This window comes from Syngnathoides biaculeatus, chromosome 20 (assembly GCF_019802595.1).
Source record: "Syngnathoides biaculeatus isolate LvHL_M chromosome 20, ASM1980259v1, whole genome shotgun sequence".
NCBI classification, from domain to species: domain Eukaryota; kingdom Metazoa; phylum Chordata; class Actinopteri; order Syngnathiformes; family Syngnathidae; genus Syngnathoides; species Syngnathoides biaculeatus.
Window position 1 is genome coordinate 906,465 of NC_084659.1, and position 69,584 is coordinate 976,048.

Genomic DNA, 69,584 nt, shown 5'->3' on the forward strand with positions numbered 1-69,584 from the left:
TTTGACTGCTGATCCAGATGTTTGGTGTTGTCAGACAAGGAAAATTCTTCACGGCATTCACTTGTGCTCTTCATTTTGTAGATAAAATAAAAGAAAGAAAAGAAAGCATACAATAACAACTAAAACCTACGCTAGCGTGTCTGGATTCTTCTGCAGAAACCTTCCTACTAATAAGGCTGCATAAACAAATGCGCGTGGTCTCGTGACGTCACAAGCAAATCCTCAGTACTTTGAGAATTTCAAACTAAGCAGGAAAAAGGTTTCTCTTTTTTTTTTGTGTCCTTTGCTCTTACGAGCAAAGGTTTTCCCACACAGAAAATTTCCATTGATTGTCGTCAGTGTGACAAATCCCTTTCTGACTTTTAAATTATATCATCATCAGAATGAGGAGAGAGCGACTTGACGTCATCATTATCTGATCGTGGAGTGAAGAGGCCGTCTGCTTGTGATTCTCCACAGGCCCCTAGTTTGTTTTTTTTTTCACTTAAGCCTTGTTACTTGGGCCATGTTTTGCTTGATAGTACGGGCCTTTTATTTTTTGGAGGGTTTCCAATGGAAAAAAAATACATTTTAATTATCTTTAATGGGGAAAATGGATTTGATGTACAAGCAGATGGAGTCAGCCTGACTGTATTTTATTCATGATCACAAATACATTTTACCACCAAGTCATTCTTCCCACTGTTTCAATCAACGATTCATTTATTTAATATTGACATCACGAAAACATCGGGCCAAATGCATGCATGCTCAGGAAAATGAAAAATACATTTTGGAGCAATTGGTAAACAATGAATTCCCTTTTGAATGCCCCTTTTTCATCAACAAAATCCAACATTACAAGCCCTGGAAAACCGGTGTGGGGAAAGGAATCTACCAATCTCCGAAGTGGCAGTAATTTGTAATATTTATTTATTATTATTCATTGTACCTGTCAGGTGAAATCCTGACCTTCAAAATTAAAACTTTTCAAGAAATAATAAACAAAAAATACATCTTGCTTGACTTTTTAAACACGGCTTGTTCAAGTCGGCTGTGTATCTTACATTGTTGTCATATATTGTGCCATCACATGAAAAATAGTTAGTACCCCGAAAATTGACCCCTCCGTGGATATTGCGCAATCCGGGTCACTGACCAATCAGAGGCCAGAGATCTGCATAATCTCAGACAACGCTGTATGGTCCAGTATAGCTTCTGTTGGCGTTTTATCGCGTATTTGGGTTCTTTAACAATAGATATGGTTAAGAGGTGTAGTCACGGACTTTATAATAGTGACGACAGGTATCCTGAAAGGCTCGTTGGTGGAGTTCGATTCGTACCCTTTCCAAAACCGATGACCCAGTACGAAAAATGTCTTTGATGGATCAAACTTTGTGGCAGACCGCATCATCAACTGAATCCATCTAATATCAACCGGAACAGAAGACAGAGTACGAAAAATGTCTTTGATGGATAAAACTTTGAGGAAGACCGCATGATCAACTGAATCCATGAACCGGAACAGATATGTTTGCACGAAGGTAAGTCCTATATTTGATTTTCAATACATGTCTCATATAAATGAATTAGCAGTTCTTCGCTCGCATAATATAGCTACGTGTGAATGATTGACCCACTTGATCTGTGTTGAGCGATATTTTGCGATGATCTGACTGCAAAAACGTGTCCCATTGTTCGCGGCTAATTAGCTAAGCTAAAGCGGACTAGCAGTCCTAAAAGCCTTCGACGTGCACCGAGACACCAAGACTGAAGTAAGGATGTTTGAGGACACTAAAGTAGTGATTGTCGTACTCGGTCGGGACTTACGTAGGTTCGCCACAAATTCAAGAATAATTATTGAGGGGAGCGCATGACGTTGCACAAAGAAAACGAGAGAAACAACTCGTAAATCAAGCCTCGCCTTCTTCTTTTCCTTCATACGGTGGTGCACAAACGGCTATACAGATACATATACAGATTCTGCACACAAGTGTGATATGTAACACGAAAATGGGAAACTGTCAATGACGAATTCGTCTTTGGGTTATAATATATTATGTGGCTTCTCGGTCTTCCTCTGCTCTCTCAAACCTTGCCTCCAAAACATCCAACTTTGGCTGTCCCTGTAATGAGCCCATTTCTAATCCTATCCAACCTGCTCAATTCTAGCGAGAACCTCAACATCTTAATTTCAGCCACCTCCAGTTCTTCTTCCAGTTGTCTTTTCAGTGCCACTGTCTCTAATCCGTAAATCACGGCCGGCATGTTTTCTTCACTTCCTTACCACACTCACCATTCCTCTGGATTGTTGAGCCCAAGTATTTGAAGTCTCTCTAGTTCACGCTTCACCTTTTGCAGATTCAGTGCATCAGATTTATTTTTCACTCCCTCTCCCCATTTTGTGTCCATGATTACATTTTTTGATGATGTAGTTACAATACCACCTCAGCATTGTGCCCCATCGAAAGCTTCCTGCACGACGCCCAAGAAGTAGTACTGCCGCGGGCACTTTTTTCCCCTTCTATGAATTCAGCGGGAGGAATTGGCTCCTATTTGGGAGCACTTTTATCCTTTTTGTGATCCAGTGGGAGGAATCAACCACTTTGTGCAGCAAATGGCATGGACACTGTGGTACCTACTGGGATGTCCTGCTGGGCTCCATACAGGGCACTTTTTTCCTTGTTGGACCCTGTATTGTGTTTTAACATGGATAAAAAAGGCCATTTTTGGAAGAGGGTGACGACACATACTTCTTCAAGCATTTTTATGTGTGTTGTGGGGGTGGGCTACTTCTCTGTTTTTCACATTTCACGGGGGGTTCTGGTCCCTATAAAGCGTGAAAAATGAGGGAGTATTGTACTTAGAAGAGTGTTTGACCAAAGTGAGCAGGCAAAAGTTTCTTCTTAGTGTGTGTTCTTGTCTTTTTTTAAACTTTCCTTCACAGAGAATCTTTGACCACATCTGAGCAGGAAAAAGGATTCTCAGTGTGTGTTATTGTGTGTATTTTTACGCTATTCTTGTTGGGGAATCTTTGACCACAAACTGCGCAGGAGAAAGGCTTCTCACCAGTGTGTGTTCTTGTATGTCTTTTTAAATCAACCTTCTGAGAGAATCTGTGACCACAAATTAGACAGGAAAAAGGTTTCTCACCAGTGTGTGTTCTTGTGTGTGTTTTTAAATCTCCCTTCCTTGTGAATCTTTGACCACAAACTGAGCAGACAAAAGGCTTCTCTCCAGTGTGAGTTCTTGTGTGTATTTTTAAGTGTTCCTTCACTAAGAATGTTTGACAACAAATTGTACAGGAAAAGGGTTTCTCACCTGTGTGCGTTCTTGTGTGTATTTTAAAATTACCCTTCTGAGAAAATGTTTTACCACAAACTAAGCAGGAAAAAGGTTTCTCACCAGTGTGTGTTCTTGTGTGTATTTTTAAGCTGTTCTTGATGGAGAATCTTTGACCACAAATTGCACAGGAGAAAGGTTTCTCACCAGTGTGGGTTCTTGTGTGCATTTTTAAGTGTCCCTTGCGAGTGAATCTTTGACCACAAATTAAGCAGGAAAAAGGTTTATCACCCGTGTGTGTTCTTGTGTGTCTTTTTAAATCACTCTTCCAAGTGAATCGTTGACCACAAACTGAGCATGCAAAAGGTTTCTCATCAGTGTGTGTTCTTCCGTGTATTTTTAAGGTTCCCTTCCGAGTGAATCTTTGACCGCAAACTGAGCATGCAAAAGGCTTCTCACCCGTGTGTATTTTCACGTGTCGTTTCAAATTCTTCATAGAAGCAAAAGTTTTCCTACACAGAGAACATTTCCAGCACTTGTTCGCAGCGTGACATGTCATATCAAATTCCGATTTATCATCATCATCATCTGTTTGTGATCCTCCACTGTGGTTTTTTGAGCTGTTCCTGGTTATCCTGAATATCGCACTAGGGTAGCACTGACTACCAGAGAAAAATTCCTTGTGTGTTTTTACACACTTGGCCAATAAAGCTGATTCTGGAGGCTCCGCTCCTCGTCTCTTCTCACTTTGACCTTCATTTTCACTCTGCAAATGTACACCAGTGGCTGGAACCTGGATGCTTTCCTCCTGCTCCTCTTTCATTTGTAGGACCTCTTCCTCTTCTTCTTTGATACACTGTAACTCTTCACCTTCTTCTTCCTCTTTTATATGAACGGACACAGACTGCTGCTGGTCTGGATGAAGATTTTCATTGATGTCTGCAAGACAAAAGACAAACACAAAGTTAAATCTCATTTGTTCAGAATATTTAACTGCAGCTGCACAATGTAGTTGAGGAAATGGGATGATATTACTCAGTAACTCACAATTGCGGCAGATCACTACTGAATGAATGATTTTTGTTGTGACAGAGGACAAACGTTCAGTATGGAAGAATGTCCAAGTTGGGTTGGTTTTAGCCACGAGTAAAAAAATCCAGAACTGAAATGGGGAAAGAATTTACATGGTCCATAATCCCTTAAGAAATTATCTTAATGTATTTTTAGCCCAATTCAATTAACTTGTCATTTACAACAACGTCTTCTTCTTCTTTTCCCTTTGGCTTGTCCCATCAGGGAAAGCCATAGCGCGTCATCTTAGATGAATGCATGTTTGCATAGCACAGTTTTACACCGGATGCCCTGCCTGATGAAATCCTTCTGAATTTAGCCGGGGAGAGAGGCTTACAGCACCTGGTATCCCCAAGCAGTCTCCCATCCAAGTACACATACAGGTGTCTGCTCACTGTTCTCCCGTCTGGAGCGTTTCTCGGGAGACTCTGGTAATATCCAGCCATTCATCATGCAGTGCGAGCTCCACTTCGAGCTACAGGCAGCCGCCTTTCCCTCTGACAGAGCCAAGATTGCTTTCATTATTCTCCAACTGAAGCGTGGACGACCGCTGAGAAGAGCCGCGGTGCGGACAAATGTCAGACTTGGGCGTCCTTCGTGAAGTCCATGGCGCAAGTGTTCCACTATGCATCCCCCTGAACGCGATGCAACAAACTCTTTGATCACACTGTGGCAAGGCAAGCGCAGGGTTTCCGACTACGCCATTGACTTCCGCATTCTTGCAGCCGAAGTCCAGTGGAACAACAGGGCGCTCCGAGATGCATTCTTTCAAGGGCTGTCCCCCGCGGTAAAGCACCTGTTGATCCTGCTGGACTGGCCGACAGATCTGGACTCACTCATTGCTCTCACTTTGAAAATTGACACGAAACTCAAGGACCGCGAGCAGTACAGCGCCTGGCGAAGGAATGCACTTTTATGTATCAGATGTGTCAGAATTATAGCCGATAGACAGGTGTTCAAATACTTATTTGCAGCTGTATCACACCAATAAATCATTTAAAAAAAAAAAAAAAAAAAAAAAAAAAATCATACCTTGTGATTTCTGGATTTTTCATTTTAGATTATTGCTCTCACAGTGGACATGCACCTACGATGAAAATTTCAGACCCCTCCATGATTTCCAAGTGGGAGAACTTGAAAATAGCAGGGTGTTGAAATACTTATTTTCTTCACTGTACCTCAAGGTGCGTCTCCTGATGCGGAGAAGCCCAGGCAGTTGGGCCGCCTCCGCCTATCACCCGAGGAACGTCTACGCTGGCTGTAGGAGGGACTCTGCTTCTACTGCACACAGTGACCCGCTGCCCAGTCAAATCAGCTGATATCTCACCCCGAACCCTGACTACGGTGAGTATCAACCTCGTCTTGGACAGTCCGGACCAAGCACTTCCTTTAGTCACCCTGTGTTTAGGAGGACAGCCACTCAGAGTGGCTGCTTTCATCGACTCTGGTTCGGATGCCAATCGTTTAAATTCAGATCTGGTTAAAAGCATGAGTGAGTTACAGCGCCCCCATAACGCATGTGCAGCCGATGGCAGTTTTCTAGACAAAATAACCCACCGTACTCAGACTCTCATGTTGACATTCCTGCACTCTTAATTTGGAACGCACCATCTTCCGTGTTTTTGACACCAAGCACCATAATATAATCTATAATCAGGTTGACGGTTTTTTTTTTGTTTTTTTTTTTGGGAACGCCGTCACACGATCGACCAAAACTGCCTCGCGATCGACTGGTCGATCACGATACTATACACATCTACATTGTCATCTGTCATTTGGGAGTGCTAGACCTTACCCAATCTAACTTCGGACGAAGTTAATCTATTAATAATGTTACGTGAAATGCATCATCAAACCAACCAAACTATAACTAAGAATATCATTCAAATTAGAATGCATGCAACAAGAGAACCAACCTGCTCTGTGTAGGACAATTCGAGGCTGCAGATTGAAGACATCGTCCAGTCGTTGGCGTTGTGGCTCCTCCTCCTTTTTTGGTCCACGAACTTCTTCCTTGTACTCTCCTGTTGTTCTTGCACACATTTTCACACGAAGATCACACTTTCTGCGCTACATAAGAGGGATGAGAAGACCAAGTAAAAATTGGACATCTTAATTATGTCAAGATTCAGATTTGGACATTATGTGTTAAACAGTAAATTTGGCCCAAAAAAAATTGCTGTGGTTCTGATTTCCTACATTTTAGAACAATGGTCAGGTCTCATTAATTCACGGTCTCTCGTGCATAAAGAGATTAAAATCCATGATGGCGTCTCGCATTGCGAAACACCGGAATATTAGCAGAAAGGGTAAATAAACCTGATTTTGTCATGAACGAGGCAGAGGGTAGAACCTAGATGCGGGAAGAAGAGACATAAGTGGGGATTTTAGGAAGGTTTATGGGCAGGCAGTGGTCATAGAGGGGAAGGCAGTCCAACAGGGTGACAGTACAAAAATCACAAGGAAAAAAAGGCTTCGTCCAAAGAACACAAAAAAAAAAAACGGACATGGCAAAACACGAAAACCTAACTTGACCTATTATGGCTCAGTAACGCTAAGATATGGGACGAGGCAGCTACGCTAGCTGACGCTCATGAACGCATGCATATACAGGGAGTCCTCACGTTAAAACGGTTTCAACCTACAAATTTTCGACTTTACAACCCTAGTGTCTCGTCCGCCATTTTGTCCCCAGCAACATAGTGTTTCTGCTTAGCTCATGCATATTGCTTCTCTGTGTTTGTGTGCTGGGAGTATAGAGCTCGTGCACGTAACGTCACCATTTTCACACCGCCATATTGCTGGTCAAACAGAGCTGCTCGACACTGTGGGAGACATTGAACCGGAGGAGAATATTTACAATGCCCAAGACCTGTTGTGCTGTTAGTTGTCACAACAGACGAGACAGATCGTCAAAGATGTCATTCGATAGCATACCATCTGAAAAGACCAGAAAAGATTGATGGAATGTTCCTGTGTGGCAATCACTTCATTTCAGGTTGGAATTATTCTTCTCAATCTTGAATTATCAAGAAGTATTTATAATGCCAAGTTGACTCATTTGAGAACAATGCGTGTTTAAAATAAATAATAACCATCTGTCACAGAGAGTTTTATGGACGTTAACGTGTGGCAGGGATACGCTTCCATGTACGGAGGACCCATCTCACTTTTTTTTTTCTTTCCTAATCATAGTTAATGAATGAGAGTTTGTGTAAAACCAGGGGTCAATTATTTAAATATTGGTATTTGTATTGAAAAAAATTTAGTGGGTCCATCACTATGTGGGATTTATTCCTGATTGAGAACAGATCCAGCAACGAAAAGCAGACTTTTATACCCTTTCTAACTGTAAATCTCGACTATTTACTCACCAGATACATGTGTAGATCCAGTTATGGCTACCACTTGGATGTCGAGTGAGACTTCCGCAAGTTTGCGCTTGAATGACATGCTCTCTGCTCTTTTGGCTCGACAGTGAAGTGAATAATATATGTAATTTTCATAACAATATCTATTTTACAATTGTAATGTCAGTGGCACTTTAAGAATCAATATTATAGAACAAAAATGTTAAATTGAAAGGACCACTTGAAAATCCTTTGGAAAATTGGTAAGTACAAATTGGTCTTTGGATGCAAATGGGCTCTGTCCAAACTTTATCAAAAATGCATGCTATCTAATGGTTTATTTATATCTGAAATATCAAAGGCTAAAACAAAATTTTGGAACTTCTCAAAAGTGATTGCACATATATATCCTTACATTATTTTATATTGTGCGTATATTAACACCAAAAGGAAAATCTACAAATATTCATCATTACTTGACAGCTTCAAATGTAATTATAGGACCAAGCTCTATTTCAAATTCCTTTCTACCCAATTTATGGAAGATTTTAGCTTAATCTAGATCAAGGGGGGGTCAAATTGCACAGCACTTACATTTATGTTGACCAAAAATGGTGTGCAGGAGATGGACCTCACTGATGTGGTTGACTTGACCGGTACAAACAAAATCATTTTTATATTGAAGATTACGTGACAATTTTTCCAGAACCAAGTGAAAAGTTCACTTACAACAACTGATCATTAATTAGTCCAAATTGATTGAAGAATAAGAAAAATAATCTGTGACAAAGCCTGAGGGATGTATGTACACATGATAACTTACCTGCACACTTTTATGGTATGTTGGCACACAACACTGTGACACCTTGACAAAAGTGACTACACGTTCCGTTTGTGTTGCCACTGGACAGGTTTTTGGCCGAGTGCATTGCCGACACATACAGCGACACTGACACTTGACATTCGGAGCTGATGTATTCTGAAAAATTAATTGTAACAGATATACATAAACTGCAGTGGGTAACATTGTGCCTGGAGAAAATTATTGAAGAATATGTGAATTCTGTATAATTTTCCAATTTATCAATAAATACATACTTCACCAGAATATTGTGATGTGAATGGCGACTCATCAGTCGTCTCTTTGTCACTTGGGCATGTTGAGAATGCACAGGCCCCCTCAGATTTCTCTGTCTGGTTCAGGGATTCATCAATAAGCTGTAGGAAAATAACAAAATAACTTATCAATTCATCAATATTCAGTAGGTAACGTAAAAAAAAAGAAGAAAGCAGAAGCAATGTTTCCGACTGATTTAAAATAAACACTCTAATAAACTAATTTGTATCACAAGACAATGGGCAAAAGACGAAGTAAAGAACTTGCATTATGAAAAGTAACAAGCTGCATTGGGTCAGGACATTGGGTTAATTAATTAACTCTTACATTGGGTGTCAATCCATCCCTCCATCCATTCTTTTTCTTATCCACTTATCCTTATCCAAGGGTCATGGTGCCATCCAATCGCAGGGCACATAGAGGCAAACAGCCACACTCATAATCACACCTAGGGGCAATGTAGAGTGTCCAATTAATGATCCATGTTGGAAAAGTATTAAGGCTAGAAGTTTAGGAGCAAGGTTTAAAATTATTTTACCCTCGAGTAGGAGTCATTTTAAAGAAAGAGCTGGCTAAGAATGTCTTGGAGGTGAAAAGAGTATATCAAGAGATATATCAGATGAGGCTGAAACTTGAAATTGAGGGTGTTATGTATAATGTGATTAGTGGCTATGCCCTACAGGAAGGGTGTGACTGAGAGTTGAAAGAGAAATTTTGGGAGGAACTAGATGAAGTAGTTTTGAGCATCCCAGACTGAGAGAGAGTTGTGATTGGTGCAGATTTCAACTGACATGTTGGCGAAAGAAACAGGGGCGATGAAGAAGTGATGGGTAAATACGGCATTCAGGAAAGGAACTTTGAGGAACAGATGGTGGTGGACTGGAATTGGCAGTGAATACTTGTTTTCCAGAAGAGGCAGGAACATAGAGTGACCTACAAGAGGTAGAAGCACGCAGGTGGATTATATTCTGTGCAGGCGATGTAATCTGAAAGAGGTTACTGCCTGTAGAGTAGTGTGAGGGGAGAGTGTAGCTAGACAACACAGGGTGGTGATGTATAGGATAACTCTGGTGGTGGGTGGTAAAATTAAGAAGAAAAAGATTGAGCAGAGAACCAGGTTTTGGAAGTTGAGAAAGGAAGAATGCCACGCGGCCTTCTCGAATGAAGTGAGACAGGCTCTCGATGGACAGGAGGAGCTCCAGGAAGACTGGACTACTATAGCCAAGGTGGTCAGAGACACAGGCAGGAGAGTACTTGGTGTGTTGTCTGGAAGGAAAGGGGAGAAAAAGACCTGGTGGTAGAACCACAAAATACAGGACGTCATACAAGGAAAGACATTAGCGAAGAAGAAGTGGGACACTGAGAGGTGGCGAAGGCTAAACAAGAGGCATATGACGACGTGTACACAAAATAAGGAAAAAAAGGATCTCTACAGGTTGGCCAGACAGAGGGATAGAGATGGAAAGCATGTGCAGAAGGTAAGGGTGATTCAGGATAGAGATGGAAATGTGTTGACTGGTGGCAGTAGTATGATGAATAGCTGGAAAGAATACTTTGAGAAGTTCATGAATGAAGAAAATGAAAGAAGAGTAGAAGAGGGAAGTGTGAAGGACCAGGAAGTCGGAATAGTTAGCAAGGGGGAAGTTCGAAAGGCACTACAAAGAATGAAAAATGGAAATGTAGTTGGTCCTAATGACATACCTGTGGAAGAATGGAAGCAATTTAAAGAGGTGGCAGTGGGGTTTTTGACCACCTCATTCAACAGAATACGAGCGGGTGAGAAGATGCCTAAAGAACGGAGGAAACGTGTGCTAGTTCCCATTTTTAGGAACAAAGGCGATGTTCAGAGCTGTGGAAACTATTGATGAATGACGTTGATGAGCCACACAATGAAGTTATGGGAAAGAGTAGTGGAGGCTAGACTCAGGACAGAAGTAAGTATCTGCGAGCAACAGTATGGTTTTATGCCTAGAAAGAGTACCACAGATGCATTATTTGCCTTGAGGATGCTAGTGGAAAAGTACAGAGAAGGTCAGAAGGAGCTACATTGTGTCTTTGAGGATCTAGAGAAAGCCTACGACAGAGTACCAAGAGAGGAACTGTGATAATGCATGCGTAAGTCTGGTGTGGTGGAAAAATATGTTAGAATAGTACAGGACATATATGATGGCAGCAGAACAATGGTGAGGTGTGCCGTAGGTGTGACAGATGAATTTTAGTTGAAAGTGGGACTGCATCAGGGATCAGCTCTGAGCCACTTCCTATTTGCTGTGGTAATGGATAGGCTGACAGATAAGGTCATACTGGAATCCCCTTCGACCATAATGTTTGCAGATGATATTGTGATCTGCACTGAAAGCAGGGAGCAGGTGGAGGAACAATTAGAAAGATGGAGGCATGCACTGGAAAGGACGGGAATGAAGATTAGCCGATGTAAAACAGAATATATGTGCATGAATGAGAAGGGTGGAGGGGGAAGAGTGAAGCTACAGGGAGAAGAGATAGCGAAGGTGAACGACTTCAAATACATGGGGTCAACAATCCAGAGCAATGGTGAGCGTGGTAAAGAAGTGAAGAAACAGGTCCAAGCAGTTTGGAACAGCTGGCGGAAGGTTTCTGGTGTGTTATATGACAGAAGAGTCTCTGCGAGGATGAAGGGCAAAGTTTATAAAACAGTGGTGAGGCCGGCCATGATTTACAGATTACAGACGGTGGCACGGAAGAAACAACAGGAAGCAAAACTAGAGGTGGCAGTTATGAAGATTTTGAGGTTCTTACTCGGAGTGAGCAGGTTGGGTAAGATTAGAAATTATCTAACTAGAGGCACAGCCAAAGTTGGATGTTTTGGAGATAAGGTTCGAGAGAGCAGACTTCGATGGTTTGGACATGTCCAGAGGCGAGAGTGTGAGTATACTGGTAGAAGGGTGGTGAGGATGGAGCTGCCAGCGCAAAAGAGCAAGAGGAAGACCGCAGAAAAGGTTGATGGATGTTGTGAGGGAAGACATGAGTACAGTGGGTGTTACAGAGGAAGATGCATGAAATAGGCTTAGATGGAAAAAGATGACATGGTGTGACAACCCCTAACGGGACAAGCCAAAAGGAAAAGAAGAAGAATTAATGTTGCATATTTTGGGATTTGGGAGGAAACCGGAGTTCCCAGAGAAAACACACCCAAGAACGCTCGAGAACATGAAAACCCTACACAGGGAGGGCTGGGATTTAACCCGGGACACTTTCCAGCTGCGCCACCGTGGGTGTATTTCAAACAATAAAGTTACTGATATTAAAATGACCCCAAACTGAACATTGTCTTACTGCCTTGACAAGTCTATTCAATCCATTCTTTTGGAATTCTAATTATTTGGGAGATCATTTGTATTATAGAGTAATCATCTGAGACTAAGAATTTATTTGGAAGGCAGACATACACAATCAACAGTGTTGGTATCACAACACCAATCATAAAGTATCTTGTTGCTTATATCGGCACTTAGGGTACAGCTAAGTGACGAATAATCAATAATGGTGATATCTTCTATTAATGCCCACATAAATAGAGCACAAAAACAACTTACCAATTTTCTTCGGCGTTTCTTTTGTCTGTTTATTGATATTTCTCTCACGGCTGACTGTTTTTTATGTTCAAAAATAGTAGGATAGGCATCCACTGTTAGTGTTTTCTTCTGTTTGGTGTAAAGATGCGGTGCGATGGAAAATTTCAGGTCCTGTTCCAGAAACCGTTCTTCGAAGTGATCACTGCAGATGCGTGCACATTTCCCCGGCTGATGAACAAGCCTCAACTGTGACAGCCACAGCGTTATCCTTTCAGGTTTACCCCACGGGAGGTTAAAGAACGACAGATTCGGGTGCGATTTCTCAGTTTTGTTGCAGTTTGGTGCACAACATGTTGGCATCTTGGCCTAGCTAAAAAGACTTGTCAGGAATGCTAAGCCTCAGTGACGTCACGGTGCGAGGTCATGGACGTTTGTTCCGGCTCTGGCTGGGAAGGCAGACAAAATGTTTAGTAGCCTAGCAAACTATTGCCACTGCTCTTTCTTGCTGTTGAACATAAACATGCTGCCATTCTGTCGAGTAATGTTCTCCAATTTCGGTGCCGTGAAACAAATAAAGTCATTTACAGTAAGTTAGCACGCATTATTTCTGTCCTGTTGTAATGTTGATTTGACTTGAGGAACACAGAGCAGTGAATTCAAACCTATTTGAGTCAAGGCACAGATTTTAGAATTGAAATATCTCAGACACACCAATAAACAAGAATTTCATAAAAAGTAGCTACATTAATTGCTGTAATAATTTACTGCCATCAAATATAAGACCTGGCTGTAACTTTACCTCACTGGCACAAATAGATGAACAAAGATGGATTATTTATTGTAAATATATATTTTTTGATTCATTAAGTCCACAAGTAGGCGGCACGGTGAATCAGCTAGTAAAGCGTTGGCCTCACAGTTCTGAGAACCCGGGTACTATCCCGGCCCTGCCTGTGTGGAGTTAGCACGTTCTCCCCGTGCCTGCGTGGGTTTTCTCCGGGCACTCCAGTTTCCTCCCAGATCCCAAAAAACATGCAACATTAATTGGACACTCTAAATACCCCCGAGGTGTGATTGTGAGTGCGGCTGTCTGTCTCTTTGTGGCATGCGATTGGCTGGCAACCAGTTCAGGGTGTACCCCACCTCCTCCCCGTTGACAGCTGGGATAGGCTCCAGCACTCCCCGGGATCCTCGTGAGGATAAGTGGCAATGGATGGATGGACGTCAACAAGTATACTGTATAATGTATAGTAAATGAACAGGTCATTTAAATATCTTCAGTGGTTCATCTTGTGATCAGATCCTTTTTTGTTTTTAACTCGCTAATCAACCCCAAAATTTCAGATTGTGTTAAACCTAAATTTTTGGGGGGAAAAAAATCAACACAGTCACGAAGAGAACAAGCAAACGCGACACTGGCGGGACAGGGATTTGAACCTCAGTCCCAGTGGCAGACACGTTGACAAGTCGTTCACCAAAACGCCAGATTCAGAAGCCAGATTACGATAACAAGTCATAACGACTCAGACAATCGAGAATATTTAACTCCCAGAAAAAAACAACATAATTTAGTCGTTTGTGTGTCCGGTTTATTTTTAAACACACTTAAGTGTCAGTTTTGTCAAACCTTACTAGTTGGTGGAAAGAAGAAGACTTTACTTCAGCCTTGTTTTCTGCTGAGGGAAGTGTTGATGCAGACGCGTCTCTTTGTTAGCAAGTTAGGCTAAAATAAACCGAGAAGCTTCAACGCGCCCGAGACGACTCCAACCGGACACGAAGACAGCACGAGTGATGCATTAATCCACTGAAGTAGAGACGAGGGGGGGTTCCACGTCGAAGATTCACAACATTCGGTCCAAATTCAGGAAGATTTATGCAAGCTAATCGAACCTCGTACCGCATGGCGAAAAGGAATAAGATTAGCCAGGATCGTTTACACTGGAAATATTTAAAGCCACAGATGACCGACTCGAACCAACTGAAGTCAAACCAGCTGTCCCTTCAAAATAAAAGCTTATCATCGGCCTCCAGGAAATGGTTGGGGGTTGACCCAGCTTTGTTTATCTCTTACTGCAACCCGTTTGCGGATTTTGTTGCTTTCAATATTTCTGCCGTAAATGATCATGGGTAATACATCTTTCACTAGCCACGTTGGAGAAGAAACAATCGTGCAAATCTTTCACCGAATGTTGTGAATCCTCGACATGGGACACCCGTAATTGCTACTTGAGTGCATTCAAACACCATTCGTGCTGTCTTCGTCCCAGTCGACTCGTCTCGTACACTTTGAAGCTTCTCGGATGAGTTTATGTTGCTAACAAAGAGACGCGTTGGTGATCAACAATGAGGTAAAGTCTTGTTCTCTTCGCCACCAAACTCGAGAGGATGACTGATACTGTAATGAATTTTGGGAAAGAACTAAATGAATGATATAATGACGCAACCGCTACATTCTATCAGCGTAAATAATATCCTGGAACGAATATTTTCTGCATCGTGATTTTGTTCGAATAGTGTCTATACTTTCAACTCTATAATGTATCAGTCTTAATCTTTATTTAATTGTTTCACATATTCGGTTTTCAGTGATGGTTATGTGAACATGTGTGCAATAAAGGACAGCAGCGTACAAGGAGGAACTTTGGAGGCCAAACGAGGAAAAGAAACCGCAACGTCAACTACTGGACGCTGTGTTCAGTCTACAGCCTCGAATTGTGCTACGCAGAGCAGGTTGGTTCACTTATTTCATGCATTTTAAATTTAGTGACATTCCTGTGTTTATTTACAAGCCCTATTTTATGATGCATTTAATCTAACATTGTGAACATCCGATGTCAACTATGTGGGCGTGCAGGAGGGGCAGAGCTTCGTGGTGGCTGCCACCTATGGGCAACCTTCGAATTAAAAAAAAAATATTAATAATATTTTGTCCGCCTACCCCAATAGTAGTAAAAACGTCATTTTGCAGTGTTACACGACGTATGGACCAGCTGGCATCCAAGGAATTCTTGGCCTGCAAGTGGTCTTAATCGGCTACATCTTTATAACCTTCTGTGGAATTGTGCCAGTGGTCTTTAAAGGCTGCATCGTAGTTTTAATCAGAAGCTACACTTTATGGTGCAATTAAACATTAAAAAATTGGAAATAAGTGAACTAAATGCCATTTAAGAGCATTTCAATGTAAATATTACAAAACAGTTTACAATGAAATTATTATCAAATTGTATGTCCACTAACAAAAGACAGTGTCAAATCCCTTTAAGACACACATTTGCTTTGGAGGAGTTTGTAAAGGACCTTTGTTTTTGCCTGATACAAATGTATGTGATAGCTTTTTGGGGGGAGGAAAAATTTTTAAACCTGAAACACATTTGAAGCTGAAAATGTCTTGAAGTGATATTTCAGAATGTTCACTCAAAAAGATTTTTGGGGGTAGAGTGCAGCAGTTGATGACAGTAGAGGATAGCGAGCGATTTGTTCAAACAATCCCATCTTTTGAGTGAACGTCCCAAAGTATCACTTCTTGAATTCATTCGTTCCTTCCTCACTTAAGTTGAGCACAGTTGTCAGCCTGTGGCGCACGCAAAAGGTACCCACAACAGTGATGAAAGTCCTCCGGATTTTTACATTTTCATGCAAAAATTGAGGAAAAATTGCCCAAAATAATCTGGATATTAGTTGACAACATTAAACGAACATGCGTTTGAGTTTGGTGTTTTGCTTTCACGAGCGTAGCCTTTTTGAGGTACTAACAGTAGTAACAGCAATGCCCCTCCCCTTGCATTCTCTTAAGACGTCGCTTATTTTGTGTGGTCTTGACATTAATTTACGTGTTTATTTCATAAACGTTGTTAACTAAACGAGCCTGCTCAAAAACAACCACTATTCACCTGGAAACAGGAGATGCAAGTTAACTGTACTGAGCATGTACGGCGCATGTACGAAAGCACATGATCAGAACTGCTTCACGTAATGTGAACGCATTTACGTCGAAAGTCATCAACATCATGAGCCATGTCAAAGGAAAGTCAGTTACACCAGGGGTGCTTAATGCATCGATCGCAAGGCAGTGTGACGGCGTTAAAAAAAAGACGTTAGACTATCATCCACCTCGTCGCTTGATTCAGGTGTGGCCAATAAATTGAGCGCATGCATTTAAAGGCGCGTTCTAGCAAGCCGGCCTCCTATTTACGGCAGTCCCATGGTGCGTGTTCCCCCCCAACAATACGTCACGATTGCCGACAGTGTATCGCTAGCTTGTTGCCACTAAGGCCGATTATGTTGAAATAAACTTTCAGCATTTTCAAAACATTGCGGGTGTAGACAGTTTGTGTTTATTCCTTGACAGGCCAGTGCATTTAACTTTTCTTCAGGAAGTTTGTCAGATCAAGAATTTTTATTGATCAAAAATTTTAAATTCCGTTTTATATCATGTTCTACTAATATCAGTTGAAATTGGAAATGATCATTTCTGACTTTTAAATTTTTGTTTTCTATTTTAGTTATGTATTTGTTGATCGTATTTTTAATTTACAATTATGTTATATTAATCCGGTAAGTATTTTAAGGCCATCCCTAATCACACCCGCAACTTTAGCTGCGAGCATGACTGACCACACCCGTACATTTTTCAAATGTGTGTATGTTTTTTTATATATATATATTAAAGGCAACTCATTATACTATTAGTATTCCTAGATCTATATCTAAGATAGTGAGCAATGTGGTCGAGTGTATCAGTACAATGTGATGTAACACCTTCTTAAACGTTAATAGTAATTACTACAGATCAACGTCTTGTTGATGAAATGTGATTTTGTGCTATCCAGTGATAGAGGGATGGGGAGGGGGGATCTTGGCTTGGCCCTTGGGCAACGTCTGCCCAATTTTTTGGGGGGGTCAGGACTTAGAAATTTTACCTTCAATTTTTGTCAGAATTTTGTTCACAGATATTGCCAAAATGCACCACAGCCGTCCATTTTTTTCAAAAATCCCCCCAGACGCCCCTAGTCCTCGCAATTGTATTCTCAGGAATTTTCACGAAAGTCTACTTTCATCTCTACCACAAACGGTGCCACATTCTCAGAAACCGCCGGCCGTGTATGAGTGTGCACATGAAGTGGCACCATGGCAGATTTTGTGGAGCATGCAGGGTTCACTTTTGCTGGACAGCAGCGATGATGCTCCGCCAAAATGTCTTAAGAAAAAAGATTTCGTGTCACAGTTCTAGAAATGTATGCAAAAATCAGCTGACCAGAGGGTCCCATACTTGAAGTCAGGGGCCCTGCTACATGAGCTTGAATCGTCCCCTGTGCAAGGCCCCCTATGCCCCAGGCTATGGTTTCTTTTAATTATGACTCCCATCATATTTGTGGCCAGTTTATTCTCATGGTGACAAGTAGAATATGCGACTACGGCATGACTTGATTCATTGCTTTTCATGTTCGTTCCTCGGTGATTTAAGCAATGTGAGACAAATGGTCAGTGTATGAGCGTCGTATCTGCAGTTGGCTACATTTTGAGTCAAGTGCTGTTTGTGAGTGGTCAAGTTTGTGGAAAAAATATATCGTGTATTTCCTCTCAAGCAGTCTTTTTCATCATTGTTGTTCTGATGTAAGATCATAAATGTACAACCACAAATGTCTTTTTTTTTTACAATTAAGAAATGCTGAGAAGAATAAATACTAAGTTTAAATTGAAATGGGTTTTATGTATTTTTAGAGTTTGAAATTACCTCTGTCAAAATATTTTGAAAATTAAGTTTTCGGCCCAATGTGAATTTAGGACATCGGTGTCAAACTCAAGGCCCGGGGGGCCAGATGTCGCCCACCAATTCATTTTATGTGGCCCACGAAAGCAAATCATTTTTGTCAACTTCTGTGATTCTTGCAAAAAATCTGTACCCAATTTCCAGATTCTCTTCATAATAAACAAAGTTGTTGATAAATTGCATTTTATTGTTATCAAATCCTTTTTCTACAGGAATGTAAAATAATACTTGAAGAAACTATTCTCCTCCTGATATCAAAAGTAGTTATTCCTCAATTTGTTCTGTCATGGTAATACCCTAATATGATTTGCTGGTTAAAGGTCCACTGTCATGAAATGCATGATTTTTAGTGTTATTAATGAAAAAATGGCAGCCAGTATGAACCCATCCATTTTTTTTTTTCACCACAAAACCTGATTTTGACGTATATGGCTTTTTGCAACTCCCGCCATGAAAATCCTCTCGAGGGATTTGTTTTCGAGAGGAAGCAGGAAGTGACATACAGAGCAGTAGTGCTCAAGCCCCGCGGTCTCGTATGTTTATATTAGTTTTACCTGCTGGAAGTTAGCTTGTTGTTCCTTCGTCTTAGCCAAAATACTGTCTCGTTCCATTGCTGGACTTTGCTTGAACACTGGGGAGGATGGATTTACCCTTCATAAGTTTGCAAGAGACCCGGTTCGTTGTGAAAAATGGATTGCACAGGTACGAGAGCTTCATTGGTTCCAAATGACAGGTAGGTGTGTATACAGCTGCTAAAAAATAACAGTTGGGGGTGTATGTTATCCATAAAACAGGGGTGCCAAATGTGTCGATGTGCCACCCCGGCCGAAGCCGTGATCGGTAGACGCGGCACCGCCGGAATGTATTATTGCGGCGCCAGGCCGTGGTGGCTCATCTCCACCGTGGAGGTGGATCGGACTGGGAGGTGGTTTGGCTGCAGCGGCATTGTCACTCGCGGGCGGCGTTGTTTTTATCACCCCCTTGGAGGTGGATCGGACGTGGAGGCGGTTTGGCCGCGGCATTGTCGTCCCACGTGGGTGGCATTTTTATCATCGCCGCGGAGTTGGATCAGATGGGCAGGTGGTTTGGCTGCAGCACCGTTGTTGCTCGCGGGCGGCGTTGTTTTTATCACTGCTGCGGCGGTGGATCGGATGGGGAGGCGGTTTTTCCCCGGCGTGTTCATCGCCGATGTGGATCGGGCGGGGAGGTGGTTTGGCCTCATGCGGTTTAGCCTTGATCTGCATATCATCTAAATATGGCTCAAAACGATAGGGTAATATTGACCCAGTCACTTCACTCAGTTGTGAGATTCGAAAAGAGCTTCTGTGTCAGAAGGGGCGTGTTCATCTCCCATAGTAGGTGGAACAGCGTGTTTTCAATGGTAAATGTCCCAGTGTGACGTCACGGACCGAAGATGCAGCCAATATGGTGACCACTTGGATATCAAATGAGACTTCCGCAACTTTGCGCATGTATGAGGCGCTTTCCGCTCATATTTATTTTTTTCGTATAGACACGAAGTGAATAATGTTATATGTATTGTTCATTACAATAGTTTAGAATATTTATAGGGATGACACTTGACCTCTGAACATCTATATGCTTTCACTGAGACGGCACGGTGGAATAACTGGTTTGAGTATTGGCCTCACAGTTCTGATGACCGTGGTTCTAATCCCAGCTGCGGATGTGTGGAGTTTGCATGTTCTTCCCATGCCTGTGTCGGTTTTTTCGCGGCATTCCAGTTTCGTCCCACATCCCAAAAACATGCAAGATTAATTGGACTCTCCAAATTGCTCCCAGGTGTGATTGTGAGTGCAACTGTTGTCTGTCTCCATTTAGCCTGCGATTGGGCTGGCAACCAGCTCAAGGTGTACCCTGCCTCCTGCCCGTTGACAGCTGGGATAGTCTCCTGCACTCCCGCGACCCTTGTGAGGATAAGCGGCTAAGAAAATAAATGGACAAAAGAGATGGCGTCAAGTGCCATACCTGGCAGACCAGTTTAAGGGAAGATGGCCAAAGACGATTTCCACAAAATGTCAAATGACAATACCACATGCCGAAGAGAAGACAAACGGGTGAAATGGTCATGGGCATTCATGAAACACTGCCAAGATGATAGTGGAGACTTAGATGAGTCTCAAAGACGATGTCAACTAAAGATGGACTTGTGAGGGTTGTCAAAGTAAACCTTCAAAACCAAAATCTACACCAGAATGGTGAATGCAGTAGTACAGTTCACTGTAGGAGAACAGCCAGGTGAAAAGTTAGCTCTGCGTTTAGAGGCTACTTAAGTTAAAGCTCACCTCAAACGGGCCACTCATGTGCCTGAGGAGCATTTGCATCACTTGCACAAGTGACATTGATTGCACTGCTCGTCACTTTAAACTGCATCCACCTCCTGAAGTCTTGGCGAACTTTGCACAACAGTCATTGCAACAGACGATTTTTCTGTTAGTAGTTACAAACTGCTCTCGTTGTAGGAAGACTTTTCACCATTTATTGCTTAGCAGCTTTTTCCCCCATCCAGCCATCCATTCATTTTTTGAGCCACTTATTCTCACAGGGGTCGCGAAAGTGCTGGAAACTATCCTAGCGAAGTTTGAGCAGGAACCGTGGTAAATCCAGAAGTTGTTGCAGTCGCAGAGCATTTATTTATTTGTTTTTTTTTTACCTTATATCTCAGAAGTATTGTCATTTGACTCTCTGCTGTCAAATGAGAGGGGCATACTTGGCTCAAAAAGATGATTCTGATTCATGTTGTGTACTGGGATGAGACCAGAACACAAGCCTGAACCCAAAATGTATGACTCACGTGACCAGATACAGTTCGGGAAGCATTTTTATTCAGTCCAAGGTTGGAACACAGGCAGGCAGTCCACACAAGCAGCAGTGTCAGAGTCACTAAGCAGAGCGACAGGGTCATCAACGAGGCAGGGTTCAGTACACAGAGCATTAAAGACAAGGACTTGGAGTTGCGGGAATGTGACAAATACAACGATCTGGCAAGCACCAGACCGCACGCATGGCAATATATCCAGACGATAATTAACACGATAAGAAGTTGGTGGGGGCATCAGATCAACAGAGCAGGTGCGATCCGGGTCAAGGAAAGACACACCCATGACTGTGTACAAAAGAAGACAAAATAATGGTGGGAGTGTAAGGACTGAAGTTATCTGTTGTTGATTTGTTGTGATTTTCCTGTGTTTGAGTGGTTTTGTTTTGAAGATCCTACAGCCGAGGTGTGTTTATTTCCTCGATGGAACAGGAAGTTGTGTTCTTGGGGTATTTGGTTAAAGGTGCGAAAGCTAAAACTGAGCGAAACCGAGAAAATGGTGAACAATGTGTGTGTGTGTGTGTGTGTGTATTTTTATTCTTTATTCTCTATTTTCATTTCATGCTTTTAAGATATTATGTGGATTTTTTGTGATGCAGAATTCTGTAATGTTCAGAGTAATGCCTATTTAAAGGAAAACTCTCCCCCAAATTCATCCATCCATTCATCCATCTTCTTCACCCCTTATCCTCACGAGGGTCGCAGGGAATGATGGAGCCTATCCCAGCTGTCAACCGGCACCATTTTATCCTGAACTGGTTGCCAGCCAATCGCAGGGCACATCGAGACAAACAGCCGCACTTAAATCACACCTAGGGGCAATTTAGAGTGGCCAATTAATGTTGCGTGTTTTTGGAATGTGGGAGGAAACCGGAGTGCCCGGAGGACACCCATGCAAGCACGGGGAGAACATGCAAAATCCACACACGCGGGTCCGGGATTGAACCCAGGACCTCAGAACTGTGAGGCCAACGCTTTACCAGCTGATCCACCGTGCCGCCCCCAAATTCATATGTATAATAAAACCTCCAATGTGAAGTAATATTATTATTACATATATTTTGGACATTAATTGAAAAAAACATTGAAAATAAAGAACATTTTTTAAATCAAAGCAAAATTTGGATATGTGCCAGCTTTCACAGCCAGACCCAGAAGAAACGTGCTTGACCCCACCCCCGACGTCGTCGGTGCTTAGCATGACAGACCATTTGTTCTAGCTAAGCCAAGATGCCGACATGTTGTGCACCAAATTGCAACAAAACTGATAAAACGCACCCTAATTTGTCCTTTAACCTCCCATGGGAGCAACCTGACAGGATAAAGCTGTGGCTGTCACAGTTGAGGCTCATTCATCAGCCGGGGAAATTTGCACGCATCTAATCATTACTGGTTATTAGCCGCTCAGCTATATCCTCTCGTCCTGATACAACAACATACTTTGTGGGGTGGCATGGTGGTGCAGCTGTAAGGCATTGGCCTCGCAGTTATGAGGACCTGGGTTCAATCCCGGACTTCCCTGTGTGGAGTTTCCATGTTCTGCATTGGTGTCTCCTGCCCGTTGACAGCTGGGATAGGCTCCAACACTCCTGTGACCCTCGTGCAGCTAAGCGGCTAAGAAAATGGATGGGTGGATATATGTGTAATCACTTTAGGGAAGTCCCAATTTTTTTTTTTGCATTTATATTCCAGATATACTGTAAATAAACCATTAGATAGTCCTAAGCCGTACTCAGAAAATGAGCTTTTTGATCAACTTTGGACATAGCCCATAGCATTCATATAGCTCACAGAGCATTCACATAGCATACCAAGACCGTTAAAAATATGTACTCACTGATTTTCCACTGGATGTACAACTGGTCCTTTCATCAAACTGTCATGGATCATCAGTAAATTGATATGTAACACGTCTTTGTCCAAACAAACAACTTTGTTTCTATTATCTAGTGTCTACGTTATGCAGACATGTTGATCATGATCCAAGTTCATTCTGATACGTTCCATTTTTTGTTCGACCTTTTCAAACTCACTACAGTACTGGCACAAAAAGAACACAAATACCAGTGTTTTGAAATTAGTCTGTCTGGAACATCTCCGAGGTACATGTTATGCGAGAGTTGTGCTCCTTCATTAGCATCACGACCCCTCTCCAACAGGTCAAGTTCTGCTTCTGTGTTTTTGTTTTTTTTTGCTCAATGGCGGGAGTAGTAATAACACAGAGCATTGACTTGCTGTTAAACTCACTTTATTGGCTCTGAGCACACAACGCTTCCCAGCTCCTATTTACGGCGAAGCTAAACATGTTTGGCCCTGGTTAGTACTTGGATGGGAGACTGCCTGGGAATACCAGGTGCTGTAAGCTTTTCTCCCCGGCTAAATGGAGAGGGGTTGTTGGAAGTCAGGAAGGGCATCCGGTGTAAAACTGTGCAAAACAAATAGGGTGAGGTATGGCTTCTACACTGAACGTTTGTCCTCCGTCACAACATAAGTCATTCATTCACAGGTAATCTGCCGCAATTTTGAGTTGCTGACTAATAACACCCCATTTCCTCTACGACATTGTGCAGTTGTAGTTAAATATTGTGAACATATTAATTTAACTACTTTGTGTCTGTCTTTTGTCTTGCAGATGTCAGTGAATATCTTAATCCGGGCTGGCAGCAGTCAGTGTCCAGTCACATCAAAGAGGAAGAAGAAGGTGAAGAGGTTCGGTATATCAAAGAGGAGGAGGAAGAAATTCTCCACGTGAAAGAGGAAGAGCAGGAGGAAAGCATCCAAGTTCCACCCACTGGTGTCCATTTGAAGAATAAAGATGAAGGTCAAAGTGAGGAGAGACGATGGGCGCAGCCTCCAAGCAGGAAGAGCTCAAGTGATGGAGACCATTGTGAAGTATCACAAACAAATGGTCATCATGATGATGATGATGATTATGATGATGATGACGATGATGAACAGTCAGCAGGTGATAGGACATGTCACACTGCCAACAAATGCTGCAAATGTTGTCGGTGTAGGAAAACATTTGCTTCTATGAGGGATTTTAAACAACACGTGAAAATACACACAGGAGAGAAGCCTTTTACAGGCTCAATTTATGGTGAAAGATTCTCACAGAAGGGAACCTTAAAAATACCCACAACAAAACAAATTGGTGAGAAACCTTTTTCCTGCTTAGTTTGTGGTCAAAGATTCAATCGGAAGGGAGATTTTAAAATACACACAAGAATACACGGTGGTGTGAAACCTTTTTCTTGTTTAGTTTGTGGTCAAAGATTCACTCGGAATGGAGATTTAAAAAGACACACAAGAACACACACTGGTGAGAAGCCTTTTGTATGCTCAGTTTGTGGTCAAAGATTTTCTCAGAAGGCACATTTTAAAATACACACAAGAATACACACTGGTGTGAAACCATTTTCCTGCTTAGTTTGTGATAAAAGATTCGCTGGGAAGGGAGATTTAAAAAGACATACAAGAACACACACTGGTGTGAAACCTTTTTCATGTCCACTTTGTGATAAAAGATTCACTGAGAAGGGAAAATTACAAATCCACACAAGAATCCACACTGGTGAGAAACCTTTTTCATGTCCATTTTGTGATAAAAAATTCGCTGATAAGGGAAATTTAAAAAGACACACAAGAACACACACTGGTGAGAAACCTTTTTTATGTCCAGTTTGTGATAAAAGATTCAATGAGAAGGAAAAATTAAAAATACACTTAAGAACACATACTGGTGAGAAACCTTTTTCATGTCCAGTTTGTGATAAAAGCTTCACTCAGAAGAGAAAATTAAAAATGCACTCAAGAACACACACTGGTGAGAAACCTTTTTCATGTCCAGTTTGTGATAAAAGATTCACTGAGAAGGGAAATTTAAAAAGACACACAAGAACACACACTGGTGATAAATCTTTTTCCTACTCAGATGTAGCCAAAGATTCTCTGTGAATGAAAGTTTAAAAAGACACAAGAACACACACTTGTAAGAAATGTTTGCTTGCCCACTTTGTTCAAACATTCTCTTGTAAGTACAGTAATCCACTCAGACAACAGAGGTCGTGTGAGTAGGATAGCTAAAAATTACGTCACACCCTCGTTTTTTAGCATTAACGGGGACCAGAACCCCCTGTGAAATAACCCACCCACAAAATACACATACACTACCATGCTCCACCCACACCCGAGGAATTTTCATGTATGTGTTTCTGGGTACCAAAAAATATTAACATATCGAAACTCTTTATACTTTACATATTTCATCCCAAGATTACAAAAGTACATGTATTTACTTAAATCTTTGTCAGGTTTATCACCTGACTTGTGGAATATAATGCACAAAATACAAGGACAAGAAAAGACTGTCTCATGAGGAGATCGTGAGAGACTAGACAGTAAAAGTCTCCAACATCGTTCTGATCTATCATCTCACGTACTATTGTATCCCCCTCCCCAAACGCACACAATGTCAAGAAGGAGGGATGAGCAAGCAAGTTAACAAAAGCACATTTTTTTATCACGATGTGTGTGTGTTGGGGAACTTGTCCTTGGCCACTTCTCGGGAGATCAGGAATCGGCTGGTGCACCTGTGTGGGGACTGCGCACTTTGTTTGTGCAAAGAATCTTCGAAGCAAGGATAATACTTTTGCTTTGTAGCAAATCCCTAATAACAATATTGACAATAATTCTAACAATCTTTCATTCTAAAACCCTTGTAAATCTTTCCCTGTGTCTCTCTCTTTCTCTCTCTCTCTCTCTCTCTCTCTCTCTCTCTCTCTCGCACACAGACACACACAAATACATAGAGTGAAGGAGAGGCTCATAGAGGCTTTAAATCCACTCACCTGCAGCATTGCAATGTGATGATCGTAAAGACGGTGCTTGAAGAAGTACGTGTCACTGTCCTCTTACAAAAATGGCCTTTTTCATCCATGTTAACAATGCAGGGTCCTACAAGGAGAAAGGTCCCCTGTACGGAGTCCTGGAGGACATCCCAGTGAGTACTACAGTCCCGTGCCATTTGCTACACAAAGTGGTTGATTCCCCCTGCTGTATCCCAAAAAGAATAGAAGTGCTCCCAAATAGGAGCCAATTCTTCCCGCTGGACACATAGAAGGATAAAAGTGCCCGTGGCATTACCACTGCTTGGGTGTCGCAGAGGACGCTTTTACAGGGACACAACACTGTGAGCAAGGCAGGGAGACGGGCAAGAGGGGTGTTGGCCTGGCCACCACTCCAGGCCGTATCATCTCTGACACTTGCCGCCTGTCACAGCTTTTTCTCATGAGGGAGTGTGATTTAACCAAGTATTTAAGTGTGAGTTTTGTCACTGGAATTTGCCAGTTCGTTGTTTTGTGTTAGTGAGTATGCTTCACCGCATCGTGGGTTACTCCGGTATTTACCTTTTTATTCATAGAACCCTGTTTCTCATTTTTTGGATCCTGCTTTCTTGGACTGTGTAATTCTGCATCTCTTTCGTTAAGAATAAAATCCACTGAACATTACGCCTTTGCCTGGGAGTCCTGCATTTGGGACACGCTGAGATGGTATTTTAACTACATCAACCAAAAAATGTTATCGCTTAAAAAAAAAAAACTTTTCACAGACCCATTATTTGGGGGAGGTGAAAAATAAATATGATGCACTGAATCTGAAATAGGTGAAGCGTGAAGTAGAGAGGGATTACTCAATCAGGTTAAGACACACCATTGAACATGTGAGAAAAGCAATGATCAAAAAGCTTTTAATGTAAAGCTGTAAAATTATTGACTTTCTTATTGGCTGAGAACCAACTTTCTTGTATTCTGTGTACCAGCTATTATTTTTATCTTTGACCCGTAACAAAGGTTTCTTGTCCTCAAACAGCAGTTGATCTCATTTGAGCTTATCTGATTCGTAAAAGCAAAAATATCAGACTAATCAAAATATTTTCAGATTATTAAGATGTCTTGAATAGAAATGTCTGCATATGTTTTGGTGATGACTTGACATTTTTGGGACATGAAGAGACATTTCTTGGGCCAGCCTTGCAAGGAAGTGATACCCTGCCATGTTTGTCATTTTTAGGATGTCTTTTTATAATCCATTCCATAAATTTTAATTTAATTCATAATTTTGGGGGTACTGGTAGGTATGACATCAATGTAAGATAGACTACCAACTTCAACAAAGTGGTGTTTATAAACTCAAGCAAGCTGTATTTTTTGTTTTTTTGCTTTATTTCTTGAAAAGTTTTAAACTTGAAGGTCAGGTTTCCACCTGACAGCTACAATGTATAAAAATATGACAAATTATTGCCACTTCAGAGAATGGTAGATTCCTTTTCCCACTCTAGCGTTGCCAGTGCTTTTTAATGTTGGATTTTGTTGGTGAAAAAGGGGCATGCAAAAAGGAATTAGTTGTTAACCAATTGCTCCGAAATGTATTTTATTCATTTTCCTGAGCATGCGTGCATTTTGTCCAGTGTTCCAGTGATGTCAATGTATGATTGAAACACTGGAAAGAATTGTGAGGCCAACGCTTAATCAGCTGATCCATCATAGGGAAAGGTGTTATGTGTAATCACAAAAATATGAGGAGAACTGGCATAAGTTAGGACAGATTTTAACTCTCACATTTATCTAGTTTCAACTCTTTCAAAGAACTGATAGATAAACAACGCACAACACAACCAAATGTTTAATAAGTGCCATAAAAGCACACAATTATGAACTAAACAGAAACCAGGGACCTTCAGATTTTCAGTCCAAGGCTCTCTCAACAGAGCTATTTCAGCTCCGTGAGGTGAGCAACTGTTGCCTGGTTGCAACTCTTTCAAAGAACCAAAACAAACTCCGCAAAACACAACCAGATGTTTAAGTGCCAAAAAAAAGCACAAATAATTCTGTATTAAATGCTGAAACCAGGGACCTTTAGATCTTCAGTCTAATGCTCTCCCAACTGAGCTATTTCAGCTCTGTGAGTTGAGCAACTGTTGCCTGGTTGCAACTCTTTCAAAGAACCAAACCAAACACCGCAAAACACAACCAGATGTTTAGTAAGTGCCAAAAAAGCACATTATTCTGTACTGAATGCTGAAACCAGGGATCTTTAGATGTTCAGTCTAACACTCTCCCAACTGAGCTTTTTCAGCTCCATGAGGGTAGCAACTGTTGCCTGGTTGCAACTCATTCAAAGAACCAAAACAAACTCAGCAGAAACACAACGAGATGTTTAATAAGTGCCAAAAAGCTCATAATTCTATACTAAACGCTGAAACCAGGGACTGAACCAGGGACCTTTAGATCTTTAGTCTAACACGCTCCCAACTGGGCTATTTCCGCTCCGTTAGTGTAGTAACTATTGCCTGGTTGCAACTCATTCAAAGGGCCTACAAATCCAGAGAATTGGACATGACCAGAGATGAAACATCTAATATGTTGTTCTGCTTTTTGTGGGGCTCTTCTTCGCGGAAAACAAGCCCAGCCGCTTTGTTTCCAAACAGGGACCTACCGTGTACGTGGCGAGTATCACAACTCCAGTTCTACACAACTGAAATTTTGGCTTGTGTGCTGTCATTCAGCAGGACCAGCAAACTGCTTCACTCGTTGGAATTGTGTTCAGTAACTACGGTGGCTTGAAAGTGCGAAACATAACAATTCGTGAAACATTTTAACTTTCCAGAAAACACAAAACAAGAAAATCTTTAGAATTACAAAAATAAACGAACCAAATACAATTAGGGAAGTAATGAATTGCCATCACAGTACGAATTCGAATTTGTAGCATGGAATTTTTTTAACATTGAAATGTATATATATATCAATGTGCCATGTAATTGGCTGTCAACCAGTTGAGGGTGTAACCTGCCTCCTGCCCCTTGACAGCTGGGATAGGTTCCAGCACTCCCGACCCTTGTGAGGATAAGCAGCGAAGAAAAAGGATGGAAGGAATATGGGGAGTGACATGAATGTCGTTTTTCATCACCACACAAGATTTGATCATAAAAGCGGGTGGAATGGTAATATGTATCAAATGTTATTATTACGCAGTAAAAAATTAATACCTATCAAGTTTCACTGGTGCTGGCTCAGCATCCTGCAAGTTTTCACCCTTGTTGTCATGTCAACAGAATTACTGAGACAACCTGTCCAGCTTTTGCCAGCTATGATCGTACAGTTGTTAGTAATCAGCGTTGTGGCCACAACAATCCCGGATCGAATTTGGGTCATGGCAGGGACGACTATCTTCGTCCTTATGTCTGAAATTTGCATGGGACAGTGAGAATCCTCAAGATGGTCTTGGGTAGGGTTTGAGGTCACCTTGAGGTTAATAGTGCAATGGATCACATGTCTGACTCGTAGTGATATGAATATTGAAGACTTCCAGCTACATGATGCTTTAATTGCTCTATGGTGCCATCAAATTGTCAAGAAGCCGAAGAGGTCAACAGTGTTTAGAGTTCTATGGCTAGTTGTTCAAGAAAATGATATGAATGTGCTTGTGTTAGTATCCATCCATTTTCTTAGCTCCTTATCCTCACAGAGGTCATGGGCAGTGCTATCCCAGCTGTCAACGGGCAGGAGGCAGGGTACACCCTGAAATGGTGGCTGGCAGTCATAACAGTCGCACTCACAATCAGAACTCGGGGCAATGTAAAGTGTCCAATTAAAAGTCCACTGTCATGAAATGCATGATTTTTAGTATGTAATTAATGAAAAAACAGCAGACGCTATGGAACCATTTGTTTTTTCACCACAAACATGATTTTGACAGATATGGCTTTTTGTCACTGCTGTCATGAAAATCGTCTTGAGGGATTTGTTTTTGAGAAGAAGCAGGAAGTGATGTACAGAGCAATAGTGCAGTCAGACGGGCTCATGTTTCTATTAGTTTTACCTGTGAGAAGGTAGCTCGTTGTTCCTTCGTCTTAGCCAAAATGTCGGCTCGTTGTATTGCTGGATATTGCTTGAACACTCGGTAGGATGGATTCGCTCTTCATACTTTTCCAAAAGTCTTGGTTCGTCGTGAAAAATGGATTGCACAGGTGCAAAGGACGAGAGCTTCGTGGGTTCCAAATGACAGGTGTGTATGCAGCTGCTAAAAATAATAATAGTTGGGTGGGGGGAGGGACGTAATCCGTAAATCGGGTGCTAAATGTGTCGATGTGCAACCCCGGCCGAACAGACGCGGCGCCGCCGGGGTGGCTCATCTCCGCCACAGAGGTGGATCAGGCGGAGAGGTGGTTTGGCTGCATGCTGTTTGGCCGTGATCCGCATATCATCTTAATATGGCTCGAAACTATAGGGTAATATTGCCCCGGTCACTTCACTTGGTTGTGAGATGTTCTCTTCTTCGAAAAGAGCTTCCTTGTCAGAAGGGGCGTCGGAAAAATTTGAAATCTCTGTTGTTCGTCTCCCATAGTTGGTGGCAAAGCGTGTTTTCAGTGGTGAATGTCCCAGTGTGACGTCACGGACCGAGGATGCAGCCAATATGACAACCACTTGAATGTCGAATGCACTCTCCGCTCATATTGAATCTTTTCGTATAGACATTGAAGTGAATAATGTTATATGTATTTTTCATTACAATATCTATTTTAAAATGTTTATAGGGATGACACTTGGGCTTTAATGTTGCATGTTTTTAGGATGTGGGTGGAAACCAGAGTGCTTGGAAAAAACCCAAGCAATCACAGGAAGAATCTGAGGACAACCTGGGCTGGTTCCTCTGCCAATCACAGACCACATGTAGACAAACAACCATTCACACTCTGAGTCTTCACCTGACCAAAGAAACGTTGAGGCAAATGCAGTTTAGCGAAAGAGGAACTCATGTAGCTGTAACAGTAAATGTAGTTCATGAGTACCCACCTCTGTTTCTCAGCCATTATGTATGTCCTCAGCTCACCCGAACTTGGATTTTCGCAAAAGCCATCTTGTTCTTCATGCTGTAACCTCCATTGTCCTCTTGTCAGAGGCGTGGCCATCCCACCGGCAGCAGCTCCTCACCTGGGCCTCATTAACCCTAATTAGGCAATTAGGTAATTTTATCGAAAATAATGTGCAATTTTTTCCCAAAATATCTTCAAAAAGTTAATACTGCGCATTATATTTAAAAAAATTGAAAATTACAATTACATTTTATAGTCGTATACAGGTTCAGAGAATGGTAAAAAATGTATACATATGCATTTCAATATGATATTCGATGTCTTATGTTACACATTTATCTATATTATAGTAATGTGCGCCCCCAACCTGAGCTCTCAGAGCTCCTTGGGGATTTTACATTTTATGATTGTTAGCATAGCATGCTTTTTGGAGGCACTGTAGCTCAGTGGTTAGAGCAATGGTTTGAGAAACCAGGGGTTGTGGGTTTGTATCCCACTGGGGCCTCCACACCCTGAGAAGGGTTGTGTCAGGAAGGGCATCTGGTGTAAAAAAAAAAAAAATTGTGCCAAACATAAATATGTGTTCATCTGAGATGACACACTGTGGCGGTGCTGAAAGAAACACACACAGCATAGCATCCTTTTTGCAACTCCACCAAAGACCAGAAACGACTGCCCATGAGTTTGTTTAAACTTAAACTAAGACAAAAAATGTCAACTACAACGGCTAGTTGTGCAGCTGCTTTTAAAAGAAATGCGTCATTGCTCGTGCCAATGATGACGCCAAGTCACGCCGCAGTACAAAACAACGATAGCTCGCCTCAATGGATTCAGGTGGGTATCAAAACAACATGAACTCAAATCATGAAATACGAGCGTCATGGGGACATTAAAAAATACGGGAGAGTGAACACAATTAAAATGCTCTCTTTTTAAAAAAAAAAATGTGCCTATTGCACTTGTTTCGACATAGTTTGAGTTCACATTGTTTTGATAGCCACCTGACGCCATAGTGAAAGATGCTACAGATTGGAGCTGAATGGAGGGGGAGAGATTGCACTGCACAACCAAAACTCTTGGATGGATGGTTTCTTTCAGCTTGTCCCTTTTGGGGTTGCCACAGCATGTCATCTCAGATGAACACACACATGTTTGGCACAATTTTTACACCAGATGCCCTTCCTGACACAACCCTTCTGAGGGTATGGAAGCCCCAGTGGGATATGAACCCACAACCCCTGGTTTATCAAATGCATGCTCTAACCACTGAGCTACGGGGCCTCCCAACCCAAACATTTGGGATTAAAACAATATTCCAAGTCATCAATGATGAGTTCCACACCGATGCACCAAAGGTAGCTACTATGGATCTTTTTCGGATTGGGGATGAGTCAGATGCTTTTTTTGAAGGCTTTTGGCAAGGATGTCTAATGGAGTGGATAAACTGCACAATCCACAAACATTATATGCACAAATATTGAATGCAGTGTTTTATAAACAGTGTTAAAAAGTTGATATTTTTAAGGCTGGGACCAGGACAAGCGTGTCCTGTAACCTGTCCCGAGTTATATATGTATATCACTGTGACATCAGCACATGCAGAAAGATTATTGTTAACGATTGTTGTACAGACATTTTTTTTAAAAAAAACAATACAACAAACAAAATATAAATAGAGATCATTCCTAATATTCTGAGCATATTGGTAGCTGCAAATTGGTGGTGCGCATTGTACATTGATAGAGGGGTTTTCCTGATTTTTTTTTTAGGTCAACTTTGGGGGGCGCGCATTATATTTCAGGATGCATTATACTCGAGAAATTACTGTATTCCTTCTGTGTCATATTGCCAGTTATTGTGTTTGAGACTGGATCATTGTGTGTGGGTATGCAAGAGTTAGAGTATCTAACTCAGTGCAGCATGTCTGTCCCACTTTTGTCTCGTCTTATGTTCATGTTTCACGTTTTATCTCATAGTTATCGGACCTTGTTTTGGGATTTTTTTACTTTGCCTTTTCGCTACATGTTATTTGTGCTTCTGTCTTTTTGGACTGGTTTCCTGCGGATGACCTCTGCCATAATTAAACTATCCTCGAAAATCATGTCCCAGCCTCGTAGGTCTGCATTTGGGTCCTACCACTTGCCGCATGCTCATGACACCTTTATACTTCAGGGACGAAGCATCAACACAGTCTGCATCTTGTAGTTTAAGCGTGTTGCTTTCTGATCTTGACTCAAGTCCAACTCGATCATTGTCAAGTTTTTTTTTTTGCCTTGTAAGATACAAAATAAACATGTTTAATTGTACAAATTTGTTTTAAATTGATAGTCATGCTCTTTGTCAGGTTCACCAATCAGACATTCATCAAATGGGAGAAAAAAAGGAAGCAAAGACACCAGTTCAAGTCTCACGAGGAGAGAGGAGAGGAACTGTCTCGTACAATTCACCACTGCACTCTCTGTATATCCTCTCCTCAGCACCTCTATTTATTTAGTTTTAAGACGCCCCTTATTTACATGGATGTTATAAAAAGGAGACGGCAAGCAAAACAGTTGGAAACACGGTGTACATGTCTGTTCACGTGCGTGTGCATGTGTGGAAGATTGCTGAATACATGTGTGGTCATCATTTGTTTAACAGGCAGCAGTTCTAATAGTTTTGATGAATAAATGTTTTTGTTCTTGCTATCTCCTGTTAGGAGGCTGCCACGTTATCGAGAGCAGAGCAAAGCATTTCTTTATTGGAAGCAGATCTATGATAATTCTGATCACAATTATTCCTACACCCTGATTTAAAGAAAAAGGTGTTACTCACTCGCCTGTGCACCTTAATTGGTAAATGACCTGACCCTGGAGATGACCAGTAGGTTGTAACCTTTGTATAATAGTTTCATGCATTTATTTATGGCTTGTGGTCATGCAGTTTCGTATCTAGGTTTGGTCAGAGATAGACAATGATGTTAAAATGTAATCAAAGGAAATGTACAAGTTCCTTAAGACTAGAAAAATGTAAAAGAGCCCTAATTCTGTGTATAGATTTGACTTATAAATGATATAATAGGATATGGTAAACAAATTGTACATAGTGATCTAAGTTTTGTACATTTCACTATATGTGTCCCTGGCATCCTCCCCAGGCTGGGCGTGGTCAGCCAATTAGTCGGCACACACCTGCACCCTGTTTCGGCTGATTACACCCGGTACTAATAGGACACGGGGGACCACTAGTCCTCCGCCAGATCGTTGATTCCCACGTCTCGTTCCCGCACTCCCATATACCTGACCTACCGTGTACCGACGCTCGCCTGTTCCCTGACCATCCTAGTAAGCCTGCCTCTTCTGATACTGCTGCTTTTCCTGACTGACTCGCTGATCATTGACCACGGACCGAATAAAGGCTTTCTGTACACTACCTGATTGCCTCTGGAGTTGTGCATTTGGGTCTGCCCTCGAGCCTCATTCGTGACAATATGTATGTATATGTGTGCGCGTGCGGGGGCAGATAAAAATATCCATTCATCCATTTTCTTAGCCGCTTATCCTTACAAGGGTTGGTGGAGTCTGTCCCAGCTGTCACTGGGCAGGAGGCAGGGTACAACCTCAACTGGTTGCCAGCCAATTGCAGGGCACATCGAGACACCCAGCTGCACTCACAATCACACCTGGGTGCAATTTAGAGCGTCCAATTAAGGCTGCAGGTTTTTGGGCTGTGGGAGGTAAAGCGGAGTGCCCGTAGAAAACCCACACAGGCATGGGAAGAACATGCAAACTCCACACAGGCAGGTCCGGATTGAACCCGGGACGTCAGAACTGTGAGGCCAATAGTTTCCAGCTGACCTACCATTCTGCCCCAGATGAAAATAGAAACAGTAAAAATGTATAATGGGAAGAATTTTAGAAACTCACCACATTCATCCCAATATTATTGTTTAAGGAGTTTGTGAGCAATATTGACCATGATCACTGCAACTGATTTTGACCTGTTATGAATATTTAATTTTCCCCGTATTCCAATGGAGTGTCAGGCATTCTATCACAATATTATATGTAATTTTACTTTTTAGTGGCACAGTTGTAAAGTGTTGGCTTCACAGTTCTAAACACCTGGGTTCAATCCAAGCCCTCCTTGTGTGGCGTTTGCATGTTCTCCCCATACTTGCGTGGGTTTTCTCCGGGCACTCCGGTTTCCATCCACATCCCAAAAACATTAATTGGACAATCGAAATCACCCCACTGTGTGATTGTGAGTGCGGTTGTTTGTCTCTATGTGCCCTGCGATTGGCTGGCAACCAGTTCAGGGTGTACCCCCCTTCCTGCCTGTTGACAGCTGGGATTGGCTCCAGCACTCTCACGAAGATAAGAAAATGAGTGGATAGATGGATGATTCTCCTTAGTTGCACCCCTGATGGTAATCAAGGTCTACAAGATGGTACTTGAGACATGGGATGGACGGGCCTGAAATGTAAGGGATTCGCTCTTCATACCTGGACTTGAAGTTGAAGAGGACCAGGAAAGAGAGAAAAAAACAAAGCAAACTGGGCATGCAGGTTTTCTTGTGTTTTTCATCACTCGTTTCCTTGTTTGTTTTTTCTTAAAACCCATTGCATGACAGTATTTGTTTTTGTGAGTTCAGGATTTCATTGACCCAAGTTAATGGTTGTGGACCAATGTTTTAGTGCACCTGCAATCATGGGGACCTTGGTTCAAGACCACAGCCAATCCATCACCCAAACTCACTCCTGTGGTGTCCTTGGTCAAAACATCTATCCCCTGACCTGCTCCCTTCTTGCTTAAGTTGCCACCTGCTGCAGTGTTTTCCGTGTGTGTGTGTGTGTGTTTACTATGATGATTTAAATGCAGAAGACAAGTTTTGTGTACATGCATGCATGTTCATGACAACAAAGAGAATTCTTCTCTTTCCAAGTGTCCTCATGAAAACCTGATGACTTGTTACTCCTGGATGTGTCGATCGTCGTTGTGATGCTGTTTCTTTTGTACTCGGTCATGATTATTATTTGTATCTATCTTTGTCAATTAGTCCTCGTTTGCAAATGGTCATAAGTGCAGCAGCAGTTTTCATCGTGGTTATTGTGTTGGCGAAAGATCCTCGTTTTGAAACCGGGTGGACACAGCTACTTTTTTGTCTCTTTCTTGTCAGCGAACTTGTCCATGGTTGCCGGTCCCGTGATATCTCTGAAGTGACACACCAGTCTGATTGTTCCGGTACGACCTCTCAGATGTTATACAAATTTCAGCTATATGGACTCATAGCGACAGTGCATAAAGGGAGAAGACAGAGTTGTCCAAACCTGATCATGATGAAGAATAGGAGCCAAATAGCAGCTGGAAAACAGAAAAGGTCGCCAATGGCTCCAAGTGACGATATTTCAAAGGAGTGTCTTTTCATACAGTCATGGCTTGAAATCATGCCATTCCAGCTGTGCCAGTATTTTTTCAGCACGGCAAATAAATAAAATGTGCACCTATATGTTTACTGACACAGCACAACCTTCCTATACAGACTTCTCCCCTTGTTAAAATAGTTTTATAACACGCTGCACACAAAATCTTTGCCATGTATCTGTTGACTTGTCGTATAGATGAGAGTACTGAAAAGGACTTTTTTTTTCCCCTGCTAGTTCACTGCTGCGTCATGGCAGCAGCGAGATTTAGTTCTGCTGCTCACAGTGGAGGTCCCGATGGCCGTAGGAAAAAGTAGTTGGCACTGCATGTGGTTTCAGCCTCTGGCTAACCACACTTTTGTATCTAATGCTGTTGCAAAACATGCCGATTCAAATTAATTTGCACAGAGTTTCGAATGCTTGCCAGACACGCCTAACTGAGTACGTTTCTTCCCCTCTTAAGTGACTTTCACTATCCGCCGGTGGTATTCCTTCTTCACTTGGAAAGCCTGCCAAAAAAATTAATAATAACAATAAATACATTTTCCACATACCTTCGTTTATTATCACTTTCGAAATGTTCAACAGTATCAGACAAACTCTGGGTGTCGTGCTATAAGACAGTTTTGTTTCGTCTCAACGGACTTAGCATTGAACAATGCTTTGTTTAACCGACAGTGTAAACAAAAGTCACATGATTTCATGACGATCTTTGGGTTAAGTGCCCAGCACCGTTGTTTCCATAGTGTAATAATTTTCACGTTTGCCTAACACGCGAAAGGTTCGTTTATTATCACTTTCGAAATGTTCAACAGTATCAGACAAACTCTGGGTGTCGTGCTATAAGACAGTTTTGTTTCGTCTCAACGGACTTAGCATTGAACAATGCTTTGTTTAACCTGCTGTATAAACAGAAGTCACATGATTTTATGACGATCTTTGGGTTAAGTGCCCAGCACCGTTGTTTCCATAGTGTAATAATTTTCACGTTTGCCTAACACGCGAAAGGTCCCCGGGTGGAAACAGACATCGTTTTGTTGCTTGCTTGTAAGGGAGCTGTTGGAGGAAGGAAGAAAAAAAGGAGGGAACACACAACAAAATGAGAAAGGAAGGGAACAGGAAATGACGAAGACAGGAAAAACAGGGAAGGAAGGAAGAAGGAAGGAAGGACAGAAAGAAATAAGGAAGGAAGCAAAGAATAAATTGAGGAAGAAAAACAAGAAAGGAAGGGAGGAAGGAAGGAAAAATATTGGGACAAGGAAATAAAGGAAAGAAGGAAGGAACAAAGAAAACAAGGATTGGAGGAAGGAAGGAATGAATGAATGAAGGAAGGAAACAAGAAAAGAAGGAAGTAAACAAGGCAGGAAGGAAGGAAGGAATGAATGAATGAAGGAAGGAAGGAAACAAGAAAAGAAGGAAGTAAACAAGGCAGGAAGGAAGGAAGGAAGGAAGGAAGCAAGGAAGGAAGGAAGGAAGGAAGAATGAGGCAAACGAGATAAGCACTATACTGGCAACCACCGTGTTGTTTGACTGCAAAAAAGAAAAAATACATGAAATTATTTCAGAAAAAAATCCTTGTATTCTCATTCAGGGGAAAAATGTTTTCAGGTCTGACTTTCCTTGGAAATTTAAGTTCAAGCGAAAAACAGAAATCAAAACAACACTCTAGAGAAATTAGTGTTGAGACAAAAACAACAAAATATTAGTGGCTAAAGCTGCTTGGACGCTCAGTTTCCTTTTCCTTTCCTTTCTCTCGGTTTCCTGGTCCTCTTGCACTTGAGAGAGTCTGGCTGCAGGCCTCACCTCTCAGGCACCTCCCCCATCCCCCACCTCACGTCTCAAGTCTCATCCTGAAGACCCCCAGCTGCCATCGTCAGGCAGGGAACAAAGTAGGATCATTTGAAAATTGTGTCCATTTCTGTTTCAGCGTTTAAGGAACTTAGTTGAATATTTTCTAGATAATCTTTCATTTCCGGTTTCAGCATTAAAGCCATTCAGCACTGCGCACTTCATTTACACACTCCTTTCATTTGAAGTGTTTTAATCTTTTATGAATAAATCAGCGACTACTTAAAAAGGCAAGAAGGGTAGATGATGATGATGACTCTTCAATCAATCTACCATTGATGTTTTCATGGCATGGAAGGAAACAAGAGTGGCCGGAGAAAACCCACACAGAGATCATGCCACCTCTTTCTTGTCTGTGGTTCTGACGTTGGTCCCCCGGGGAGAATATCGGCTTCCGTTGCCCGGGAAAGGGACACACGACTGGCATGTTAACTGTGCAATGCATTGTGGGTTTATTCTTCATAGTCGGTCTAGTCAGGATTTGTGGATATTCTCATTCTGAATGGGGTGAAAAAGTGTGCATGTGTGAAAATAAAAGAAGTTCCAGTTTTGCAATTCCAAAAATGTATATGAATGATCCATCCATTTTCTAAGGCGTTTATCCCCGCAACGATCACAGGAGTGCTGGCGCCCATCCCAGCTAACATCACACAAAAGACAGAGCACGCTATGAGCTGGTTGCCAGTCAGTCACAGGGGACATAATTGGCACCATTACTCAGCAGGAATTGAACCTACCCTACCCACACCAAAGTCAGGTGTGTGTCTCACGACACCATCAGTGATATTCTGTCTCCTCTGGTTTTTATTTAATTGTGTAAACACACCTTCCCCTTACTGCATGTTTGCCCTCTGGCAGTTGTGGTCAATGTGAATGTTTTATTTTCCTGAAGGAATCCATTTCATACTCATGTGAATCCAAATGTTTGACTTTTTTGGTTTGTGGCACTTTACACAGCATTCTGTAACAGAAAACTATATTTTTTTCAGTTTCAAGTCATCACATTCAATTTTGCATTCATAGTGTTTAAGACAGCGAGGTCTTTGAACCTGGGACCTATTGCACCCTAAGCAAGAAGCATGGCCCTGCCTCGACAAAGAAGGCACAAAATGTACCTGTTGACATTTTTTTTTAATCATGCCACTCGACCAGGATTGGACAACCTGTGGCTCTCGTGTCACATGCAGCTTTTTAGCACCGCCCTAGTGAAAATGAATACCAAACAATTAATGTATTATTTATTGTAAATAGATCAACATTTCTTTCTTTTGTGCTTTCCTTAATGTTTTATTAGGATTACATTAGATTATCTTTTACATACAATGTTACATGAAGGTGTACTCTGGGGGGCTTTGGAAGAGGGGGTTCTCAATCTTTATTTATTTTTTGTTCTGTTGAGCTTGTAACAGGAAACAATTGAGAATTATGGCAGAAGACCAGGAGTAAGTCACCAGCTCTCGACCCTTTTTAGCACCACCCTTGTGGGTCCATGGAGCTTTTTCAAAAATGCATGAAATTGGAAAAAGAAAGGCAGCATGGTACCGAAACTGTAAATCCTTGGCCTCATGGTTCTAAGGTCCAAGGTTCAATCCCATCCCTACCTGTGTAGAGTTTTCATGTTCTCCCCGTGCCTGTGTAGTGGTTCTGGGTTGTGTATTTGTTTGGATGATCAATCAGAAGACACACACGTTGGCTGGTCTCAACCTAGATTAATCTTCTCTCTGTATTATAAAAGAGACAGATTCACAGATGTTCACAGATTTCTCTTCACAATTGCTCTCAAAACTCTTACTCTCAGGAATCTCACAAATAAGAGGAAATATATCAAAACAAATAACATTTGATTTACATTGCAACAGATGAAAAGACTATAAAAACTTGCATAAACTCACATAGCTGTATTATAAAGGAGACACATTCACAGATGTTGATGGATTTCTCTTCACAGTTACTCTCAAAATACGGTCACTATGCGGCTTCTGCTAACACTCATTCACACTGCACAAAGCACATGGTCACCCAACGACGCACACGGACCTCGACAACGTCTCCACTTCTCCAGCTAGCGAGTTTATGTTTGAAATTAATGAAACACATGCAACACCGTGCCTCTGTGACTACACCCGCTTTGCAAACGTTTTAAACTAACTGATTTTGACATTCTACAACAAAACAATGCAAACATGAGGAGATCAAAATGTGTACCATCCACCAGGAATCTCACAAAAAGGAGGAAGTATTTCTTCCCATCATCCTATAAGTGTGGCTTAAAAATAAAGCACGCAGACTTCTTCCCATGTTTTCTTGGATCTTCCACCAACAATTCAACGGCATTTCCCCCCCAACAATGACCACACAATTCCTTATCCCATCAATGACATTGAAAAGAATGAAAAAGAATACATGACGGAGAAAGTGCTGCCTTTCGAAATAAAAGTGCACTTCCATGTCCTGTTCCCATGATAGTGCAACAACATCACACAATTACATAAACTCAAGACTAGGGTGTATAATTGGCAACCAAGACAAATCTCTGACATTCCCGACCAGCGAATCAGTGTCAAAAAAGCTTGCGCTGTATTTGTCATGGAAGTCAGGGGTGGGCAATTTTTTCCCATCTTTGAGGGGAGGCTTTTTTTGCTCATGAGATCAAAACCCTCAATTCATGCAGTCTCTGAATAAAACAGCAGGAAGGGTGCATCCAAAGTTGAACTGGAGACCTCTTGATCTGCAGTCAAATGCTCTGCCACTGAGCTATACCCCCATGTCTTCCTGGTACCTCTTAGTTCTGTAAACAATTCAATCTTCATCATTCGTTCCAGTTGTGAAATGTATATGATTGAGAACTGTTAGGATCAAAGGATTTGTGCCTAACCGCTGCAAAAGATCATTTTAGTTTAATCCCTGATTGTGAGTAATGTTTTACTTCTGACACTCACGTCTCCTGTTGATCTGCATTAGGACCCTTCCACTGTTCTTGGTCCCTGGACAAAGCTATAGAAAAGTCACCTCTGTGGTGCATGTCGGACTCTCAAGTTTCTAAGTTAATGAGGGGTCGTTTCCGTTACAGACGAACATTGGTGAAAGTCAAAATGATGTCAGTTGTGACCATAGTAAACACGCTCAAAGTGGTGAAGACTGAAAATGGTAACGTTTCTCAACTATTTTCAGCAGTTCCTTCATGAATACAAACATCAACGGTGAAATTTTGAATGTCGACAAACTTGGAACAAGTGGACATTTGGATTTTCACCCAATAACTTGAAGTTTACACCTCAGTGACAAATGAAACATTCCTGACAAAAGCAGAAGACAGTCAATTGCACGAGGAGTCAGCTCCAAACCCATGGTATGTCTTGTCCAGTGGAATGGTATGTGAATTTAAAGCAGAACCTTTGATATCCACCAGAATGCCAAAGAAATGACCCTGATGTGATTTGAACACAAAACCTTCTGTTTCGGAGTCAGATACACTACCGTTGCACCACAGAGCCTATGAAATGGGATTTCTGTAAAGGTGCAAGCTCAAAACGAGGGAATATCGTTGGCAACCAATACAAGTCACTGACATGCCCGACTGGTGAATTACTGTCAAAAAAGATTGCACAGTATTTGTCTTTCAAGTCAGGAGTGGGCAATTTTCTCACATTTTGAGGGGAGATTTTTTTGCCCATGAGATGATCAAAACCCCGAATTCATCCAGTCTATGAACAAAACTTTGGACTTTCTGCAGCTCTCTGCTTTTTGGAGACTTGGCTTTGTGGATGAGTGTCTGTCTGTGAACCGTGTCGCTGAGCTAACATGGAAAACAATAGATGGTGGAATATGCTTTTATGTCAACGAGAAATGGTGAATAGACGTTACACAGCTCAGCACACACTGCAGCCTGCTTTTCGAGTTGCTGGTTTTGAACTGTAAGCCATTTTATTCGCCGCGTGAGTTCGCATCTTTCACCTTAGTCGGTGTTTACTTTCCACCTCAAGCTAGCATGAACGCAGCACTGCAAAAACCCGTCGAGGAGATAAACGAGATTGAGAAAAAAAAACACCCAGATTGGCTGATCATTATCCGAGGAGATTTTAACACAGCTCAACTTAACCACAAACTCCCTATATATAAGAAGCACGCTAAATGTCAAACGTGGGCAAATAACACCCGCGATCATTCTTATACATCCATCAAAAACGCATATCGTGCAATCCCTCGCGCACCCATTGGCTCCTTTGATCATTGCTTGCTGTACTTAATACCTACATACAGGCAAGCACTTCAATGTGCAAATCCTTTAATAAAATCACTAAAAAAGTGGACCAACGAGGCCAAATTAAAACTTAAAAGCTGCTTTGACTGTACAGACTGGAGTGTCTTTGAAAATTCAGCGCGCAGCCTCGATGAATACACCGATATTGTTACCGCGTATGTCAGTTTTTGTGAAGAGGTGTACAGATTGCATATCGTAGTGGGAACAGAGCCCTCTATAATCGCACTAGAAATCAGCTGACAAAAGAAATTAAAATTGCAAAGAGGGACTATGCAGTTAAACTGTAAAAACCATCTCGGCGCTAATGACTCCAAATCAGTTTGGCACGGTCTAGAATCGCTCACTAATGACAAGCGACGCTCACCCCTGGGAGAAAAAAAGGAGCGGGCTCGCCGACGACCAAAACAGCTTTTACTGCAAATTCGAAATTGACACTTCCACACTACACACTCACCAAGCTGCATCATCTTCCACTCCACCTTCCTTTTCCATCATTTAGCATCCATAAAAGGAATGTTGGACAGATCTTCAAACAACAAAAGATCAACAAAGCACCGGGCCCAGACCTTGTGTCCCCATCCTGCCTCAAAGTCTGCGCAGACCAACTTGCTTCTGTCTTCGCAAAAATCTTCAACAGGTCTCTAAAACTGTGTGAAGTACCAGACTGCTTCAATCACTGCACCATTATACCGGTCCCCAAAAAAGAACCAGTCTCAGGTCTTTATGCCTTGACATCTGTGGTCATGAAGTCCTTTGAACGCCTTGTAGTGGACCACCTCAAGAGCGTCACAGGTCCCCAACTGGACCCACTCCAGTTCGCCTATCGAGCTAACAGGTCTGCAGATGATGCTGTCAGCATGGGTCTGCACGTCATCCTTGAACATCTTAACAGCAAGGGTACCGATGCAAGGATCCTGTTCCTGGACTTCAGCTCTGCGTTCAACACCACGACCCTTGAACTCATCTCCTCCAAACTTCTCCAGCTCAGCATCTCGGCAGCCATTTCCCGGTGGATCTAAAACTTCCTGACGGGCAGGACACAACAGGTGAGGCTGGGGGACACCACTTCATCCACTCGCACCATCAGCACTGGAGCACCCCAAGGTTATGTCCTCTCCCCTCTGCTCTTCTTGCTCGACACGAACGACTGCACCTCGTGTCATCCGACTGTCAAACTCCTGAAGTACGCAGATGACACCACGGTCATCAGCCTCATCAAAGACGGCCACGAGCCTGCGTATCGACGGGAAGTGGCGAGACTAGAGCTTTGGTGTTGTCAACACAAGCTGCCGTTGAACACTCTAAAAACTGTGGAGATGATTGTGGACTTCAGGAGGCACCCTACACTACAGCTGCCTCTGACGCTGTCCAACTGTCTTGTGTCAACCGTCAAGACATTCAAGTTCTTGGGAATTACAGTCTCAGAGGAGTTGAAGTGGGGGATGAACATGAACTCCATCCTCAAAAAAGCCCAGCAAAGGATGTTCTTCTTGCAGCTTCTGAGGAAGCACGGCCTTTCACAAGAGCTGCTGAGACAGTTCTACACAGCAGTTATTCAATCAGTAGTACTGTGTACCTCCATCACAGTCTGGTTTGGGGACGCCACAAAAAAGGACGAACTCAGACTGCAATAGACAATCAAAACCCCTGGATGGATAGTCGGCACCACACTACCCACAATCAAGGACTTACACGCTGCGCGAATTCGGTCCAGAGCTGGGAGGTTCCTTTCGCACCCTCCACATCCTGGCCACAAGCTCTTCCAACTCCTTCCATCAGGAAAACGCTACAGAACAATGAAAGTCAAAAGTAGCAGGCATTCAAACTGTTTTTCCCTTTGGCAATTAAGTAATTGAATTCTTGATCAGCACACCTACTATTTTTCTGTCTTGTGCCATGTTAGGACACTCACTCACAACCTGCTGGTCCAATCAGTATTAGTAATTTATATATTTGGATGGATTTTACATCTTGCACGTCTTAGAAGGAATAGTTCCTAAAAATAGAAATGTCTCTTGTTCTTGATGTTATGTTGTTCCTTGTTCTTTGTTCTGCATGTCGTACCAGCGCAGCAATGACTGTCAGAGAAAAATTCCTTGTGTTTTTTTACACAGTTGGCCATTAAAGGTCAAGTGTCATACAACGGATGATTTTTGGTATATTATTAATGAAAAACCCAAAGCCAGTATGGTCCCATGTGTTTTTTCACCACAAAACATGATTTTGACGTATACAGCTTTTTGTAACTCCCACCATGAAAATCCTCTCAGGGATTTATTTTCGAGAAGAAGCAGGAAGTGAAGTAAAGGACAGCGGCGCCCCCTCGTGGACTCGTTTGTTTACATTATTTTTACCTCCGGGAAGGTAGCTCGTTGTTCCTTCGTGTTAGTCAAAATGCCTGCTCATTGCATTGCTGGACATTGCTTGAACACTCGGAGAATGGAATTACCCTTCATAAGTTTGAAAGAGAACCTGTTTGTTGTGAAAAATGGATTGCACGGGTGCAGAGGACGAGAGCTTCGTGGGTTCCAAATAACAGGTAGGAATGTATACAGCTCAAAAAAATATATATAATAATCTCATTACGTAACAAAAGATCCGTGTATGAAATGTGTCGATGTGCGCGTCGCCCAGCCAACAATGTTTCACTCAGCCTCATCTCGATAGTGTTCATCGCATACTGTGGCGACTTTGAACATAGCCCTAAAAGCAGCATAGCTGGCTCCACCTCCTCCTAATAAACCACCTGGCGCCAAAACTCAGCCACACCTGCTGAGGCACCGCATTTGGCGGTCACAGCTTCTGCGAAGGTTGCGCATTGGGCCTTGCGATTGGAGCGGCTCTGAAGAACACAGCCGAGAATGCCTTACTCAGTTGCACAAAGCACCCAAACTCGACTGTGAGCACCCCCCTAAAGCAGCACCGCTCGGCTCTGTCATAAGCCACACCGGCTGGCTGCGATGAGCCGCAATATCCGAAAAAATCCCAATATCTCTGTTGTTCGGCTTCCATAAGTAGCAGGTACTGCGCGTTTTCAACGGCGGAAGTGACGATGAGGTCAAGGACAGATGACGCAACTAATATGGCGACGACTTGGATGTCGAGGGACACTCAATTGCGCAACTTTGTGTATGGATGATGCGTTCTCCGCTCACTTTTTTTTTTGTCTAGACATTGAAGTGAACTGTTATATGTATTTTTCATTACAATATCTATTTTAGAATGTTTATAGGGATGAGAGTCTCACTTTAAATCTGAGTGTGATTTGAAAACAAGGGGAAAGGGGAATCCAGAGTTGAACTGGAAAACTTCTGAGATGCAGTCAAATACTCTACCATTAAGGTATTCCACCATGTTGTCATCATTCCTCTTAGTACTATAGACAATTCAATATTCATCATTTGTACTGCTTTTGGTTCCATTTGTGAAAAGTGCATGATTGAGAACCGTGAGGATCAACGGATTTGTGCCTACCTGCTGCACTAGATCATTTTAGTTTTATCCCAGATTGTGAGTAATGTATCAGTACAGTATATTACTAAATTAGGGGGAAAAAACATAATTTTAAAAGTTCTTCTGAACATATTAATATGACATAACTGTAAATTCAAAATAAAATAAACAAATACAAAGCTAAACCAACCGCAATGTTTTGAAATTGCTGAAAGTTTAGTTCTACATAATCTGCGTTAGTGGCAACAAACTAGCGATACATTGTAACAAACATTCCTGTCGGCAATCAAATCTAACGTAATTTAGCCCTCACCACCAACAAAAATATGTTCAGAACATGTACCTACCAGAAATGAAATGCTTGCTGCACAGCCGAGACTATACAGTGGGCGCCCAGTTGTCCCTCTTCATGACAGATAGCCATTTGTCGCACTTTTCTTTGTTCGCTGGGAAGCGAAAAAAAGTGTATACCGGAGTCCTTTTTGTGTTTGTTCTTATAACCGTAAGACACACAATAAAAAAAACATGATTATAAGGCCGTAACATGCTGAGAAACAAGTCAGTATTCACAAAAAGGCCACTACAACACATGGGCTGTATTGGAGTTTGTCCATCCGGTAGGTGTGGTAAACAAAAGTCATGTGACTCATGACAACACGTGAAAAGTATCTATTGAACTCGGGACCTTTCACAACCAAAGCAAGACTCGTACCCCTCGAGTAGAAGTGTCAAAATCATTTTTGTCCCAAGACACATTGTAGCTATGATATGACTTAAAGGGCTGTGATTACTGAAACCATGAAAATATGTAATCACATCAGATTTTCAAATGATATTTATGTAATTTGAAATTTTGGTATGTATTTTTACAAGAATCATGGAAGTTGACACACATGATTTGTCTTTGCGGGCCAGAAAAAATCATGTAGCGGGCCAGATCTGGTCCCTGGACTGTGAGTTTGACACCTGTGCTCTCGCTCAACAAGCCATGACCATCTGGTAATATTCAGCATGGTTACCTTGCTCAAGTTTGCCCTGGTTGAAACCACGCGTACCAGAGGCGCCAGGAATACTTTTGTGCGCTGCACACCTCGCTGTCCGGACACAGCTGTGAGTTGATTTTCATGCTAATGGTTAGTCCGAGATCATGGGTGCTCAATGTTGCGATCGGCCATTTCAGACACAAAGCCAACAAATTCGTACAGTTACAAAAATAAAAAGAACAGAGTTATCTTCAGTCAGGCCTTTACGTTGTGTAGAATACGATCATTGATGTTGGTAATGCTTGACAATGTAACAAAGTAATGCATCATTCCAAAATGCTGCCATTTTGAGGAACAAAGTAACACGTTACTTTTCCCAGGAAAGTAATAAGACTACAGTTACTCTTTCAAAACAATTTTTTTGAAAATATTCAACTAATTTCCTTAAATGCTGAAATGGAGATGGAGGCGCCCCCACGGTGGCTGAGCTGGAAAGTGTTGGCTTCACAGTTCTGAGGTCCCTGGTTCAATCCTGCACCCACCTGCGTGGAGTTTGGATGTTCTCCAGTTCAGGGTGTACCCCGGCTCCTACCTGTTGACAGCTGGGTTCCGCTCCAGTACTCTCTGTGACCCTTATGAGGATAAGCGGCTAAGAAAATGATACACATATACAGTGAAGAAAATAAGTATTTGAACACCCTGCTATATTGCAAGTTCTCCCACTTAGAAATCATGGAGGGTTCTGAAATTTTCATCGTAGGTGCATGTCCACTGTGAGAGATATAATCTAAAAAGAAAAACCCAGAAATCACAATGTAAGATTGATTTATTTGTATGATATAGCTGCAAATAAGTATTTGAACACCTGTCCATCAGGTCGAATTCGGACCCTGTTAATCTGCCTTGAAAAGTTCACCTCCACTCCATGTATTTTCCTGTATCAGATGCACCTGGATGAGGTCGTTAGCTGCATAAAGACATCTGTCCACCCCTTACAATCAGTAAGACTCAAACTTGTAACATGGCCAAAACCAAAGAACAGTCCAAAGACTCCAGAGACAAAATTGTACAACTCCCCCCAACTGGAAAGGGCTGTGGAGAAAGTGCCAAGCAGCCTGGTGAAAAAAGGTCCACTGTTGAAGCAATCATTAGAAAATGGAAGAAGCTAAACATAACGGTAAGTCTCAATCGGAGTGGAGCCCCATACAAGATATCACCTCGTGGGGTCTCAGTGATCCTGAGAAAGGTGAGGAATCAGCTCAGGACTACACGACAGGACTTGGTCAATGAGCTGAAAAGAACTGCGACCAACATTTCCAAGGTGACTATTGGTAATACACGAAGACATCAAGGTTTGAAATCTTGCATGGTACGGAAGGTTCCCCTGATTAAACCAGCACATGTCAAGGCCCGTCTTAAGTTTGCCCATGACCCTTTGGATGATACAGAGGAGTCAAGGGAGAAACTTTTGTGGTCAGATGAGACCAAAATGGAACTTTTTGGTCATAATTCCACTTACGGCTTTTGGAGGAACACAAATGATGAGGTCCATCCCAAGAAGACCATCCCCACTGTGAAGCATAGGGGTGGTAGCATCATGCTTTGGGGGGTGTTTTTCTTCACATGGGACAGGACGACTGCACTGTATTGAGGAGAGGATGACCGTGAAAAAATATACGAAAAAATAAATGTGAGCGGAGAGCGCTTCATCCATGCGCAAAGTTGCAGAAGTGTCATTCTCCGATATCCAAGTGGTCGCCATATTGGCTGCATTCTGCGTCCGTGACGTCACCCGGACATTCGCCAATGAAAACACGCAGTGCACCCTAACTATGGGAGACAAACGCGCCCCGTCTGACATGGAAGCTCTTTTGGAAAAGGAGAACACCACACAACCGAGTGAAGTTATCGGGGCAATATTACACTACTGTTTCGAGCCATATTCAGCTAATATGCGATCACGGCCAAACCGCATCCCCGTCCGATCCACTTCCGCGGCAGAGATGAGCAATCGCGGATAAGCCTGCCGGTGTGCCTTAAGACAGACCCAAGCTGTCCTGGTTGAGGGGTGTGTTCAGTACTGAGCAACACAGTCTGGGGCGCTTTTTGCGCGCACGCGGCTAAGTGGCATTCTCGGCTGGGTTCTTCAGAGCCGCCCCCGTCCGCAAAGCCCGACGCGCAGCCTTCGTAGAAGTAGTGACCGCCAAAAGCGGCACCTCAGCCGGTGTGGTTGATTTTTGGCGCCGTGGTGGCCTATAGTGGAGCCGAGCAGTGCTGCTTTTAGGGGGCTGTTCAAAGCCGCCGCAGGACTTGTTGAACACCGTCAAGCGCGGCGCATTACTGACTTCCTGTTATTTGGAACCCACAAAGCTCTCGTCCTCTGCACCCATGCCATCAAACGGGGTCTCTTGCAAACTTATGAAGGCTAAATCATTTCTCCCGTGTGTTCAAGCAATGTCCAGCAATGCAATAAGCCGGCATTTTGGCTAACACGAAGGAACAACGAGCTACCTTCCCGGAGGTAAAACTAATGAAAACAAACGAGTCCACTTGGGGGCGCCGCTGTCCTTTACTTCACTTCCTGCTTCTTCTCGAAAACAAATCCCTTGAGAGGATTTTCATGGTGGGAGTTACAAAAAGCTGTATACGTCAAAATCATGTTTTGTGGTGAAAAAACGCAAGGGCCCATATTGGCTGAAATTTTTTCATTAATAACATACTAAAAATCATCCATTTCATGACAGGAGCCCTTTAATTATGTTGTGTTGGCTCATATGGTTATGGCACACAAACGTAGGCTGAGGCTGGCTGCTTGAAAAGTAGATCTTGGGGTAAAAAAGTCTGGGCACCCCTGGTTTAGGTTATATTTTTGTTTTAGAGGTGGTCCATTTGGAGTTGTCATTTGCTGTAAGCATTACTCAGGTCACTGAAGTCTATCCTCTTCAGGACATAAACGAGGGTTGATGCCATTTTCCAAAGTTGACAAACACATTCCACAAGCTTAGAAAATGGTCCAGCTCAATAAATTATAATGATGTCAAAGGTTTTATTTCAATTCAAAAAGGGAAACTCAAAGAAATGCACTGCACACTGAAATATTTCATGATTCTTTTTATACATGATTATAGCTGTACTTTTACTTGTACTAGTACGACTACGATGAGTAATTAGTTTCCCAGAGGAACAACATACTCTGCAGTGAGCGTACTCATGAGAGCGTTTGCTAAATCCTTACTGAATACTGGTGAGAGGTCACGATATTCTTGTGGAACTTGAGAGACGTCGACTGGGGGAGGTGGGGCATCTTTGGAACAGCAGAAAGCAGGCAGTCGGAAGAACAGCGAGGACTCCATCCAGTGATAGTTAAATGAGTTCCATCTATTGTGGTCTTGTAATTTGAAGCCAGGGAATACCAAGAACCTCAGGGGAAGGAGTGACAAAGAGTGATGTGGTTTCACGGTGGTTGTCAGAGATGAAGAGTGGGATCAGGAGTGTTTGATGGGTGACAGAGATGACCCGGCCCTCCAGGACCGTGAAGCTTTCCGAGGATGGGATTGGCTGGAGGGATCTGGTGGAACAAGTGGCTCGTTAGTCTAGAGGTATGATTCTCGCTTTGGGTGTTTTGGGTGTGAGAGGTCCTGGCTAAACTCCCAGATAAGCCCTCCTTTGCCATCTGTAGTGGCTCAGTATCATAATATTTCAACTTGTTGTCTTTCTCAAGGTGGCCTGTGTAGCTAGTCAAGGGTTTATTCTTCTTTTGGGTGGCAGCCAAATGATCATTTAGTTATGTGGTTATGTTCTTCATTGTTGCTGATGAATTATGAAGTCATCTACTCTTCTGTATTGGTTGTTGTTCTTGGGGAACACTTCTCAAGGAGAGCAGCACTGAAAGATGTCCCGGGGTTGAAATTCCCGACAAACTCTCTTTAGAAATGTCAACAGCCAGGAATCCTTTGCCATCGTCACACAGTGGCCAGTACGACAAGTGATCATCTTTTTCATTTCTGTGGGCATTGTTCTTAAGGCATGCTTCTCGATTACCTGTGACCTTGATAAGTCCAGTTTTCAAGTCCCAGAAAAACCCTTTCCCCCAAATTTCCATTAGCTGAGAAGGGTTTCGTCAGCTTCATCTTTTTGTTTACCACAAAAAGTCAAGAATTCTTTACAGTCTGGTTCAATCAATCATATAGACACAAAATTATTGGGAAACAAGGCATGCATAACTTTGTGTAGTTCGGGATCAGTGCTGATTCATAACATTTGCCCACAGGAGGCTTTTTGAATAGAGCTCGTGCATGTGGCGTCACAGTTTGCAGGGCACCATATTGCAGGTCAAACTAAGCTGCTATCACCTATTGTGCTGCCCTCATGTCTTCCCTCACCACATCCATAAACCTTCTCTTTGGTCTTCCTCTCGCCCTTTTGCCTGGCAGCTCCATCCTCAGCACCCTTGCTCCAATATACTCACTCTCTCGCCTCTGAACATGTCCAAACCATCGAAGTCTGCTCTCTCGAACATTGTCAGCAAAACATTCAACTTTGGCTGTCCCTCTAATCAGCTCATTTCTAATCCTATCCAACCTGCTCACTCCGAGCGAGAACCTCAACATCTTCATTTCTGCTACCTCCAGTTCTGCTTCCTGTTGTTTCTTCAGTGCCACCGTCTCTAATCCGTACATCATGGCCGGCCTCACCACTGTTTTGTAAACTTTGCCCTTCGTCCTAGCAGAGACTCTTCTGTCACATAACACACCAGAATCTTCCGCCAGCTGTTCCAACCTGCTTGGACCCGTTTCTTCACTTCTTACCACACTCACCATTGGTCTGGATTGTTGACCCTAAATATTTGAAGTCCTCCACCCTCGCTATCTCTTCTCGCTGGAGCTTGACTCTTCCCCCACCCATCTCATTCACGCACATATATTCTGTTTTACTTCGGCTTATCTTCATTCCTCTCCTTTCCAGTGCATGTCTCTATCTTTCTAATTGTTTCTCTGCATGCTCCCTGCTTTCACTGCATATCACAATATCATCTGCGAACATCATGGTCCAAGGAGATTCAAGTCTCACCTCATCTGTCAGCCTATCCATTACCACTGCAAACAGGAAGGGGCTCAGAGCTGATCCCTGGTGCACTCCCACCTCCACCTTAAATTCTTCTGTCACACCTAAGGCACACCTCACCATTGTTCTGCTACCGTCATACATGTCCTGTACTATTTTAATTTACTTCTCTGCCACACCAGACTTCCGCATGCAGTACCACAGTTCCTCTCTTGGTACTCTTCATAGGCATTCTCTAGATCCACAAAGACACAATGTAGCTCCTTCTGACCTTCTCTGTACTTTTCCACTAGCATCCTCAAGGCAAATAATGCATCTGTGGTACTCTTTCTAGGCATGAAACCATACTGTTGCTCGCAGATACTTACTTCTGTCCTGAGTCTAGCCTCCACTACTCTTTCCCATAACTTCATTGTGTGGATCACCAACTTTATTCCTCCATAATTCCCACAGCTCTGAACATCGCCTTTGTTCTTAAAAATTGGGAACTAGAACACTTTTCCTCCATTCTTCAGGCATATTTTCGCCCGCTATATTCTGTTGAATAAGTTGGTCAAAAACTCCACAGCCATCTCTCCAAATTGCTTCCATACCTCCACCCGTATGTCATCAGGACCATGTCATCCTTTGTCGTGCCTTTCTGACTTCCCCCTTACTAATCATTGCCAATTCCTGGTCCTTCACACTTGCGTCTTCAACTCTCCCTTCTGTCTAATTTTCTTCATTTATCAACTTCTCAAAGTATTCTTTCCATCTATTTAGCACACTACTGGCACCAGTCAACACATTTCCATCTCTATTCTTAATCACCCTTACCTGCTGCACATCCTTCCCATCTCTATCCCTCTATCTGGCCAACCTGTAGAGATCCTTTTCTCCTTCTTTCGTGTCCAACCTGGTGTACATGTCTTCATATGCCTCTTGTTTAGCCTTTGCCACCTCTACCTTTGCCCTACGTCACATCTCGATGTACTCCTTTCGCCTCTCCTCAGCCCTCTCAGTATCCCACTTCTTCCTATGTCCTAGGTTCGATCCCGGACTTTCCTGAGTGGTGTTTGCATGATCTCCCCGTACCTGCTTGGATTTTCTCTGGGATTCCAGTTTCCTCCAACATCCCAAAAACATGCAACATTAATTGGAGACTCTCAATTGCGCCAAGGTGTCTTATGTAGGACTAGATGTTAATATCCTTCTGTTCATGGATATTTTAGCTCCGATGAGGCTCTGTGGGATGTTCAAATCAGTGATGTCACCCTCCGGGTTTTTAAGTGGGCTTCCTTCCGTCATTAAGCCTATCCCAGGCAACTTTGGGGAAAGGGTGGGAGACACCACAAACTGATTGCCAGTCAGTCATAGGGCACATATTAACACCATCACAGAGAAAGAATTGAACCCATCCTGTCTGCACCAATCACAGTGGAGTGGACCACAACACCATTCCTGACATACGGTCACAAACAGTGAAATTTACAGTGAAGAAAATGAGTATTTGAACACCCTGCTATATTGCAAGTTCTCCCACTTAGAAATCATGGAGGGGTCTGAAATTTTCATCATAGGTGCATGTCCACTGTGAGAGAGATAATCTCAAATGAAAGATCCAGAAATCACAAAGTATGATTTTTTTAACGATTTATTTGTGTGATACAGCTGCATATAATTATTTGAACACCTGAGAAAACCAATATTAATATTTGGTACTGTAGCCTTTGTTTGGAATTATAGAGGTCAAACGTTTCCTGTAGTTGTTCACCAGGTTTGCACACACTGCAGGAGGGATTCTGGCCCACTCCTCCACACAGATCTTCTCGAGATCAGACAGGTTTCTGGGCTGTCGCTGAGAAACACACAGTTTCAGCTCCCTCCAAATATTTTTTATTGGGTTTGGGTCTGGAGACCGGCTCGGCCACGCCAGAACCTTGATATGCTTCTTACGGACCCACTCCTTGGTTTTCCTGGCTGCGTACTTCGGGTCATTGTCATGTTGGAAGACCCAGCCACGACCCATCTTCAATGCTCTGACTGAGGGAAAGAGGTTGTTCCCCAAAATCTCGCAATACATGGCTGAGGTCATCCTCTCCTTAATACAGTGCAGTCGTCCTGCCCCGTGTGCAGAAAAACACCCCCAAAGCATGATGCTACCACCCCCGTGCTTCACAGTAGGGATGGTATTCTTGGGATGGAACTCATCATTCATCTTTCTCCAAACACTTTTAGTGGAATTATGACCAAAAAGTTCAATTTTGGTCTCATTTGACTACAAAACTTTCTCCCATGACTCCTCTTTATCATCCAAATGGTCATTGGCAAACTTAAGACGGGCCTTGACACGTGCTGGTTTAAGCAGGGGAACCTTCCGTGCCATGCATGATTTCAAACGTTGACGTCTTAGTGTATTACCAACAGTCACCTCCAGACTTTTTTTTACCCCAATATCTACTTTTCAATCAGCCAGACTCTCGCGATCGACCAGGGGGGTGACATGTTTTCTTTTTTCAAAATGACCAATGATGTCACAAAGATCTACCCACTACAAAAATGCAAAACGTATTTATCTTAAAATATATTGAGGATTGTTTATGTGTAACTGTATGTTTGTGTGCCTTGCATAACTGTATGACCCAATATTGCACAACACAACATATTAACTAAAAACATTTTTTGAAACTATCTGAGTTCATGTGGCAGCACGGTGGATCAGCTGGTTAAGCATTGGGCTCACAATTTTGAGGACCCAGGTTCAATCTCGGCCCTGCCTTTGTGGAGTTTGCATGTTCTTCATAAAGACAAATAAAAGATACAATAGATGGGAGCAGAAGGAGACAGTAGAAAAGAGCTATTGGATTTTGAGCAGTTCCTGACATCACACTGTGACCATTCCCTCAGTACTCGGTAAATATTTAACTGAGATTTTCAAAGTGTAGTGTTTGAAGGAAACTTTCTGAAAATGTGCTTGATCAAAAAAGAAAAAAAAACCAACAACAACAACAATGTAGACATTAACTGATTCTGATTCATGACTGATAACGTAAGTGATTTGTCAGGTTTACACAGCAAGGAAGGAAGACAAGAGGAACTTTCTGGCTCGTGAGGAGAACGTGGGATGTGTCTCTTTCACAATCACCAATCCGTTCTGCCCACATCTCCAAGTCGCCGCTTTTTATTAATTTGGCAATCCAAAACATAACAAACACAGAAAACACGATAGAAAACATAACCGTAAGCAGGTGTGACATGCAATGCAAACGTGAGTCACTAAACAAAGTAACTACGGCAAATAAAGACATGAAATGCAGCGCGCCCTTCATTAACGTGCCGAGCGGTTGTGTCGCATCTTGGTGTTGTCCTCTACTCGTCTCAAGTCTTGTGATGTCATCCTTGTCATCCTGGTTGTGACGCCTCCGTCAAGCGCTTCCCGGGTGTAATGTTAGTGCGTATTTCTCTGTTGCATCATACTATTCAAGCATTAAAAAAACATTAAAAGAAACCCACAGAGCTATGTAGTATTAACAAAAAGAGCATTTAAAAGCAAACGAAAGTAAATATGTGATAACTATGTACAATTAATCAAACATGATTCATGATTCTGATCTAGAGCAGGTGTGGCGAACACGGGACTCTTTGCCAGTTTTAATCCGGCTCTTAAGAAGGCACAAAAGCATTTTGAAGTTCCGTTTCTTTAATGTGCGTGCGAGCGCACTTTTCTTGAGTTCTTAGGGTATTTGTGCGCACCTTCTGTTTGAGTTGATTACTGTTGTTAGGAGTGATGTGACAAGATCAGTGGGTGCACTCACTCACATTTGAAAAATGTCTGGGTGTGGTCAGTCATGCCGGCAGACATAAAGTTACGGGTGTGGTCCACCAGTCATGCCCGCAGATATACAGTGAAAAAAATAAGTATTTGAACACCTTATTATATTGCAAGTTCTCCCACTTAGAAATCATGGAGGGGTCTGACATTTTCACCGTAGGTGCATGTCCACTGTGAGAGAGATAATCTAAAAAGAAAAATTCAGAAACCACAATGTATGATTTTTTTAATAATTTATTTGTGTGATACAGCTGCAAATACTTATTTGAACACCTGGAAAAACCAATGTTGATATTTGGTACAGTAGCCTTTGTTTGCAATAACAGAGGTCAAACATTTTCTGTAGTTGTTCACAGGGTTTGCACACACTGCAGGAGGGATTTTGGCCCGCTCCTCCACACAGATCTTCTCGAGATCAGAGAGGTTTCTGGGCTGTCGCTGAGAAACACGGAGTTTCAGGTCCCTCCAAAAGATTTTCCATTAAGTTTCGGTCTGGAGACTGGCTAGGCCACACCAGAACCTTGATATGCTTCTTACGGACCCACTCCTTGGTTTTCCTGGCTGTGTGCTTCGGGTCATTGTCATGTTGAAAGACCCAGCCAAGACCGACCTTCAATGCTCTGACTGAGGGAAAGAGGTTGTTCCCCAAAATCTCACAATACATGGCCGCGGTCATCCTCTCCTCAATACAGTGCAGTCGTCCTGTCCCATGTGAAGAAAAACACCCCCCAAAGCATGATGCTACCACCCCTATGCTTCACAGTGGGGATGGTCTTCTTGGGATGGACCTCATCATTTGTGTTCCTCCAAAAGCCGTAAGTGGAATTATGACCAAAAAGTTCCATTTTGGTCTCATCTGACCACAAAAGTTTCTCCCTTGACTCCTCTGTATCATCCAAAGGGTCATGGGCAAACTTAAGACGGGCCTTGACATGTGCTGGTTAAAGCAGGGGAACCTTCCGTGCCATGCATGATTTCAAACCATCACGTCTTGGTCTATTACCAACACAGTCACCTTGGAAACGGTGGTCCCACCTCTTTCCAGGTCATTAACCATGTCATGTCATCCTGGGCTGATTCCTGTGAAAGAATTGATCACTATGTTATGATAAAAACATATACGTACTACTATGGTTATTGTTAGAATTGTTTGCGTTTGTTTCTGTTAGTCTTAGTCTGAATAACTCTTTGTGCGTACGTGTCTTAGAATGTGACCCAGTGACACCTGGGGTTGTGGGGTTATCAGGACACTCTTGCAGCATTGAAGAAACATGTACCTTAGTGTTTATGTGCCGTTAGTGTAGCCATCTGTGTCAGCATTTTCACTGTGTGAACTTGTAACCATGTAACCCTTTGACCTGAGAAAGCAAAAAAAAAAAAAACAGCAGACAGGGACTACCAATTTGGCACTCTGAGGGAGCGCACTTATGCAGTGGGTATTCCTGCCTGTCCCTCGCGAGCAAGACAATCTTTTTTGATTTGAGTTCACTCACTACAGTCTTCAGGCTTGTCTTAGCTGTTTTTCTAGGAACATCTCTGACAATTCCGCACCTTTCTAAGGATCATTGAGACCCCCATTAGGTGATATCTTGCTCCGCTCCGATTGAGATCGACAGTCATGTTTAGATTCTTCCATTTTCTAATGATTGCTCCAACAGTGGACCTTTTTTCACAAAGCTGCTTGGCAATTTCTCCGTAGCCCTTTCCAGCCGTGTGGAGTTGTACAATTTTGTCTCTGGTGTATTTGGACAGCTCTAGTTTGAGTCTTACTGATTGCATGGGGTGGACAGGTGTCTTAATGCAGCTAACGACATCACATGGGTGCATCTGATTCAGGTGGACTTTTAAAGGCGGACTAACAGGTCTTTGAGGGTCAGAATTCTTGCTCATAGACAGGTGTTCAAATACTTATTTGCGGCTATATCACACAAATAAATTGTTAAAAAAAACATCATACATTATGATTTCTGAATTTTTCTTTTTCGATTTTCTCTCACAGTGGACATGCAACTACAATGAAAATTTCAGACGCCTCCATGATTTCTAAGTGGGAGAACTTGCAATATAGCAGGGTGTTCAAATACTTATTTTCTTCACTGTAAGGATGCGGGCACCTGTTCTGTTCGGAATTATGAGTGTACTCCTTTAATAGCAGAGTGGGGCGTTGTCAGGTAAAGTCGGAAGTAGAAGTAGGCTGAGATTATCTCGTTGTTAGAGACCGAATGTTGATTTTGTCACTTACAAATCACAATTACTTTGATATTACTCATTTACATTGAAAGCCTCTTGATCATTGCTTTTCATACCAGAACACTTGTGTCTCTTAACCTGATACTTATAAGAGAATCTTTGATAACAAGTAGAGCAGGAAATAGGTTTCTCACCAGTGTGTGTTCTTGTGTGGGTTTTTAAGTTTTTCTTGATGGAGAATCTTTGACCACAAACTGAGCAGGCAAAAGGCTTCTCACCAGTGTGTGTTCTTGTGTGGGTTTTTAAGTTTTTCTTGATGGAGAATTTTTGACCACACACTGAGCAGGAAAAAGGTTTCTCACCAGTATGTGTTCTGGTGTGTATTTTTAAGGTTCCCTTCCGAGTGAATCTTTGACCACAAACTGAGCAGACAAAAGGCTTCTCTCCAGTGTGAGTTCTTGTGTGTATTTTTAAGTTTTCCTTCACAGAGAATCTTTGACAACAAATTGTACAGGAAAAGGGTTTCTCACCAGTGTGCGTTCTTGTGTGTATTTTTAATGTTCCCTTCTCAGAGAATCTTTTACCACAAACTGTGCAGGCAAAAGGCTTCTCTGCAGTGTGGATTCTTGTGTGTCTTTTTAGGCATTCCTCCATAGAAAATCTTTGGCCACAATCTGAACAGCAAAAAGATTTCTCATCAGTGTGTGTTCTTGTGTGTCTTTCTAATTTTCGCTTCTCAAAGAATCTTTGGCCACAGAGTGAGCATGCAAAAGGCTTCTCTCCAGTGTGGGTTCTTGTGTGTATTTTTAAGGTTTGCTTGAAGGAGAATTTTTGACCACATACTGAGCAGGAAAAAGGTTTCTCACCAGTGTGTGTTCTGGTGTGTATTTTTAGGGTTCCCTTCCGAGTGAATCTTTGACCACAAACTGAGCATGTAAATGGCTTCTCACCTGTGTGTATTTTCATGTGTCTTTTTAAATTGCTTTTAGAAGCTAAAGTTTTCCTACAGTGAGAACATTTCCAGCATTTGTTGGCAGTATGACATGTCCTATTACTTTCCGACTGTTCATCATCATCCGTTTGTGATACTCCACAGTGGTCTCCATCACTTGAGCTGTTCGTCATTGGAGGGTCCGCTCGTCGTCTCTCCTCACTTTTACCTTCTTCCCGCTTCACATAGACACCAGTTGAAGGAACCTGGATGATTTCCTCCTGCTTTTCCTGTTTCATGTGGAGGAACTCTTCCTTCTCCTCTTTATTCTGTTGATCATCTTTTCCCTCCACTTCAACTTTGATGTGAGGAGACACTGGCTGCTGCCACTCTGGTTCAAGTTTTTCAATTATGTCTGAAAGAAAAGAAGCACAAATGGGTTAAATTTAATGTGCTCACAATAGTGACCTGCAACTGTACATTGTAGAGGTAGAAATACCCCGTTATTATTACTAAGTAAGTCAAAATTGCGGCAGACAGCCACTGACACAATCACTTATGTAGAGAGTTTAGTATGGAAGAAAGTCCAAGTGGGCTTGGTTTTAGCCACAAACAAAAAATCCAGAATCCAAATGGGGATGGAGTTTACATCGTGCATAATTCCATTAGAAATTGTCTCAATGTATTGTTTGCCCAATGCAATTAAACTTTCATTTTCAAATCATGAATTAGTTTTGCCAATAATTAATTGCACTTGAAATGCCCCCTTTTTCTGCACCAAAATTGAGCCTTCTTGGTGTAACATCAATGGCAAAAGTGGAGACCAATGACTCCATAGCTGGTGTGGAAGAAGCAATTTATTCAAGTGGAAGTCGTAACTCATGTTTTATTTATTTCATTTATAGTGCGTGTTTTGTTTACAAGTTTTTTTTTAATTAACAAATGTATTTTTTGTTTTGTGTTTGTTTTTCCATTTAGTGTGTTTTTGTTTACAGTGTGTTTTTTCCCATTTCTTACATGTTTTAAGGCTGTTTAATCCCATACCACACACTTTGTACAGGGTTCGTACACTTCCAGAGGCTCAAAATTCCATGAATTTTCCATGGAGGAAGTTGGAAATTGTCAAAATTGTCTTATTCTTCAGTTTCCTTGACATTGTTGTGATGTGTTTGGACGACTTCATATGAGTTCGTAACGCACCTTCTCCCATGTTCGATCGGTTAATGAGGTTACCGCATGGAGAACATTTCGCTGTATGAATCTCACAAGGTGCCAGCCACCTCCGGTACAACTCATTTTCTAACCTCGCGTCATTAAATCGGCACTTTCCCGGCATATCCATAACTGGAAGCTTTGTTTGTTTCACCAAGCTCAGGTGTGCACTACCTCCACACTTAGATGAATTGAACAAAATTACGTCACTTTGACAAATTTCTTATAGCGGAAATGTGCAAGACTTATGGGTCTTTGCTTGACAGGTTTATTGTTTCAATTAAAAAAACATGATAAACAATATTTTGAGCTGCAAAAACAAAAATCCCATGACATTCCCTGACCCAAGCCAAATATTTTTTTTATTTACCGGACTTCCCATGACCTGGAAAATGCAATGTTTCTTCCCATGATATTCCGAAAATTCTCTGACCCGTACGAACCCTGTTTATAAACCTTTCTCACACAGGCATTAACAGTGGGAGATCGACAGGTGGGTTCGGTGCAGGGTCAAGAGTGATGCAAACTTTGTATCAGTCTGTTGCGGTCAAGGAGGAGCTAAATTGAAAGTCGAAGCTCTCAATTTACCAATCTACGTTCCTACCCTCACCTTTGGTCACGAGCTCTGGGTCATGACCAAAAGAACAAGATCCCGGATAGAAGCGGCCAAAATGAGTTTCCTCCGCAGGGTTTGCAGGCTTTCCCTTAGAGACATGGTGAGAAGCTCGATCATCTGGGAGGGGCTCAGTGTCGAGCCGCGGCTCCTCCGCACTGAGAGGACCCAGATGAGGTGGCTGGGGCATCTGATCCGGATTCCTCCTGGATGCTTCCCTGTTGAAGTGTTCCAGGCACTTCACACAGGAAGGAGACCCCAGGGGCGACTTAGGACAGGCTGGAGAGAATGAGTCTCTTGCCTGGCCTGGGAAAGCCTCGGGGTATGGCTGGGGAAACAGAGGTCTGGGGGTCCCTGCTAAAGCTACTACCCTTGTGACCTGACCATGGATAAGCGGAAGAAGATGGATGGATGGATTTCACTTAACACGTGTATTTTCTGTAACGTAAGCCCAGATTAAACGAGGCAACACTGTACAATAGTAAGTAACACGTTATTCTATGGAAAGTGAACACATGCATTATATAGTGATCGTGCACATGACGCCACTGTTTTTACCGTGGCATATTGCCGGTCAAACAAGGCTGCTCAGCAGTATGAGAGTCGGTGGACCGGAGCAGATATTTGTCACAATGCCCGAGACCTTTTGTGCTGTTGGTTGTCACAATAGACAAGACAGTTCAATCATTCTATGGAATACCATCTCAAAAAGACCAGAAAAGATTGATGAATTTTGACAATTAAACGGGATGAATGGTACCCATCAAAAAACACACACCTGTGTTGCGATCTTTTCATTTCAGGTAGGAATTATTCTTTCCAATTTCAAATTATCAAGGTGTATTTATAATGCCAAGTTGACTCATTTGAGAACAATGCGTATTTAAAAAAAAAAAAAAAAAAAAGTCTGTCAAAGAGATGTTTATAGAGGTTGGTGGGGGAATTAGCCATGCCTTCCCTTGGGTCACTGGCCCTCCAGATTTTAAATGCACCAGACCACTCGGGGAGATGCAATGATTCATGGGGTTGGGCCATTAATTGACCCCTCCGTACAGGGCACTTAACCACGCCTCCTGAAGTGACGTCATGCCACGTGCGCTGACGTAAGACAAACAGTAAAAATGGCAAATACAACACAATACATTCTGAACTGAGACAGACTCCATGCTTCTGATTTCATTCAAATCAACGATATATTATAGATTCTAAAAACAATACATTCTTAACTGAGAGAGATGCCATGCTTCTGATTTCATTCAATCATTCACACGTAGCAATGTTATGCTAGCGAAGAACGTCTCATTCATTGATACGAGACGTGTATTGAAAATCAAATATAGGGCATATCTTCGTGCAAACATATGTGTTCCGGTTGATAGTAGATGGATTTAGTTGATGATGCGGTCTTCCACAAAGTTTGATCCATCAAAGGCATTTTTCGTACTGGGTCTTCGGTTTTGGAAAGGGTACGAATCGAACTCCACCAACTAGCCTTTCAGGTTACCTGTCGTCACTATTACAAAGTCCGTGACTACACCTCTTAACCATATTTTTTGTTAAATAACCCAAATACACGATAAAACGCTAACTAAACCTATACTGGACCATGCAATGTTGTCTGAGAAAATGGCGGGAGCAAAAACGGGCTTTGGTTTATGCAGATCTCTGGCCTCTGATTGGTCAGTGACGCGGATTGCGCAATATCCACGGAGGGGTCAATTGACAGTCAGGGACCTGACAGCTACTTGGCGGTGCTCCTGAGGCTGGCTGGGCCTACCGGAAAGGATGGCTGCTTGGTGTGTGTGTGTGTGTGTGTGTGTATATGTATGTGTGTGTGTGTGTGTATATATATATATATATATATATATAACAAAAATTTTCCAAGCCGCTTAAAGGTCAAATGTCATCCTATAAACAAAGAAAGTCAACCCTTTCACTCTTGGGCATCACCTGACTTTGCCTCTCTTGGCCCCCCTCGCACGTCCTTCCTTAAGACAGGCACTTAAAGGTCAACTGTCATCCTATAAACATTCTAAAATAGATATTGAAATGAAAAATACATAACATTATTCACTTCAATGTCTATACAAAAAAATAAATATGAGCAAAGAGTGCGTCATCCATGCGCAAAGTTGCAGAAGTGTCATTCTACGACATCCGTGTGGTCGCCATATTGGCTGCATGCTCTACCTGTGACGTCACCCGGACATTCGCCATTGAAAAGACGCTGTGGGACACGCCCCTTCAGACACGGAAGCTCTTTTCTAAGAGTACATCTTACAATGGAGTGAAGTGTATGGGGCAATATTACCCTATTGTTTCGAGCCATATTTAGATAATATATGGATCACTTCTAACAAACAGACTCCCAGACAGTATGTACGAGCAAGCCTGGCCGAAGGCATGCACGTCCACAAGGCACGACGCGGAAGCCTTCGCCGGCGAGCTCGACGCAGAAGCCTTTGCCGACGAGCACGACGCGGAAGCCGTCCGACGCGTAAATCGACACATTTCGCACCCCTGTCATACCTACGCGGATCTTTTGTTACGTTAGAGACGGAGTACGCAGTCCCCCTCAAAGTATTATTATTTTTAGTAGCTGTAACCACACCTCCGTGTCATTTGGAACTCATGAAGCTCTCGTCCTTTGTACCCGTGCAATCCATTTTTCACGACGAACCGGGTCTCTTGCAAACTTATGAAGGGTAAATCCATTCTCCCGAGTGTTCAAGCAATGTCCAGGAATGCAAGGACCCGGCATTTTGGCTAACACAAAGGAACAATGAGCTATCTTCCCGCCGGTAAAACCAACAGAAAAAAACGAGTCCGCTTGAGCGCGCTACTGCCTCCAACGTCACTTCCTGCTTCTTCTCGAAAACAAATCCCTCGAGAGGATTTTCATGGGGGGGGAGTTACAAAAAGCCATATACGTCAAAATCAAGTTTTGTGGTGAAAAAAACAGATGGGACCAAGCAGGCTGCCGTTTTTTCCATTAATAACATACTAAAAATAATGTATTTAATGACACTTGACCTTTAACTTCAGAAGGGTCACGGGAGTGCCGGAGCCTATCCCAGCTGACTTCAGGTGAACGGCAGCCTCCACCCTGAACTGTTTGCCAGTCAGTCACAGGGCGGGATGTGAATGTTACGTAAAATGCATCATCAAACAAGGCCCGTAAATAAAAAAATCATTCAAATTAGAATGCATGCAACAAATGAACCAACCTGCTCTGCATAGGACAATTCGAGGCTTTAGATTGAACACAGCATCCAGTAGTTGACGTTGTGGCTTCTCCTTCTTTTTTGGTCCACAAACTTCTTCCTCGTACTCTCCGGTCCTTCTTGCAAACATTTTCACATGACGATCACTTTCTGCGCTACATAAGAGGGATGAGAAAACCAAGTGAAAATCAGACCTCTTGTATCATGATTCAGATTTGGACATTGTGTGTTAAACAATACATTAGTGAAAATGGGACAACACCAAAAAGTCAACAAATGGAAACTGTAAAAGATAAAGACAACAGCTATTTGTTTCTTCTACTCTAAGAGAGACAGTTTGTGATGAAATAGACATTCAACAAAAGCACTCAGAATCCATCAATCCAATTTCTGAGCTGCTTATCCTTACAAATGTCTCAGGACTGCCAGAGACTATCCCAGCTATCTTCACACAGGTGGCGGGGTAAAACCTGAACTGGTCACCAGCCAATTGCAGGGCATACAGTATAAACAAACAACCATTTACACATGTGGGCAATTTCGGGTCTTCAATTAATCTACCATGCATGTTTTTAGAATTTATACCAATTGTATCAGCCAGTATGGAATCCACCAATTAGCATTTTCTGCTGATTGGCCAATAATTTTTTCATGTCATAACTTGCTGAGCTGAACAATGACATGATTGATGGGCTCTGCAAAAGACATTTGTCATCGCCGTCTTGGACAGTATATCTGAATCCAAAACCAAGTTTATTTTTATGTAGTACTATTTATTTGGCTTTACAAGATCAGGATCCACAAACACGTTTCTCCTCCCCATTTTTTTTCATAATACAGTTGGCATGAGCCACCCTTGTTGTTGTCGCTACGGAAATGAGTGTATAAAGCATTTGAGTTGACCAGATAAAAGCTCACTGATTGAAAAAAATGGATGCAGTGGTATCGGAATACAAGATTTTATTTTAGTAATCTGACGTAGTGCAATGGTGAAAGACATCCTAATCCGCGCATTATGTGCCGTCTCACATCTGCCTCGTCTCTCCGATCGTGCTGACGTTTGTTTTGGCCATCAGATATATACAGTACTGCGTCAAAAGAAAAAAAAAAAATATAAATACTACTATATAAAAATAAACTTGCTTTTAGATTGAGATATACTGCGCATGATGTCTTTCTCTGAGCCAATTAATTATGTCATTGATCAGATATGTGAATTATGACAGTAAAACCAAATAAAATCGTAAAGTCTCATTTATAGGTTTTTTGTGTCTTTTGATTTTGTACTGTAAATATCTGACAGCCAATGTTGGCAACTGCACTCTGAGACTACTGCAATAAAATATTGTATTCCAATACCACAAACATCCATTTTTTTTTTTAACCCTCATTGGGCATTACCTTGTCAACTCAAATGTGACAACACAAGTGGATCGATCTGACTAGATAAGAAGAAAACGGCAGAAAAAAAAACATGTTGGTGGCCATTGGTGCTGAGGACAGAGGAGCACATTCATGTAAGTCTTGCTTAATGGGCTCCTGTCATGAAATGGATGATTTTTAGTATGTTATGAAAAAACATCAGCCAATGTGGGCCCATGCGTTTTTTTTTTTCCCCACCACAAAATATGATTTTGACGTATACAGCCTTTTGTAACTCCCGCCATGAAAATCCTCTAGAGGGATTTGTTTTTGAGAAGCAGGAAGTGACGTATAGGACAGAGGCGCCCCCTAGTGGACTCGTTTGTCTCCATTAGTTTTACCCCCGGGAAGGTAGCTCAGTGTTCCTTCGTGTTAGCCAAAATGCCGGCTCATTGCATTGCTGGACATTGCTTGAACACTCGGAGAATGGATTTACCCTTCATAAGTTTGCAAGAGACACGGTTCGTTGTGAAAAATGGATTGCACGGGTGCAGAGGACGAGAGCTTCATGGGTTCCAAATAACAGGGAGGCAGTAATTCGCCCCGGCTCGACGATGTTCAACAAGTACTGCGGCAGCTTTGAACATAGCCCTAAAAGCAGCATGGCTCGGCTCCACCTCCTCCTCATCTGCCACCATGGCAAAAATCAGCCACACCAGCTGAGGCACCACGTTTGGAGGTCACTGCTTCTGCGAAGGATGAGGTTTGGCCATGATCGCATATCATCTGAATATGGCTCGAAACAATAGTGTAATATTGCCCCAGTAACTTCACTCAGTTGTGTGGTGTTCTCTTTTTCGAAAAGAGCTTCCATGTCAGACGGGGCGCGTTGTCTCCCATAGTTAGGGTGCACCGCGTGTTTTCATTGGCGAATGTCCGGGTGACGTCACGGACGGAGGACGCAGCCAATATGGCGACCACTTGGATATCGGAGAATGACACTTCTGCAACTTTGCGCATGGATGACACGCTCTTCGCTCACATTTATTTTTTCGTATAGACATTGAAGTGAATAATGTTATATGTATTTTTCATTACAATATATATTTTAGAATGTTTATAGGGATCACACCCGGACTTTAAATTTTTATGTACGAACTAATCAATAAGCTTCAAAGGAACACAAAACTGTCACATTTGAAAAAAATTACTAATTTACTTCCGGTTTAGTTGATGGCTCACGTATGACCCAGTGGGCCTTAACAACCAATAAACAATCCATTTAATGCAGACACATGTGCGACGTTGGGGTTGAAGGGTTAAAAGAGTAACTGTGGTGCGTTGTGAGCCTTCATTACACTGGGTCATTTGTGACCCCATGGGTTCTCTAGGGGTATGCACACTTAAGTGTCAGTCTTGGCAATCTTACCAGTCGGTTACGAAAGAAGAACACTTTACTTCAGGCTTGATTTCTGATGAGAGAAGTGTTGATCACAAACGCGTCTCTTCGTCAGCAAGCTAAGCTACCACGAGAGGCTTCAACGTGCACGAAACGACTCCAACCGGACACGAAGACTACATGAAATGTGATTGGGCTAAAGTAGTGATCAGGGGTGTCCCGCGTCGAGGATTCACACCATTCGGTCCAAATTCAGAAAGATTTACAATAACCGATCGAATCTCCTACCGCAAAAAAAAATCATCGAATCGGATCTCTTGCGCCACAAATAATTAAGGCAACAGATCACCGCTGCTGCCCCTTCAAAATAAAAGCTATCTTTCGACTCCAGGGTGATCTGCGGTAAGAGAAAACCCCACCCAGGAAGTCATCTGACAGCATTGTCAATGTTGAACAGCACATGACCAAACGGGTATAAGAATATGCGTTGCCTGACCCCGACACGAACTCAGGCGGGAGTGGTGAGAGAACTAAATCGTCACCAAAAGACCCTAACCTAATCAAGATCGTCTTGAAACGTTTATTTAAGATAAACTTTCGTTTATCTTTTTTTTTTTTTTGCCAATGTATTAAAGTTTGGTGTTAACAGAACAGCAGCTGCCAAGTGGCAAGAATTTCACTTGCTGACTACCCTAAACAAAACAAAAAAACTTGTATCCATTGCTTGGTAATCTACTCCACACCATTTACAGTTACATTAAAATGGACCAATGACTTAAATAATCGTGTTCAAGCACCAATTTAGTGCAGAATATACGCAACAACACAGTACAGTACGTGCCTAAACATTAACAAGGACAGTAGTCCGGTCAGAAGACCATAACAGTAGTCAAGTCTACTTGAGATAAAAGCATGAATGAGCTTTTCCTGGTCTGCTCACATACAAGACTTGACTCCAGATGTTTTTCAGATGGTAGAAGGCAGTTTTTGTGATTGATTTGATATGATTGTTGAAAGTCAGGTCAGAATCAATCAGAACACCAAGGTTTCGGCTTTGGTCTTTGCTTTCTAAAAATAGAGAGTCCAGGTGTCTACCAACAGCAATTCTCTTTTCTTTATTGCCCAAAACAATTATCTCCGTTTTGATGTGATTTAGTTGAAGAAAATTTTGGCACATCCAGTTATTTATCTGCTTTAGACAGTGGCACAATTCCTCAATTGAACTGTAGTCATCTGGAGACACTTCAAGGCTCATGTGTAAATGTTGGATGGTGTTTGTAATACATCTTTCGAATTCAAATGAAAGCACATTAGCAGATCAAAGAGGATTCCAAAAATCTCCTTTTTGATTGCTCACTATTATTTTAATATACAGGAGAAGGCCTGGACGCTGAAAAAAATAGTCCTTTTAATATACTTAATTGGAATGTACATCTGCGATTAAAATGTCTTAAAATGACAACGACTAATGACTGGTTAGTCTAACAATTGGTTCCAGTGTCAGCCTCACAGTTCTCGGCCTCGCATATGTGGAGTTTATACCTTCTTCCCACACCTGCGTGGGTTTTCTCCGGGCACTCCGGTTTTCTCCCACATTGCAAAAACATGCATTCACTGGAGACTTTAAATTGCCCATAGGTGTGATTTTGAGTGTGACTGTTCTCTGTCTCCATGTGCCCTGCGATTGGCTGGTGACCATGTCAGGGTGCATTCTGGCTGAAGATAGCTGGGGTAGGCTCCAGCGCTCCTGCGACCCTTGTGAAGATAAGTGTCTCAGAAAATGTATGAATGTTGGTTGAAGACGTACCGAGTCACACTCCATAGCAATAGGTGGCGGTAATTCACCGTCATAAAACACTGACAAACACGACGAAGCAGAAGCTCTGCCGTAAAGGATCATGGGTAACACAAATCCTTTCAGGTCTGGTCATGCGGGAGGAAGCCCGAGTTTATATCAGTAAGTCTTGCTGAATTGACCCCTCCGTGGATATTGCGCAATCCGCGTCACTGACCAATCAGAGGCCAGAGATCTGCATAAACCAAAGCCCGTTTTTGCTCCCGCCATTTTCTCAAACAACATTGCATGGTCCAGTATAGGTTTTGTTAGCGTTTTATCACGTATTTGGGTTATTTAACAAAAAATATGGTTAAGAGGTGTAGTCACGGACTTTGTAATAGTGACGACAGGTATCCTGAAAGGCTAGTTGGTGGAGTTCGATTCGTACCCTTTCCAAAACCGAAGACCCAGTACGAAAAATGCCTTAGATGGAGCAAACGTTGTGGAAGACCGCATCATCAAATAAATCCATCTAATATCAACCGGAACACATATGTTTGCATGAAGATATGCCCTAAATTTGATTTTTAATACACGTCTCGTATAAATGAATGAGACGTTCTCCGCTAGCATAACATTGCTACGTGTGAATGATTGAATGAAATCAGAAGCATGGCGTCTCTCTCAGTTAAGAATGTATTGTGTTTAGAATCTATAATATATCGTTGATTTGAATGAAATCAGAAGCATGGAGTCTGTCTCAGTTCAGAATGTATTGTATTGTATTTGCCATTTTTACTGTTTGTCTTACGTCAGCGCACGTAGCGTGACGTCACTTCAGGAGGCGTGGTTAAGTGCCCTGTACGGAGGGGTCAATTAATGGCCCAACCCCATGAATCAGTGCATCTCCCCGAGTGGTCTGGTGCATTTAAAATCTGGAGGGCCAGTGACCCAAGGGAAGGCATGGCTAATTCCCCCACCAACCTCTATAAACATCTCTTTGACAGACTTTTTTTTTTTTTTTTTTTTTAAATACGCATTGTTCTCAAATGAGTCAACTTGGCATTATAAATACACCTTGATAATTTGAAATTGGAAAGAATAATTCCTACCTGAAATGAAATGATCGCAACACAGGTGTGTGTTTTTTGTTGGGCACCATTCATCCCATTTAATTGTCAAAATTCATCAATCTTTTCTGGTCTTTTTGAGATGG

General features: G+C 42.3%; 3 protein-coding genes across 8 annotated transcripts; 1 reads left to right on the forward strand and 2 right to left on the reverse strand.

Moving 5' to 3' along the window:
• Positions 1 to 430: 430 nt before the first annotated feature.
• Positions 431 to 14,308, reverse strand: LOC133493798 (oocyte zinc finger protein XlCOF22-like). Of its 2 annotated transcripts, none has more exons than XM_061807602.1 (6): positions 14,013 to 14,152; positions 12,375 to 12,799; positions 8,781 to 8,900; positions 8,506 to 8,661; positions 6,249 to 6,402; positions 431 to 4,200 (listed from the first exon to the last, which is right to left on the reverse strand). In XM_061807602.1, the coding sequence occupies exons 2-6, from the start codon at positions 12,711 to 12,713 to the stop codon at positions 2,921 to 2,923; spliced, it is 2,049 nt and encodes a 682-aa protein (XP_061663586.1). In that variant the 5' UTR covers positions 12,714 to 12,799; positions 14,013 to 14,152; the 3' UTR covers positions 431 to 2,920. The 2 variants fall into 2 exon arrangements, with proteins under 2 accessions (XP_061663586.1, XP_061663587.1); XM_061807603.1 differs by lacking the exon at positions 431 to 4,200 and adding an exon at positions 5,567 to 5,613 and having other exon boundaries at positions 14,013 to 14,308.
• Positions 14,309 to 14,561: 253 nt separating this feature from the next.
• On the forward strand, positions 14,562 to 27,121 carry LOC133493819 (gastrula zinc finger protein XlCGF57.1-like). 4 transcript variants are annotated; one of them, XM_061807714.1, is made up of 4 exons: positions 14,562 to 14,701; positions 14,971 to 15,083; positions 23,595 to 24,116; positions 25,915 to 27,121. In XM_061807714.1, exons 1-4 carry the CDS (start codon positions 14,697 to 14,699, stop codon positions 26,079 to 26,081), a joined length of 807 nt encoding a protein of 268 aa, XP_061663698.1. In that variant the 5' UTR covers positions 14,562 to 14,696; the 3' UTR covers positions 26,082 to 27,121. The 4 variants fall into 4 exon arrangements, with proteins under 4 accessions (XP_061663698.1, XP_061663699.1, XP_061663697.1 ...); XM_061807715.1 differs by having other exon boundaries at positions 23,595 to 23,927; XM_061807713.1 differs by lacking the exon at positions 25,915 to 27,121 and having other exon boundaries at positions 23,595 to 25,770.
• Positions 27,122 to 54,916: 27,795 nt separating this feature from the next.
• LOC133493820 (gastrula zinc finger protein XlCGF57.1-like) lies at positions 54,917 to 66,994 on the reverse strand. 2 transcript variants are annotated; one of them, XM_061807718.1, is made up of 4 exons: positions 66,622 to 66,994; positions 63,834 to 63,985; positions 58,045 to 59,196; positions 54,918 to 55,304 (listed from the first exon to the last, which is right to left on the reverse strand). In XM_061807718.1, exons 2-4 carry the CDS (start codon positions 63,958 to 63,960, stop codon positions 55,300 to 55,302), a joined length of 1,284 nt encoding a protein of 427 aa, XP_061663702.1. In that variant the 5' UTR covers positions 63,961 to 63,985; positions 66,622 to 66,994; the 3' UTR covers positions 54,918 to 55,299. The 2 variants fall into 2 exon arrangements, with proteins under 2 accessions (XP_061663701.1, XP_061663702.1); XM_061807717.1 differs by having other exon boundaries at positions 54,917 to 59,196.
• Positions 66,995 to 69,584: the final 2,590 nt, after the last annotated feature.

Excerpts from the sequence above, each read along its gene's own strand:
- LOC133493819 (XM_061807713.1), top strand. Across the intron at positions 15,084-23,594 it reads AATTGTGCTACGCAGAGCAG|ATGTCAGTGAATATCTTAAT; the intron begins GTTGGTTCACTT and ends TTTGTCTTGCAG.
- LOC133493798 (XM_061807602.1), bottom strand. The coding sequence starts at position 12,713 with ATGCCAACATGTTGTGCACCAAACTGCAACAAAACTGAGAAATCGCAC. Across the intron at positions 6,403-8,505 it reads CATACCATAAAAGTGTGCAG|CGCAGAAAGTGTGATCTTCG; the intron begins GTAAGTTATCAT and ends CCTCTTATGTAG. Across the intron at positions 4,201-6,248 it reads AATTGTCCTACACAGAGCAG|ACATCAATGAAAATCTTCAT; the intron begins GTTGGTTCTCTT and ends TTTGTCTTGCAG.
- LOC133493820 (XM_061807717.1), bottom strand. The coding sequence starts at position 63,960 with ATGTTTGCAAGAAGGACCGGAGAGTACGAGGAAGAAGTTTGTGGACCA. Across the intron at positions 59,197-63,833 it reads AATTGTCCTATGCAGAGCAG|ACATAATTGAAAAACTTGAA; the intron begins GTTGGTTCATTT and ends CTTTTCTTTCAG.